The sequence below is a fragment of the Moschus berezovskii genome, chromosome 23 (assembly GCF_049115385.1).
Source record: "Moschus berezovskii isolate FMDL1 chromosome 23, NW_MosBer_1.0, whole genome shotgun sequence".
NCBI classification, from domain to species: domain Eukaryota; kingdom Metazoa; phylum Chordata; class Mammalia; order Artiodactyla; family Moschidae; genus Moschus; species Moschus berezovskii.
In genome coordinates, this window is record NC_142482.1 from 22,294,187 (window position 1) to 22,359,340 (window position 65,154).

The following is a 65,154-nucleotide window of genomic DNA, read 5'->3' on the forward strand; positions in this document are numbered from 1 at the left end:
GTTAGAGGGCTGTGTTCATAGCCCTGTCAGGCATTCATGCAGGTAACAGACACATGCCAAGTTGACCAACTAAGCCAAGCTGTTGGAACTGTTGAGCTGTGTGGAAGACAAAACCTTGCCTTGGTGCAAAAAAAAAAAAAAAAGGAGCCCATTTCTCAAGATACTTTTCTGCCTTCAGCTGGAAAATCATCATCATAAATCTATAAATCCACAGTGTCTCAGAAGTCAGTGTCTCCTGCAGTTTGGTGCTCTTGAGCAGAGCACACTCATTCAACCATCCCTGGCAATCTAGCTTGAAGCCCTCCCCCATTTCCTGAAAACTACCCAGATTGTAGCTATCATAAGAACATCAACTTATATAGACACAGCACTATGTAATTTCAGAACTCTTTTTGTTGATTTTCTCAGTGACTTCTAGCAAATCCCCATAGTTGGACCCATTCAATCTCCAAATTTACTTTATATATCATTGCATGGATTATTTGGACTTCCCAAGTGGCTCAGTAGTAAACAATTTGCCTGCCAATGGAGGAGATGCAAGTTTGATCTCTGGGTCAGAAAGATCCCCTGGAGGAGGAAATGGTAACTCACTCCAGTTTCTTGCCTGGAGAAACCCATGGACAGAGGATCCTGGCGGGCTACAGTCCACGGGGTCATAGAGAGTCAGACACGACTTAGAGACTAAACAAGCAAAACATGAGATGGCAGAGCTGAAAGGCATCAGCGTCATTTCTCAGTTGTCGGATTACAGGACAAAGGGCTGAGAGGATTCTAAGAGAGACCAGTTGTCCCCACTCTGCTGCTTCCCCATCTAGAGGCTGCAGGGTCCCTGGGAGGTTCTACAAATCCACATGGGCACTAAGTACTGCTGGCAAGTTGAACAGATTATGTGATACCTGTAGGCACACATCTGTTACGTGCATGTGGGTGTTCAGGTAAGAGATTAAGCATAGATGTATTTTTAAAACTAAAGTCAGTCAAAGTCGTTCAGTTGTGTCTGACTTTTTGCGACCCCATGGACTATCCAGTCCATGGAATTCTCCAGGCCAGAATACTGGAGTGGGTAGCCTTTCCCTTCTTCAGGGGATCTTCCCAACCCAAGGACTTAACCCAGGTCTTCCGCATTGCCGGCGGGTTCTTTACCAATTGAGTCACAAGGGAAGCCCCTGAATACTGGAGTGGGTAGCCTATTCCTACTCCAGGGGATCTTCCTAACCCAGGAATCAAACTGGGGTCTCCTGCATTGCAGGCAGATTCCTTACCAACTGAGCTATCAGAGAAGCAAGAGACTTATTTAAAAAACCAACATCTGAAAAAAGTATCAGCAGCTCTTCTACATGACGTGGGCATATTTTTAGCCCTGGTGAACTAAAAAAACACATGATCAAACAAACAAACAAGGGTACATAAGTCAGCACTAGGCCCTAGGGTTGGCCCCAGAATGCATAAGCCTTGATTCCTGGTCCAATGCTCTAGACCAATGCCTATTGAGGTAACTCCCCCATTTCCTCTCTAACTACCAATTCAGAGGAGACCAATTGGTCTCACAATTCCAGTTGAGGACCAAGGCCTCCCAGAGAATGTCTGGCAGAATTGCCTGGATCTCAGGAGTTCCATCGGAGAAGGCAATGGCAAGCCACTCCAGTACTCTTGCCTAGAAAATCCCATGGATGGAGGAGCCTGGTAGGCTGCAGTCCGTGGGGTCGCTAAGAGTCGGACACGACTGAGCAACTTTACTTTCACTTTTCACTTTCACACATTGGAGAAGGAAATGGCAACCCACTCCAGTGTTCTTGCCTGGAGAATCCCAGGGACGGGGGAGCCTGGTGGGCTTTCGTCTAACGGGTCACACAGAGTCGGACACGACTGAAGTGACTCAGCAGCAGTAGGAGTTCCATTCATTCATTCATTTGGTCAGTACTTAAAGATTGCCTCCAGCTATGTGGGGTGGGTATATTTAGCCACAGAGTGAAAGCACTTGCTATCTCTCTTTAGAGATATTTTAGCATAATACAACCAGAAGGGGTCTGATGGGTCACTAATCCAGCCCAGAATCCAAGGTCTGGAGAGGAGAAGGGACATGGGACTCATATAGGGTTTTGCAGCAAGTTTGGAGGTAGGTCAGCAGGTGGAGTCCTGGTCTCCCAATTCCCAGTTCAGTGCAGTTTCCCCCATGGCCTTTGCCTCCAGTTTTGTAGAAGAACACCTTGTTCATTCTCTGTCTCAATGAGCCCACCATGGTGCATGGACACAGAATGGTTGTCCACTCTTGTCTTCAGTCATGTCTGTGAAGCACCGGATTGGGAGAACATGGAGCATTTTCACGGTTTCCTGGCTGAAGCTACCAATGTTTGCATAGTTCAAGGGAACTTGAGTGCAAAGCACAGCTTTCAATCTGGACTCTGGATCTGAGAACTTGTGATGTTCTGGGAGGAGAAAAAGAACACAGATTTTAGCCATAGTCCAATTATGTATGGGTCCCATCCTGATAACAGACTTCTCATTAACCCACCGGCTCCTACCTCTGGGTCTTTGCTCACAGAGGCCCTCCTGCCTGCGGTGTCCACTCGGTCCTTTCTCCCCACTACAGCCTCTCCATCCTCCAAGGTCAAAATCAGTGCCTGCTGCCTCCTGGAAGGCTCCCAGAACCAACTTGCTTTATTGGCCACAGTTAGTGCTAATTTGGCACTTGATTGATATTTACTTTTATTATCAGTAAACAATCTGTCTTTTTCCATTAGAACCTTGCACAGGCCCTCAGAGCATCTTAACAGCTAGGCTGATAGGAGGCTCTGAATACGCAGTGACTGGATGGATGAGTGAATAAATAAACGAATGGCTGGCAAAACCAGAAGATACAGTGTTAGGGCTCCTGAGCGTGTCAGAACTGATGTTTCTATGACATCTTCCACAAAGAACTCAGATCAGTCCATCCGGTGTTGCCTAATCCACCTTAGAGGGCAAATTGTCACCAGTCTCCAGAAGATAGTGAGTCTGAGAAAAGAGAGGTCTAAGGTCACAAGGGGTTCCACCAGGAAAGCCATTGAAGTGATGAGGTACAAGTATCATGAAATAAGGCCTGCTTTCTTGAGAGACTTATCACATGGCTTCTAAAGTTAATTCCAGGGGGAGACAAAGGGTTTGAGCAAGAGTGACATCATTGCAATAGAAGTCTGGTTCCCCAGGGGACCATTTGGACCTGGAAGTTCTGGTCCTATTTCTCGAACACCAATAGGACATTTCATTGCTTTAAAATCACAACTTCACTCAGTAGTTTCCGCACCTTAGATGTGGTTAAATGTTTGTAAGCTGGTCATCTTAAGTGAATTTGAAAAGGGCGGGGAGAACTTAGAGTCCACCAGAAAATTCAGATTTTAAAAAAGATCAGTAATACGTTTTCTCTCTACAGGGACCATCCCAGAGCGTCAGGGAAGGGAGGATTATTAGGGAAAGCCTGAAACCAATCAAAAGAGTGAGGGATGGCAGAAGAGAGGATATTCATAATCAGTCAAGGCAAGGTCCTTGAAGAATGTCCTCTGAGAAGCCTTTCAGAACCAAACAGTCCCAGGGAGCCTTCTCATCTACCTCACCATCCCTTATTTGATATGTAATCTTACTCTACTTTTTTCTTTAAATCTTATGACCATCTCAATTGGCAAGCCAAGCAGCACAACCCATGAAACAGCAAGAAGGTGCAGCTAAGATAGTAGCTGGTCCGATGTTCCATACTGATATCAAGAAGTATGAAAATACACCTCCTGTTGGAGACAGAGCCAAATAAAAGAGGATGCTAATTAGCTTATTAGCAGGTAAAGTGGGAGGCTGGGAAAGATAAAGACTGCTGTGATGTAGAATTGTCTCAGAAGGCCTGGACAAGGAGGTGGCATTTGAACTGGACCTCAGAAGTCCTGAACTAAGCAGGGGAGGGGAGAGGACACGAAGCCGGTCCTTGTAATCTGATCTGTCGCCCCTCGCCCCTCGTGCTGCGGGGATGGTTCTCACCTGCTGGGCCTCCTCATATGGGAACTGGCTGTAACTGGGTCTCCTGTAGTGTAGGCCTGTGAGACTGAGGACGGTGTGGTAATTGTTGCCAGCACATTGCTTTCCCAAGCCAAAGACAAATGGGTAGGTTCTCTTGGGCTCGGTGGCGTGGGTCCCTTGGCTGCGCAGCGTGGCTACCAGCTTTCTGAGGGAAGAGACTGAGGGCTCATAGAAAAATTTCTTAAAGCTGGGGTGTCGCTTGATCTGGAAGCAGAAATGAAGGCAGGCCATCAGTGTGGCTGGCAGGTAGGTACTCCCCTCCCCCTGGCACCCCTCCATCAACCCCACGCAGACAGGCTGGATGCCCCATTGTCCCTGGGACAGCACGCCTTGTTAAATTCCTCCACCTTCCCTGGCCTCTCAGAATCTGCTCTGCAAGGTACAGCTCCAAGCAGCACAACAAAGTGGGAAAAAAAATAAAACCAAAAGACAAAATGCAGGTCTTTGGATTCAGATAATGGATGCTTAAATAGCATTCACTAGCTGTGTGACCTCTCTGAGCCTCTGTTATGTGTAAAATGGGGGTAATAATGCCTTCCCCCAACACACTATTGTTGGGAGGAGGGGATTAAGTGAGATAGTTTAATGTTTTGTGAAAAGTGGATGTTGGGTGAATTTCAGTTCCCGCCCTAAGCCACCTCCTCCTAATACCTAAATGTCTTAGGTTGGGTTCCCCCAGAGGCAGATCCAAAGACTAGGACTCAGATGCAGCTCACTCCTGCAGTGAGTGATCCGGGATGGGGAAGTGGAGACAGGGGGACAAGAATGGAAGCAGCGCCCTCAGGCTGGCAGCTGAGCCTGATCCGCTTGGGGCATTTTGGGAGCCCCAGAGTTATCCCCCGAAGAGGGGAGGGAGCTGGGGTATGTGGACACCAGCTCCCATCAGCTGATGATTGAGGGCTGCTCCTGGAAAGGTGGAGAGTGTCACGCTGGCCTATTGTATGGGTGTAAATGGCTCTGGAGGGGCCAGTCTTCAGGCAAAAGGATGCAGGTGCTGGCAGTCAGGAGTTGGGCCAGGTGATCTGTGGTGCCAGAAGAGGTACCAGTAGCACTGGCTACAGGCTCAGCTGTGAAGAATCTGCTTGCAATGCTGGAGACCACCTACAATACCAGAGACCACCTACAATGCAGGAGATGCTGGTTGGATCTCTGAGTCAGGAAGATCCCCTGAAGGAGGGCATGGCAACCCACTCCAGGATTCTTGCTGGGATAATCCCATGGACAGAGGAGCCCGGCAGGCTACAGTCCATGGGTTCACAAAAGTCAGACCTGATTTAGCGACTCAACCAGCACCACCACACTGATCACTCATCTATGACCTGCCTCTTTGTATGTGATCTGTGTTTATCTCTCCAAGTAGACTGTGACGTTTTCAAAGGCAAGGAACCTTATGTTACGAGCTATCTAGCAATAGAGGAAACTCTAAAAGCTTGAAAGAATTAGAGGCCTTATAATTGCTGAAGCGTGTGCCAAGTCAGAGTGAAGGGCAGATAGAGTACAAGATCAGAGGAACTTGCGGAAGGAGGCTTCCTTGAGCTGAACTTCAAGGATGATTTGGACAGGGGGACGTCCTGGTTGGCAGGTGGAGACACAGAGCTTTACGTTATTTTAAATTAACATTGATCTCCTTTGCTGTGTGTCTGGCATTTTCTATATAAGCACTAAAGTTGGCAGGTAGGTATTTATCCCCCATTTTGCAAAAGAGAAAACAGAGACTTACAGAAGTTATGGGGCAGATATAAAGATGGGGACAGAACTTGGGTTCCGTCCTTGAGGCACTGAGCACTCCTCACCTGCTCTCCCAACTGGCTATCCACTTCTTGGAGAAGGGCCACCAGCTCTTGGATGATCAGCTCCTCTAAGAAAGATAAAGAAGGATTGAGGGACTGTTGACAAGTTCTACAATAACCCATCCATCGATCCCAGGAGTATTTTGCCTCTTAAACACAGCACACAGATTAGTTATGAAGAACAAAGAAAAATCTTCCCCTAAGCTAGAACTGGAACCTGAGGGTTTTGTTTCATTTTGCTTTATAGACAAAGAAGGCACTTCGACCTGCCGAGCCTCACCTACCACCACATTCAGCTCCATTTTGACAGATGGGGAAACTGAGACCTTATCTAGGCTACAGAATAGCCTGCACCATCAGCCGGGCTTGTAAACAACGCTGTGCAGGTGGCAGCTCTTACCAAGAGTTAATTATGAATATTCGGAACATTTGGAGACCCGTTGTTATAAACCGTTGGCAACTTGAAATCAGCCAAGGTGGGAATTTTATACCACAGAAATCTGCAAAGGCTACAAATCAGGGTTTCCCCTGGACCCTGTGCCCCTAGTGTACTGGAGCTTGTTTGCCAGTAGGCCACTGGTTATGAGATCCAGAGCAAGCTAGGGGTTTTACATGAAACATTCGTGCGAAGCAGTGGCGTGAGGTGGGGGTAAAAGTACAGCCCACAGAATGGACAGACATTCTCTACCTGAAGAAGGCCGTCCACCTGCAACTCTGCCCCAGTTCAAAGGTCAACCCTGTGTCCTCTCTGCCCTTCTTGAGTCTCCTAGGCTATTTGTAAATCTGCCTTCCCAGTTCCCTACTAGGGTTCAGCCTGTGAAAGCCATGCAAAGGGGAAGCCCCGGGGCAGCTGTCCCAGGAGAGAGCAGGGTGACACTAACTGGATTCATTCGCTCCATCCAGCTGAGGTCCCGCTTCTGGCTTGTGGCTTCTGGCCTGGGAGGGTGCTTCTGGGGCTCCAACTGGCTCCCCTTCTGTGAGTGGGGACCCCTGGAATTTGAGATCCTCCAGATCTGAGGGCAAAGAGGAGTTGCTGTGAATGTGTTTGCACCTGTCACAAATCTACCAGCACATCACTGAACCCAGGTTCTGACAAGAAGCTGTCCAAAGTCTCTGGCTTAAGAGGGGTCCTGGTTTCCCAGGCTCCTCAGGGAACCCCCAGTCCCCCCAGACCTGCCTCAGAGGAGTTCACAGTGCTCTTTGTCCCTCCAGGAATCGCATTCTCTCTTTCACCTACCCCCTCTGCCTCCTTATATCTGGGAGGAAAGCAAGCAGGCCTGCCAACAAGTCTCAGCAAGTGAGCCCACTTCCCCTTTAACTTGGCAAGCCTTTGCTGAGTCCCTTAGCCTGTCTGAACCTCACTTTCTCCATCTGTCAATTGGGAGAGTTGTGAGGGGAATTAAATGAAATGTGTGAACACAGCATGCAGCGGGCACGCTGCCAATGTTGGGGGGGATTGTTGTACCCCAGGGGTCCTCACACCTTAGTGCAGTAAAAAAACAGAGGCCCAGGACACGTCCTACTTCACCAAACCTGAATCTGTATTTTTCTATCACCTTTCCCGGTGATTCTGATTTATGTATGGTGATGCTCTCATACCATATTTGTTTTCAGGTGTTTACGATGGCGGGGGAGAGTGTGTGTTTTTGGGGGTGAATCCTGGCATCAACCAACTCCTTTCTCTTCTTGGTGCCCGCACACCACCCTACTCTGCTCAGAGTGAAAATCAAGACTGAATGGTACACCACACATCTGGCCAACTCTGCCCTGGAGGAAGCCACGGGGCCAGAGGCAGCCTCTGTTACCATGGCAACCCTGGGTCTGCTCACCAGAGTTGCTGGAGACGGAGGGCCAATGGCCACCGACACACAGGGGCAGAAAGCTGGGCTTCTTGGGTGGCCGAGAGTCTGGGCTGGCAGCGCCCGCAGCCCCTGCTCTCTTGGGGTCCTTGGAGCTGTGTTTTTTATAGAAGGCTTTTCTGAAGTTTGACTTTCTCTCTTGGCATTTCTTCCTGCAGGCTGGGGCCAAGTTTTCTACAGCCACCTCCGGCTCCTGGACTTGAAGTTGCTGTGGGGGAGATAAGGGAAACTGAGTCAGGGCCCCTGACTTTACAAGTCAGTTGAGGAAAGAGACCAGCAGCCCCAGAAACAAACAGAGACCCACTGTGGGCCAGATGGTGTGGTTAGGGGAGAAGGGTGATGATGCGCAGAGCTGGGGAGACAAGCACAGCCTGCAGCGGTCAGGGGAGGCTCCAGGGAGGAGGGCTGACGGAGCCAGGCTCTGGCAAGATGTAGGACTGGGGGAGGGGCAGGGGAGTTACTGTGCCAGGTTGGGGTGGGGTGTTCAAAGTGAGGGTCAGGGTCTACGTGGGGAATGTCTTCCTCACCTTGTCTTCGCACTGCTCCTCTGCATCTTGGAGTAGGGCAATGATCTTCTGGATGAATTCTTCTGAAAAAAAAGAACAAAGGGTTTGCTCACACTTCAGTGCTGAGAAAAGCTTTTCTGTGGTTAGTCTTCATTTCCTAAAGTGTTGAGAAAAGCTTTTCTGTGGTTAGTCTTCATTTCCTAAGACCTGGTGGCTCCCTCAGCAATTCTCACAGGCCTCCAGAGTGTGTGCTAATGAGCTTGCATTTGAGGTCACCCCTGGTCCAACCCATGGTGGGGACCACGGATTCCCCAGAGGTAGCCTGAGGGCAGAGCTGGTTTCATGGGAACATGTGCTTAGTCGCTCAGTCATGTCCGACTGTTTGGGACCCCATGGACTGTAGTCCTCCAGGCTCCTCTGTCCATGGGGACTCTCCAGGCAAGAATCCTGGAGTGGGTTGCCATGCCCTCCTCCAGAGGATCTTCCCAACCCAGGATTGAACCCAGGTCTCCCACATTGTAGGTGCATTCTCTACCATCTGAGCCACCAGGGAAGCCCCAGAATACTGGAGTGGGTCAACTATCCTTTATCCAGGGGAACTTCCTGACCCAGGAATCAAACCAGGGTCCCCTGCATTGCAGGGGAATTCTTTACTTGCTGAGCTACCAGGGAAGCCCTGAGAACATATACATTTATTCATCCACTTATTCATACCATGGGAACATATTCACTTATTCATTCATTGCTGATGAATCAATGAATTCCTAGACGTGCCTTGTTATGTTTACAAAAACAGTCAAGACCCCTGCCTCCAGGGGAAGGTGCCTCAAGGCCGTCTGGTCCCAAATCCCCCCTCCCTGCTCCTTCCTCCTCTTCTAGGTAGATCAGGGGCCCTTCTCAATTCTCCTTCAAGGCACGTCGTCCTCTGTGAAAAGCAAAGAAGGCAGAATGGGAGAGGTAGGGAAAGAAGATCTTCAGACACACAGAAGGGACAGTGATTACATGATTACAGACTTGGCTCTGCCAATGATAAAATAATAATGATAAAGGTGGCAGCCACCATCAGTTCAGCTTCTCTCCTAGGGCCTCTCCCCCTCTTCCTGTCCTCTTTATTTCTCCTGAGGCTCTGCTCTCAAGCTGTGCTACACGACAACACTAACAGTCACAATAAACTGCAGCTGACATTTTCTTAGCAGCTCCCAGGTACACCTCTAAATGCTTCATCACCACGAATTCATTGAGAGCTTCCAATAACTCTAGGGAGTGGGTACTATTTTTATCCCCAATTTATAGATGAGAAAACTGAGACCAGAGATGAAGAAGCTTGTCCAAGATCACTCAGCTGGAGAGGTCCGAGTTCAGGTTCAAATCCAGCTTCTAAAGATGTACCATCTACGGAGCCCTTGCCATGGACTAAAGCTTTCCTTGCATCTCCTAGTGTCAGCCTCCCCAAGGAGGGCATTATTACTTTTGTGGTTTTACAACCGAGGCTCAGTCTGGCTTAGGGCCTGTGTTCTGGACCCCAAGCTGCCTCCCCAGCCTGCAGTCCTCAGAGGCAGGAAAGGACAGGTCACTGCCTGTCTCTGGTTCAGTTTCTCTTCTGGAAGTAGAGGGCTCAGCTCCGACATTTTCCAAGGGGACTCTGAGAAGAGAAGAGTGGGTACTGACTGAATTCTGCGGCTCTGTCCTGCTGCAGGTCCTCGTCGGGTCCCCCACTTTCTGCTGGCGTGCAAAGCTCAAAGGGACTTGGATCTCCACCATCTGTAGGTAGAGCCTCTAGGACTTCAGGTTCTTCCACACCTGAAAAGCAAGAGGAAACGGTGGGTGAGCTTCACCAGCCTGAGGGTGTTGACTAACGCACAGAAGTCAGCAGAGACTCAGTGCGCTCCATGGCTAGCACGTGCAGAGGCCTTTTGGGGGTGGCAGGGGGCTGCTGGGCAGGGCCGTGGCTCCACTGTACTGAAGACCAAGCTCCCTCATCCCTTTGCATGTCCATCCGTACAGCTGTGCCTGTCCTGGGCTTCTCCGTCACCCCACTCCTTCCCCTGGAAGCTCATCCCGCCACTATCTTGGCTTCACCTGCCAACTGAAGATGATGCCCTGGCCTGAATTAGACCCAATGCAGCCAGGCTCCCCCTACATGAAAATATCTCCCCTGTGGCCTGATCCCACCACCGGGGATCCACTCTTTAGTGTTCAACATTGCTTCCTCCTTTTTAAAATGTGAATTCCCCTGGTAAGGATGACTTGCTAGGCTGCTCCTCCCTGACACCAGGAAGACCCTCTCTCCTGGTAACTCTGGCTCCATCGTGTTGGGCCCCATGACCACAAACATGATTTTACCTCCCGAAACCCTAGTTCCCTCATCTGTGAAATGGAGATAATAAGATGTACTTCCTAAGATGAGGACTGGTGGCTGACAGATACACAGCCAGAAAATGTCTTATTTTTACAGGCGAGAAGATTTTAGGCACAGAGTTAGGGATTATGCAGCCCAGCACCCGGATCTCCTGCCTCCCAGGCTCCAGTTCCTTCCTGCATGTGGTACCCGCTGCCAGGGCATGGAAGCTGAGGCTGCAGAGAGACCATGGTAGTTGGTGGAATTCTCTGAACACAGTTTCCACCGGGGGCTTAGCTAGGTTGCCTAGACGATGAGGCTTGGTGTGTGGAGGTAACCTTCTGGCGTTCCTTTTGCCCTCCCCACACTGCTCAGGGCAGAGCGAAATTCAGAACTGGGATGGCAGCTCAGCAAATGGCCAATTCAAGCCATGTGGAAGGTTCCAGTGCGGGAGGCAGTGTTGCTATGGTAACCGTAAGCCTGCTCACCTGGGAGGCTGGAGCTGGAGGGCCGATGGCCGCCCACACACAGGGGCAGAAAGTTGGGCCTCTTGGGCTGCCGGGACTCTGGACTGGACACACGTGCGGCACCTGCTCTCTTGGGTTCCTCAGAGCCGTATTTCTTAAAAGAAAAGGCTCTCTTGAGGCTAGACATTTTCTCTTGGGATTTCTTCTTGACGACTGGTGCTGGGTTGCGTGGGGTCACCACAGACTGAAGGGCTTGATGCTGCTGTGGGAGAGATGAGAGAGAAACTGAGCCAGGCCCCTGACCCTCAGGAGAGGGAAAAGCGCCCCAAGAAGCAACCGAGGAGCACCCAAGGGCTGCAGGGTGGCCCCAGGCACGGCTGGTGACAGAGGCCGGAGCAGGGGAGCAGGAGGCCCGGATGGACAGGTAGGGTCTGAGCAAGGAGGGAAGGCAGCGTGACCCTGGGCATCCGTGCAGTCAGCGCCTCACCTCTTCCTCCCACTGGTCTCCCACCTTTTGGAGCAGTTCCACTATCTTCTGGATGATGATATCCTCTAGAAGCAAACCAATACACCAGGTTAATCTTTGCAGGCGCAGAGAGGACTCTTTAATAACTGCCTTGGCCTTCTGAGACCAACTTGAGACTTCTGGATTAAGTGAGGGTCCTCTTACAACAGCTCCTTTAGGCCACAGATTGGGGATGGGGGAGCACACATCCCAGGGCCTGGTCCTTCTAAGAAAGGGTTGGAAGATCCACAGGTGAAGGGTACTAGGCCACAGCATGCAATTTTTTGCAGAAGTTTCGAGTCAGTCCTTCAGGCATTTAACTTGTACCCCACAATTTCCTTTGAAATTTGCAGATCTGTAAACATCTACTTTGAGTTTGTGACCCAACCTGTGTGACCTTGGGTAAGTCTCTTAACCTCTCTGGGCTTTCATCACTTCCTCTGTGACATGTGAATACTAAGCCCCATCCTGGATCCCTCAGGAAGCTGCCAGGCCATCAAAGGAAACTGCATTTGGAAATACCTTACAAGGTTAGAGATGATTCGACCTACAAAATTCAGCCAGGGAAATGATGGAGCGCCAGCCTATCTGAGGTGGAGAGAGGCACTCCAGCAGGCAGGACATAGATAGCCTGCCACATTGGTGCCCCAACCACACTGCCAAGTCTTTACACAGAAGCCCAAATGATGTACATGGTTTTCTTTTGATATTCCAGGCAACCTACCCAAAGACATTGTGCCCAGAGTGGCCTCTGCTAGTTGCCAGCTGATCAGTTTACACAAAAGAAGGTGCAGACAAGATTCCCTTTTCCCAGATTGCAGATGTTCTTACCCCTTCCCTCTCATTTATAAACCCTGTTAGGCTTTTGTTCCTTGACTCGGTCTACCAGCCATCTCCCTCTCACGTGAGAGAACAATCATACTGCAAATTTCCTGCAAAATAACCAATTAAATGCCTTTCAGCTACTCCTTGACGGATGCATAGCTCCTCCATTTTCATATCTTTAAAAATATTCCCCTTCTTGGTAGGAAATTAGATTAATACAGCCTTATAGATTTCTTTAAGGGCAATAACAAGACTGGGGTAGTGTATGAGACTGTCCTTATTTCTTGCAGATGTGTGTCTAAGTATTTAAGGATGAAGCATCACTTTACTTAAAGGGGTTCAGCAACAATGAAGCAAGAATGGGTGACTATTAACAATTGCAAGTATGTGAATGTGCACAGAACTATTCTTTCCACTCTTCTATATTTAATATTTATGTATGTATATGTGGGTGTTTATATATATATGTATATATTCCTTCTATAAATTTTAAATGACTTAAAAAGTTCCCATGCTCATTAATACATAAGGCAGAAGCATTTTCCAGAGGCCAGTCTAATATCTGAGACTCCCTTCTGTGAAACTCTAATATAAATGGACCAGAAGCACCAGAAGAGCCAAGGTCAGCAGATGCATTTTGTGAAGTCTAAACATCCAAGGTCCAAGCAGTCATCTGGAGCAATCCATTTTGTTTGCTAACAGCAGTATCAAGCTTTCTGAGCTTCGCTTCCTGCTGGGGACCTATGGCTTGGAAAGAAACTTTCCAGACTCCAGCACCCCCACCTTCGAGGAGCAAGAACTGGTGGAGATCAGAGACTTCTCCACCTATAATAAAGATGAAACCAAGTTTGTGGGACTGTGTGTGGGTATCAGTGACATTCTTCTGACTTTGTTGATCAACACAGGGCATGGAATTCACAACAGGCCAGGTGCTGCTGGAGTCAGCTCTAGGCTTAACCAAAAAAATCAGAAACCCTCCAAGGTTTCCATTTGAAAAGAGGCTGCCTCAGCCCAGACATCTTTCTCCACTCCCCCACCACCAAGTATCCTGGATCTTCCTTGGATCTCTTCTCCCCATGAAAAACATGGTGAGTTTTGAGTCCTGTGGGGCAAATTTCCATCTTTCTCCAGCTGCCTGTGGGACATTCAATTCTAGGACACGAAACGTCAGACAAGGAAGGCACCTTAGGGACCAGCTCACTCATTTTACAAATGAGAATCAAAGAGATATCAGAGAGGGAAAGCAACTTGCTCAAGGTCACACAGCAAACTTATTCCAAACTTGATGGAATCAAATCTAGAACCAGCAGCCAGCTGTTTCTACTTCCCTGTCACCTACCCCAGGCCTCACACATAGATTAATGTTTGAGGATAGAGCTTCCCACTCAGCTTCCCCTCTGCCTTCATGTTTCTCCCTGGCTGTGCTCAACCCTGAGTACTTAACAATAATAGCATCTGCCACTTATGAAGCCCTTGCTATATGTCAGCTCTGGACTACGGCTACCTGTTATAGTCTCCATTGTATCAGTGGAGAAAAAAAAAAAAAAATTGAGGCTCAGTGAGGCAAGTCTCCAGCCCCAGGTCACCCAGCCGGTGAGTGGTGGAACTGGGGTTTCACCTCCAGTTCTCAGCCCTGTGCAGCTCTGCCTCTAAGAAGCAATGCGGTTCCTGATGGTGGCCCTACCTTTCAAGTCCCTTTCTGTTGAGAGGTTTGAGGAAGCACCTCAGAGCACCCCAGCCCTTGGGGTAGGGATAGGGATGGGGTCACCATAGAAACAGGCACAGTCTGCTCACCCCTGGTTGCTGGGCCCAGGTCAGCCCCCTCGCCGCGTGAGGCCTCAGCCGCCTTGGCCTCTTGGCCTTCGGCCTCCTGATCTCGGGGCCCCCTGGCCTCCTCCACACCATGTTTCCTTTGACTGTGTTTCTTGCGGCTGGCCTTCTTGCTGTGGGCCTTCTTCCTGGGAGCTGGCTCGCCTGGGCTCTCGGGGGATTCTGTGGGCTCGGGGGGGCCCTCCTTTCCCTTTGCCTTCTTGTTGGTCTTTTCCTTGGGATCCTCAGGGCCCATCCTGAAGAATAAGTTCACCACAAACCTCAGCCATCCCTGCGGGGCCTGCCACTGGGCCTTGTCCTTCTTGGCATCCTGCAGAGGCCTCTGCTTGCTGAGAAGGTCCTTGGTATCCTCTGGGCTGGGGGCAGCAGCCGTGCTGTCCTGAGCCTCCGCAGACTGAACTGGACTCTTGAGACATCTGGTCCCATCACTGGCCGTCCGACAAAGAACTTCCCTGAAGGGGCCGGTGGGCAGGGAAGGGCCCTGGCAGTCCCACGACTCTGAATCCTTCTGGGCACTCTGCAGCCTCTCCAGAGACTTGGCTCTCCTCCAAGACAGAGGCTTCCTTGGGCCCCTTGGAGGCTCCATTGCACTACAACCGAAACAGACAGCTCCCTTAGAAGAGGCCACGGAGACTGCAAGGTGGGCTAGTGGTGCTGATCTGTGTGCCCACCCAACCCGCCCTTCATGTGAGTACTATCAACTCTCAAAGCCGTTGTCTCGTTTAAATTCCTCAGCATCCCCGGGAGGGACGGGTATCCTTGTTCCGTGTCCCAGAGGAGGAAACCAGTCCACAGTAGGTCATCCCCAATCTCACAGCTAGACCCCTAGAGCCTCTGGGAGGAGCACCCTGCCAGCACATTGATTGTAGTCCCCTGAGACTGGGTTTGGGGATCTTAGTTCCCTGACCAGGGATTGAACCTATGCCCTCAGCAGTGAAAGTGCCACGTCCCAACCACCGGGGTGCGTATGTGTGTTTGTTCAGTCACTCAGTTGTGTCCAACTCTTTGTAACTCCATGGACCGTAGCCCACCAGGCTCCTCTGTCCATGGAATTTTCCAGGCAAGAATACTGAATTGCCATTCTCTTCTCCAGAGGATCTTCCCGACCCAGGGATCAAACCCAGGTCTCCCTCATTGCAGACAGATTCTTTACTGTCTGAGCCACCAGAGAAGCTCTACCTTCCTATAGGGGCCCTCCTATTGGCAAGATTACATCTTCACATGTTTAGCGGTTTGTTGCCTGAGCCTCTCTGCCTCCCCCCTTGTCTGTTTTGCTAGGTCTTGTTTCCTGAGCACCTGCAAAGATGCCTGGCACATCACTGGCACACAGTAAGTACTTATTAAACAAAGGAATAAATGTATAATGAGCATTTAGTAAACTGAACAATACCTAAGAGTGTGTAGTTAATATACAATAAATGAATTCGGACCCGTTCCATCTTAAAGCAGCCGGGACCCTTCCGTTCTTCATCCAAACTGAAGCAACTACTCATGGAAAAGAAAAAACAACCTCCTCTTTCTGGGCAGCATTTTAACCAGGCTGGGGTGTGGGCAGTGCCCTTGATTTGTGTGTCTTTAATCTGAAACTCCTGAGGCATTCCAATTTTTCTGAAGTTGTTCAGAAACCCTTTGCCTTTTGGTGGAAGTTAAGAGAAAAATGAAATATGGTTTGGAATCTCAGCCCTGAGTTCCCAGAGATTCCTATGGAGCTTAGATTTACGGGCTGCCTACTCTAATCTGTAATACAGCTTCATCTTGCATTTACTATTATTAGTGTATTAAGTATTAATGTAGCTACATTATATCTTCTGTGTTTACCAACTGATTCGTTACTTTAAAATGTTTTCTATTACTATGTCCAGCTTAGAGACAAAAATAAGAACCTGTAATTGCAATTTCAGATGTGCAGGGATCCTTGTGAATGTGAGGAAGATACATAAACAGAGGGAAGAAAAGGCACAGGGAAATACAGAGAGATTTGAAGGTGAGCGTTAACAGTCGAGGATGCCTTTCTTCCTTCAAACATGAGTTTCAGGAGGAAGGGTGGGGAGGATGGCCAGAAGCCAGTGGGCACCACCCGGCGGGGCATCCACATGCTTGCAGTCTTGGAGGAAATGAGGTGAGGAAGCAGGCAGTTTGTATGGATTTATTTGTCGCTCAAGGTTCCTTAAAGAAGCAACAGAGTTGCATGAAAACTTTCAGCAATGTTATTTTATCTGAAAGTTGTCTAATGTTCTTGAAAGCCTCAGAAGCCGCCTTACAGTTATTCCTCCAAAATGTGGCATTAAGTGGGATAAGAAAAGAAATCATAAAAGAAAATATTTTGCTTTCTTCTCATTAATTTCTTTCAGCAAACCTGTAACAAGCACCCACTATGTACCAAGAAGTGTGCTCGGTGCTAGGGAATGAAATGGAGCTTGTGCCCTCACATGGGCGGGAGCAGGGGTGTACGTGGTGAGGGCAATAATGCTGTATTCCCCGATAGCTACTCTCACTCTTTATTTAGCTATTTGTTTTTAATGTTTAGTGTTATTTTTTTGCCTGTGCCCTGTGGCATGCGAGATCTTAGTTCTCCTACCAGGGATTGAACTTTCCACCCCCAGGACTGGAAAGGTGGAGTCTTAACCCCTGGACCACCAGGGAAGTCCCTACTCTCTCTCTTTAGTAGCACATGATTTAAAGAGAAGATAACTTGAGGTCGAAGTTCTATTTGATGTTAAGATCAAAGTTAGCTGAGCCAGAAATACTCCTTGATGGACTTCCCTGGCGGTCCAGGGGTTAAGACTTGCTTTCACTGCCGAGGCTACATCTGGGTTTCATGGGGGAGCTGAGATCCCACAAGCTGCTGGCCAAAAAGAAAAAGGGGGAAAAAAAAAAAAAGAGAGATTCACTGAATGATGTCAGGGTGCTGTCTGCTTGCTCTGTATGTTCCTGTGATCGGGCAAATTGGATGAGGTTGGCAGAGAAGCTGCTCAGTAACAGAACCACCAAACCAGCCCCTTTGCTTCCTGTACTAACTCGGCTCGAGAGGGTCTCCCACACAGAGGGCCTGGCATCTTTCTCCCACGAAAGAGAAACGAGGCGCAGTTATTACCAAAAAAAACCTGTCATTGCTATGGAAACGGTTTCCCCCATTGCTGATGGTGGCAGTGAGCTCCTACCTCATTCAAAGGACACTCTGCTACTTCTAATCAGAGCATCAAGACAATTCCACTTGACAGTGGTTTTCCTTCGTGCAGTTTTTTCAAGAAAACTGCCTTGATTTGGCCACTGCTTTCCTGAAACAACAGTGCCCCAAGCCCAGAGGAAGGGGAGGGAGGCCGAGATGAGGAGCAGCTGCAGCGGCGCCAGGGGCAGGGCGAGGTGGGGGTGGGGGTGGGGAGCACGACCTTGGCATTCCAAGAGTGTTCCCCAGGGAAGAGAAACTCCAGGGTGTAGCCAGATAAAGAAATAAACATTTTTTTTTTTTTTAAAAAAGCCTACCCTTCTCCAAGGAGACACCCTGGAAGATCTGTGGGGCAGATGTGTCCTCAGACTTTTTAAGTCTCTAAGCCCTGCCTGAGAAGATTGTGTTTTAATATTAACCCCACACACACACATACTACCCACACCATACATACACACGCACACAGATTCTGTGTGTGCTGAAATTAAATCTTTCCAGACTTTCTAATTATAAAATTCTGCCTATCCAGAATTCATCAAAGCAAATCTTTCTTTTCCCTGCCTCTTTTTTTGTTGTTGTCCTGTGTCCCTGCTTTGCCTGGGACATCATCTAAGTTCTGCCTGCCCGTCGGGGAATTCCACCCCGTCCAAGTCATGCCCCCAGATGGTAACCCTGGGACAGCCGCAGACCTGCATGAAAACCCAGCTGCTCTTGTAAACTTGTTGACTGCCTTGACAGAAAGTGGATTTCAGAGCAAAGTCCTAGTCTGCTCAGAAATACCCGTTAACACCCCAATGATCTGCCGATTGCAGGACTTCTGACATGTACCGGTGACGTATTTAAAAACAACAGCAGCAAAACACCAGAGGAAGTGCACAGAGCAGACCTTGAGTTACTGCGGAGAGGGAAATTGGCCAATTTTTCACAAGTGTGCTGCCATTTGGGGTTTATTTTCTAAATTATATGCTGACTTCATCGACACATCATTCTGCAATTCACGCACCTGCCAAACTCCTCTGTAATAGCTCTATCACCACTTCCTAGAAGGAGTTCAGCTGCTCCCCTTCTGCACTCCTGGACTACAAACAACAGATTCAACAAACAGCCGGCCACTCTGAGGGAGCGTGGCATGGACCTACAGTCACATCCACAGACTCGTTGCTCTAGACTGGAGGTTTGCGTCCCGCTCAGATTCACATGTTGAAACGCAACCCCCGGTGGGATGGTATTACAAGTGGGGACCTCTGGGGTAATTAAGTCCCTAATGCCCTTATACCAGAGACCCCAAAGTGCTCCCTCACCCCTTCCACCGTGTGAGCACACAGAGAGACCTGGCCTCGGAACCAGGAAACCCTCACCAGACGCCAAACCTGTGGGCGCCTGAGTCTTGGACTCCAGCCTCCAGAACCGTGAGAAAAAAATCCCTGTTTTCTCTAAGCCACCCATTCTATGAGAGTTTGTGACGGCATCCCAGACGGGCTAAGACACCCGTGTGACCCAAAAATATGCTCTTGTACCGTCAACCTACGAAAATTCACAACACCCTAAAGTTTCCCTCCCATGCCCTCAAGGGTAAATACAGGGCATCATTCTCTGGGTATCCATCTGCCCTCTGCCCTCCCTGTCTCGATCCAGCAGAGAAAGAGCCCAAGTCTGCCTGGTTTCTGTTGTGTCCACACTGCCTGGGAGGCTCTCAGTGTTTCTGGAACAAATATACAAACACAATGAGCTTACCAGCCACAGGGCACCCAGCACATCCTCCATCCACAAGCTCTCAATTCAACTTGGCCCCAGCCTGGCAATAGGCTGGCAGTGGGAGGTTGAGGCTCTGACAATTAAGAGATTTGCCCAGGGTCTCACAGTCCAGAAGCAGGGAGAGATGGGGCTTGAATCCACTTCTCTGGATTCTAACTTCTTTTTCCAGGGCTCCTGGCCTCCCATAAACACACTCATACACACACACACACGCGCGTGCGCATGTAGGGGTGAACAAATCTGCTGTTTCACGCTGACATTGACAACCATGTCCATACACGTGCCTGCTGTGACTTGCACGCCTGGAGTAACACACTCACGTGTGCCCAGGTATTAACATCTCTGTCCCAGAGGCAAAGATTGTAGACACAGGGTGGGGCTCACAGACTCTTGGCTGGAAGCCAGGCGGTGAGTAGGAGAATCAAGGGCTGACGCTCAGCTCATGTTTCCTACTCATCAGCACAAGTGAGCCCGTGGACACTCCGAACACCAAAGGTCAGTGCCTGTTTGAGGTCAAAGTCTTCCATTTGGGCTTTCAAGATGACTGGTCCACACCCACAGCCCACACCCTCTAGGAGGACACCTCCAACCGCCACTGGAGGACTGGAGTGGGGGAAAAGGTGGTCATCTCTTCCTTCAACACTGGACCCTCCTGCTCCCACACCCACCTCCCAAGTGTTAGGTGGGAACAATTCAGGTATTCCTTCTCCTTCATGGGGTCCCTAGGAGGTTCCTAGAATTGGAAGAGACCTGAGAAGTGTAGACTCCTTCATACACTCGCATCCCCTGTTGGAACAGTTCCTGCAATGGGAGCTCACCACCGTTCAAAGCAGATAGTTCCACCATCAGCCAGTGGGAATTAAGGACAGTCCCTGGTGGCTCAGAAGTTAAAGTGTCTGCCTCTAATGGAGGAGACCTGGGTTCGATCCCTGGGTTGGGAAGATCCCTGAAGAAGGAAATGGCACCCCACTCCAGTACTCTTGCCTGGAGAATCCCACGGACGGAGGAGCCTGGTAGGCTACAGTCCACGGGGTCGCAAAGAGTCAGACACGACTGAGCGACTTCATTTCACTTCACTTCACTTCTCCTTAAACAGGGGGCTCCCCAGGTGGTGCTAGTGGCAAAGAACCCATCTGTCAATGCAGGAGATATAAGAGATGCAGGTTCGATTCCTGGGTCAGGAAGATCCCTGGAGGAGGGCATGGCAACCCACTCCAGTACTCTTGCCTGGAGAATCCCATGGACCGAGGATCCTGGTGGGCTACACAGTCCATAGAGTCACGAAAGTTGGACACAACTGAAGGGACTTAGCACACACACACTCCTCAGAGCTGACCTGGCTGCGGCAGGCCCTCACGCCCTGAGGAGAGGCCACCTCACCCCTGAGTCCTCTCCAGCCAGCCCATCACCCGATGGCCCAGGTCTGTAGGTGTGTCCTCACATCTCATTGCTTCTGGACCCATCTCCTGCCTGGATATCCATCCCTGAGAACTCTCCAGCTGGTCCTTGTCCACTTTAAAATGTGAGGCTGGGCAGGGATGAAGGGCTGCAGCCACGGCCTGACCACAGCAGAGTCCAGGGGGGTTTGCATGAAGCTTCGGATCAAAGAGGCATCTGAGCCTGGGGCTGGAAAGCTGGGGTCAGCTCTGCCAGAGTCGACCTGCAGCTCAATGTCAAGAGCTAGACTTGGACCATCTGCCCAATCTGATTGTCACCATCAAACACACATCACCTAATACCTATTTTCCAAAAGGTTGGGATTTGCCTCTTTTGAGGATCTTTTGAAACCCAAAACAATGAACTCCCTAACAGTGGACCTTCAGACCCCGAGACACAGCAGTGGGGAAGATTGCGGGGGCAGTAGGGTCATGAACACAGAGCAGGAGAACTCCAAAAACGACCACGGCACCCCTCCACCCAGCAGTAGAGTCTGTGCAGGCACCACATCCCATTCTCACCCCATCTTGACCTCTGTCCACGACCACAGACCACGGGCCATGCAATGTTATAACCTCCCCTAAAACCCCTCTTGGAGCAGCAGACCACCAGAACTCTTTTCATAAGATCTCCCTGTCCTTGGACTAGCTTCCAAGAAACATAAAGTGATAAAACCTTAGTCCAGCCATCAGTAATAACAACACCTCCATTTATGCAAAGTTTCTCTTTACTACGTACCTTCATATCAAGCTGTCACCTGACCTCTTCCCAATAGGGAAATGAGCAGGAGAGGTATGTAACGCTGCCCCCATTCTACAGATAAAGAAACTGAGGCCCAGGGAAGTGACGTTCCCTGCTCAGGACTGCTAAGCAAGTAAGCAGCAGGGCTGGGACTTGAGTTCAGAGCTCCCAGCTCCTTGCATGACACCTGGCTGAGATCATGTCATTGAACTTTCTACGTTTCTAGAGATGAAGAGACCAGAAAGCCAGAAGCAGTGTTGGACTGGACTTGGGGTTTACCCTCCTTTCAGGACCCCAAGATACCCACCTACTACTCCAGTCGTCTAAGGAGAGTATCATTCAGTCAGCTTCAGAGCATGGAAGTTGCTCCCGTCCCAGGACACTTTTGATCGGGAGCTCCCAATCAAGGGGCTCTGCGTTGGGTACTGCCCACAAAGTCTGGGCACCACTCCCTGTCTGCTGGAAGGTGAATCCAATGAGGGGTAGTAGTTCCAGCTCTCCCAGGGAGAAGATGCTGCCCGTTTCCAGGTTGTCTCAGAAAATGCTTTGGTCAGAACCATATATATCATGTCACCCGGGGGGTGAGCTCATGGACAGCCAATCCGGGCCCCCACCCCCGCCACCCGCCCGTCCTATCCCAAGGGCTGCTTCCTGCTCCCCCAGAGATAGCAGGCTTACCTCAGCTACTCCGGAAAAAAACAGTTTCGCTCGACAACTTCCTTATTACACCCAGGATGAAACCAACGCTCAGAAAAACAAACTTAGGCCTGGCTGGAGGAAGGCCAGTGCATAGAATAGAAAACAAGAAGTTCTTATGGGAAACACAAATGGGGAGACGGTAGGAGGTAGATTCAGCATCTGCATACCCTCCTCTGTTCTCTCCAGAGAACACGGAGGAGGGGACGATAAAGAAAGGCCACTGAATGTAACATAAAATCCCTGACCTGGAGACAAAACATGGAAGGAGGAGTTGATGAGGAACGTGCTTTTCAAATCCTGCTACCCCGGTAGGGTCACCATGAGTCTTGACAGAACATTCCTTCCTTAGAATTCCTTCTTAAAGTCTTAATTAACAGTTTCATTTTCTGTACTGCCTGAATGTTTTAATTTTTTTTAAATCTTATTTTTAAATCATTTTATGCCTTAGCCATGCCTTGTGGCTTGTGGGATCTTAGTTCCCTGACCAGGGATTGAACCCAAGCCTCCACAGTGAAAGCAACAAGTCCTCACCACTGGACTCCCAGGGAATTCCCATGCTTGAATTTTTTTAAAAAAGAACTTATACATGCTTGTAATCAGAAAAGAAAAACTAGTTTTACTCAAATGAAAGTAAAATGTGTCAGAAACCCTGTTTTGGTTAATTGACATGGGCAAGTATTGCAAAGTTAATCCTGAATGCACTGAGCTTTGGAATCACCCAGACCTGGAACCATCTGCCAGCTATGAGACCTCTGGCAGGGGACACAATGTCTCTGAATTTATTTTTCACTCGGAACTGAATGACCACCTCAGAGGATGATTGTGGAGCCAAATGTGATACTTCTCATAAAGAAAAAAGAAAATATATTGAGCTGCCGTCCATGGGGTCTCAAAGAGCTGGACATGACTGGGTGATTGAACAACAACAGGTACTTTTCTAAGTCTTTTCTGTGTATTGAGTACCTAGTCCCTGGTAGGAGAAGGCAATGGCACCCCACTCCAGTACTCTTGCCTGGAGAATCCCATGGATGGAGGAGCCTGGTGGGCTGCAGTTCATGGGGTTGCTGAGTCGGACACGACTGAGCGACTTCACTTTCACTTTTCACTTTCATGCATTGGAGAAGGAAATGGCAACCCACTCCAGTGTTCTTGCCTGGAGAATCCCAGGGATGGGGGAGCCTGGTGGGCTGCCGTCTGTGGGGTCGCACAGAGTCAGACATGACTAAAGTGACTTAGCAGCAGCAGCAGCAGCAGTCCCTGGTAAGTACATAACAAACAGTCAATATTTTATTAGTGGAGCAGAGTTAATGCTTTATCCACTCCATCAGCAAAGAGGTTTTGGATCCAACTTTGCCTGGGTACTATCTCAACACTGAATTTAGAGAATTTATTAGTCCAAGAACCAGCCCAGATTTCAAACAAGGGTTAAATTATATCCCATATTTTTATTAAACAAAGCTTTATGTTAACCATGTTCTCCAGGTCCTGGGTGCATCATATACTCTTCTTTATTCTGAAGACAGTGCCCACTCCTAGCCCTCTTGCAGGCTTCCCTGGTGGCTCAGATGGTAAAGAATCTGCCTGCAATGCAGGAGACCTAGGTTTGATCCCTGGGTGGGAAAGATCCCCTTGGAGAAGGGAATGGCAACCCACTCCAGTATTCTTGCCTGGAGAATCCCATGACAGAGGAGCCTGGTAGGCTATATACAGTCCATGGAGTGTACAGTATAGCTAGAAAGAGACACAAACAAGGAAAAAAATTATAAAAGCAGGTGGAAGAGAATGGGGAGTTAGTGTTTCATGGGTACAAAGTATCAGTTTGAGAAGATGAAAAAGTTCTAGAGGTTGATGGTGCAGATGGTTGTACAACAATGTGAATGTATTTAATGTCACTGGGCTATAGACTTAAAAATAGTTACTATGGTCAATTTTATGTTATGTATATTTTATCACAATTTTTGTTTTTTCAAGGCAGGTGGAAGCACGGGGCAGAGAGCTATGTGGGGTATGGTGCATGTACCTACCCTTTGTTGGTTGTTTTTAGTCACTAAGTTGTGTCCGACTCTTTGAGACCCTATGGACTGTAGCCTGCCAGGCTCCTCTGTCTATGCGATTTCCCAGACAAGAATACTGAAGTGCGTTGCCATGTCCTTCTTCAGGGGATCTTCCCAACCCAGGGATAGAATCCATGTCTCCTGAATTGGCAGCTGGATTCTTTACTGCTGAGCCACCAGGAAGCTCAGAAGGCTGCAAGAGTCAACGAATACTTAAAATAATTTGTGGTTTAACAGGTACATACAAACTATGCTTCCAAATTTTTTAAAAAGAAAAAATTCACATTTCTTCAGCAGATGAAGAATCTGATTCCAAAATTAATGATTTCTAAATAAGGTGAGAAAAACAAAATAAATCCTTCCATCAAGCAAATTAATATCCGATGCTGGGAAGGATTGGGGGCGGGAGAAGAAGGGGACGACAGAGAATGAGATGGCTGGATGGCATCACCGACTCGATGGACATGAGTTTGAGTGAACTCAGGGAGTTGGTGATGGACAGGGAGGCCTGGCGTGCTGTGATTCATGGGGTTGCGGAGAGTCGGACACGACTGAACGACTGAACTGAACTGAACTGAGAAAGATAATATTCTAAAATTTCAACAAAATCAAGTAACAATAAATGTAAGTTTCAACTGACCTAACTGCTAGCCAAAGTCAGCATTTTAACAGTTACTGTACATATGACGCTGACAGAATAAATCTTCCTCTCATTTATAAACTGAAAAGAAAGCCAAGAATTTTAAACACCTGTGTTAGAACTAGGCGCACACTTGGTCTCATAAGAAGGACATTTAAATTGCTACAGCACTTTAAAAAGTATCTCAATTTCTTCTCCCATCTGACCAGGATTTTCAGAGCACTGGTTCTTTGTTAAAAATTCGTGCTTAACAAGTTAGAGTTTTAGTATCTGTGTGTGCCTGCTCAGTCATGTCCTACTCTTTGCAACCCCATGGACTGCAGCCCACCAGGCTCCCTGTCTGTGGAATTTTCCAGGCAAGAATACTGGAGTGGGTTGCTATTTCAGTATACAATTTTGTAAAATGTGCCACATCATTAGATTATTTTTACATTAATTGGACCCTAAATAAAGAACATCAATAATTAACCAGATTAATACACCTGACTACCAACTTAATCTTAACTGTGGTCTCTGTTACATATGTTTGCAATATAATGAAACCTACTAATAATTTCCTAAAGCATACTTAGGTAAATATAGATAATTGCATAGCAATTTATTAAAATAAAGGATATTGCTCAAGCATCATAACACAAAATAGTATGAATATGTTTTATGTGAACTGTTCACTGTATGTTTCAGGATTAAAGAGAAAGCAATAAGAAGACAGAAAAGGAACATCAATGAGCATTTCAAACTACCCTAAATTAAGGGTTCCTAACCCCAGACCTTTGTACCTGGGGCAGGTAAAATTATCTTTATTGTCATGAAATTTAGCTTGTCCTTCAATTATTATTGTAGGCAACAAACCACATTTAACCACACTTCTGTGATTTAATCACTAACAGAAATCGTGTATTTTCATGTTGCTTTATGACTATTAGGCTCTCAGTATCTTGCTTGTATGTATGATGTATGTATGTAAGTGTATGTATATATGACGTATGATGTAAGTATGATGGCTTGTAAACTGCCTCTATCTCATGCATCATATGATAAAGAAGTAAATACATCATTCAACTTGTTGCTAAATCTTGTGTCCTCCCTGATGGCTCAGACAGTAAAGAATCTGCCTGTAATGCGGGAGACCCCCGTTGGGAAGATCGCCTGGAGAAAGGAATGGCTACCCACTCCAGTATTCTTGCCTAGAGAGTTCCATGGACAGAGGAGCCTGGTGGACTACAGTCCGTGGGGTTGCAAAGTGTCGGACACGACTGACTAACAACTAGATTGTTGTAGCTATTTTTATGCAATTGGCTTCCTTTGTAATCCTACTTACACTATATATTTTCAAACAGTATTCTGAGAATTCAGCCTGAGATCTCAACTAACTGCTAAGGACTTCATGGCACTAAAAAAGGAATCCTTGCTCTAAACACATCTTAGGTTAAGTTTATGGCAACAGTGACTAGACAAGTAGCTTAACTATTCAAAACCAAAGTATCCCTAAGTACAGTTAGTTTGTAATGAACTAAATGAAAAATACCTTTTCTGTACTTTCAGGCTATCTATATTATATATCTAAATATAAACTGATATTAACAGTCTTATGAAACCAACTTATTACACCAAATGAAATGAAATAGGACACAAGAAGGAATTATTCATTTTGTCAATTTCCAAACCAGATCCCCCCATAAAATCACAAAGCTACCTTAACAATTATAGAAAATAACTCAAAACTTAAAAAAAAAAAAAAAAGTCCTTTGATGCCCATTTAAGAAAGCCATGATAAAAGAGCAAAATGTACAGAAAAACATGTGCTGTGTTTAGGTCTTTGGTTCAATTCTCACGGTCACTAATACTGTCCTGTACTCAGTCCTGGCTCTCAAGGCCACTGTGACCTGGACTCAGTAACCAAATGTTTCTGTCTCCTTTTTCCTTTCTATGTGTATCTTCTACTCTTGTCAACCTATGACCACACCAGGGTCATTTCCATCTCCATACCTCTGTTCTCTTAACTGTAGCGATATGCGTTCCACTTGTCATTCAAGTCTGGTCTGATAGGACCCTTGACCAACAACTGATTTAGCACTTAGCTCATCTACTGTTTCATAACTCTTCATGCACTGCATGATAGTCTTACTATGAACATTAACTCCGTTCGTGCACGCATGCATGTTCAGTTGCTTCATCGTGTCCGACTCTTTTCAGAGACTGTAACCCATCAGATTCCTCTGTCCATGGGATTTTCCAGGCAAGAATCCTGGAGTGTGTTGCCATGCCCTCCTCCAGGGGATCTTCCCAACCCAGAGATCCAACCCGCATCTCCTGTGTCTCCTGCATTGCAGCTGAATTTTTTACCGCTGAGCCACCAGGGAAGCCCCTAGCTCTCTGTTCACTATGGACAACACCTAAAGTTCCTGGAAGGATATAACAGTCAACAGTTAACTAATATGGACAAAAGAATGTCTAAAACTGCTACTAAACTAACACTCTGCACAAAAACACTAATCCATGACAATTAAGTCATCACTTCTTTAAAAAGCCTTGTTAATGCCTATAAGACAACATAGCAGAGTTGCTAAGATTCACACTATCTAAGCAACCTCACAAGTCACTTTTTTTCAACCTCGACTACAAGCTCAGGTGACTATTTCTACATTATCTATTGAACATGTATATGTTAATATCTAATTTTAAACCTTTAATCCACTAGGTTCTCCACTGGAATTTTCATTCTTTTCCTGGTATAAACAAATCTTACAAAGCACAGCTCAAGATTCACCTCTTCCATAAGTCCTTCCTTCCCCAGTTGAGTATGCTCTCCCTAGGACCTGGACATAAAGGGTCTCATCAGTTGTTATTGAGTATTTCCTTGCACCATTTAAATGACGCAATGAGCCATGATAACTAAACTAAGGCTGAACCTACCCTGTGTATGTGCCATGTCGCTTCAGTCATGTACAACTCTGTGTGACCCTATGGATGGTAGCCCGCCAGGCTCCTCTGTCCATGGGATTCTCCAGGCAAGAATACTGGAGTGAGTTGCCATACCCTCCTCCAGAGGATCTTCCCCACCCAGGGATTGAACCTGCTCCTCTTATGACTTCTGCATTGGTAGGCGACTTCTTTACTACTAGTTCCAGCTGGGAAGACAAACCTACCCTGTGACCCAGGAATTCCATCCACAGGGAAGTGCAATTCCATGCTCCTGAAGGAGGGAGAACCATCCTGGGGCCAAACTGGACATTTGGCACATTCTCTATTCAGGAATAGGAGCACCCTGACCCTGTCCTCAGAGACCAAGTCTAGGAAGGGGACCTGTGTAGATTCTGAGCATGCCCGTGGTCAGGGTGGCTACGTGACATCTGAGGCTCAGTCCCAAAAGCAAAGAAAAGGTCCTTTGGGCAAGAAAAATTTCAAGACAAAGATGGCAGAGCATGAAATCAATTGCAGGCCCTTCTGAGTGTGGAACCTGTGCAACTGTACAGGTTGAATGGCTGAGAAGGGGCCACTGGTGGGGACAGTTCCCAACCAAGTACTATGAGGAGAGATGACAGAGGCAGAGAGAGGGGGAGATTGAGAGAGAACTTCTTTAGAAATTCTGATTTCAGTATAACCCACAGGAAAGTGCATGAATCCTGACTACACAGCTTAGTGAATTTTCACGGAGTAAATTTGTGTAACCAGCCCCCAGATGAAGCAGAACGTCACCTGCACCCCAGAAGTCCCCCCTCCTGCTTCTCACGGGTGCCACTATCCTGACTTCTAGTCGGTTATTTTGGGTGTCGTGTGGCATGTTTTCTATTATGTCTGGCTTTTCTCACTCTATTCCGTGTTTCTGTTTCTGAGGTGCAGCCATGCTGCTGTGTGTGGCTACAGCTGTAAACTCTCCAACTGGTGATACCGAGTCAGCGAGGACGTGGGGCAGTCAGACTTCTTAGGTCCTGCTGGTGGGAGTGGACAGTGACACAGCTACTTTGGGGAACTGAGTGCTGCTGCTGCTGCTGCTGCTAAGTCGCTTCAGTCGTGTGCGACACCCATAGACGGCAGCCCACCAGGCTCCCCCGTCTCTGGGATTCTCCAGGCAAGAGTACTGGAGTGGGTTGCCATTTCCTTCTCCAGCAAGTACTAATATCTAGTAAGGTGACACAGCACCTCCACTGTTTTTGTGGGGGTTTTTTAAATATTTTTCTTTCTTTCTTTGGCTGTACCAGCTCTTGGTTGCAGCTTGTGAACTCTCAGCTGCAGTGCGTGGGCTCTAGGTCCCTGACTTTTGGGATGGAACCTGCATTGGGAGCGCAAAGTCTGGGACTCTGGGGTGTCCGCTCTTAGATACATACATGACAGAAATGCACGTGCTACCCCAAACAACATTTGTAAAACCGCCTGACGCCAGAACTGTTTGTTACAGCCAAAGACTCAAACCCTGAAACTACTCAAATGGCCCAGAACAATGAGATGAGTAAATAAATGGTAATACATTCACAAAATGGATATTTCTCCCCCTGAGAGTCTGAATAGTTGCTTATTTAGAAAGTCTATTTACCTTCTTGTGTGGCCTGGGTGTGCAGCACGGAGACTCAGAAGATAAACTTCGTCCTGAGTGAAAGTGCAGGTGTTACATGCTAAGAGAGGTGGATGGAACTGAGGGCCCCAGTCTCAGGAGCTAGCGGGAGAGCAACATATTTAAGAGACGAAGAATTTTCACAAGAGACACTCACACCTGCCTATGTTTGGAAACTCAGGTCCCACAAATCTGCCCCCAACCTGGCAAGAGAATTTGCGTTATGGAAATATAGTGCGTGTGCCTTTGGTGATTCCCAAGAGCAAAGAGCAAGTACGTGAATACACCCTCCTTCCCAGAGCTACACCCTCTGCCTGGAATCAACCAGGGCAAAGTCTAGCCCCCACTCTGTGTTTGGGCTCCAAGGTTCCTGGAGGGATATCTTCTTCTTTCTCCTTGATGAGAGGTCCCTGAGAGACCGTGACCTCACTCTTTCTCAAGCCAGGTTAAGGACCAAGGACCAAAGTCCTGCAGTCAGAAGTCTTTTGGGGAAATTTCCTGGTGGTCCAGCGATTAGCACTCGGCTGCCTGTTGTGGCAGCCTGGCCTGGGTTCAGATCCATGGTCAGGGGACCAAGATCCTGCAAGCTGCTCAGCATGGCCAAAAATATACATACATATTCTTTTGGTTCCTGTGCAAAATGACTGAATTTAGGCCTTGCACTTGAAGTGCTCAATGAATCTCAGTCTCCATTTACACTTCCCTGGCTCAGTTACTTTTTCTCTCCCCTCAGCGGCTCCCAGAATCTCCCCTCCCTCAGCTGTTTCTAGGTCTCCACAGCAAGTAGCTGACTCAGGTGGTCATGATGATGACCTGGCTTTGACCTTTGCACTACAGCCCAGCTTCTCAGCCCCAGAGGGCATATTGAAACTAGTCAGAACAACAACAGCCATTTGTGAAGTGTTCACCATCTGTCAGGCCCCGTAATAAGGGCTTTTACATGAATTATTTATTTTTAATCCATAAAAAAGTTTATAAAGTATATAGTGTTATTCTGCAGATATGGAAAGTGAATGCTCAAAATGATAAAACGCTTAAGGGACACTGCTAAATGGCAGATTAAAATCAATCTGTCTCCAGAACTTGTCATTAACCATGGCACCCCATTGTTCTTCTGAACCTCAATTTTCACAGGTGTACAATGGGAATTTCAACAAAAAAATTAATCAGTCACTCTAAGAAAGAAATGGAAAATTTTATGCAAACCAAACTGAGGATTATAACCCAGGAACAGCTTCTTGCAAAACTCTGGGGATTATTCCACCCATTAGAGGTCAAAGCACAGTTACATAGGTTTCTGAAATAGAAAAGTGAAAGTGCTGGTTGCTCAGTCTTGTCTGACTCTTTTGTGACCCCACAGCTGACCAGTCAGGAGCCCACCAGCTCCTCTGTCCATGGAATTCTCCAGTCAAGAATACTGGAGTGGGTAGTTATTCCCTGCTCCAGGATATCTTCCTGACCCAGGGATCGAACCCAGGTCTCCTGCATTGTAGGCAGATTCTTTACCATCTGAGTCAACACAGGTGTGCATTAATAACGTATTATTGATGGGTGACACAAAACAAGTGGTAGGTCGTGGGTCAGGGTGGCCCCTTATGAGATCAAAAAGGAAGGTTATCTTTTAAGGAGTTGTCTTGGTGTTAGGAGAATGTTCCTCTTTATGGTTGAGCAGGTGCAAGTATGGAACTCAGGTTGGGACTTGCACCCATGGTCTTTTAACTGAGATCACACACCTGGTGTCAGGATTTAATGAAACTCGGGTTCTCAATGTCTCATGGCAGAAAGAATTCAGAGAGACAGAGCGATAGGTAAAAGTGGATTTTATTTAGACAGAAACACACTCCACAGACAGAGTGTGGCCCATCCCAGAAGGCGGGAGTGGCACCAGAGTCTGGGGCTGTCGGTTTTTATACGGGCGGGTAACTTCACATGCTAATGAGTGGGAGGAGTATTCCAACTATATGGGGGAAGGGGTGAGAATCCCCAGAAGTTGGGCCACTGCCCACTGTTTGACCTTTACGGTCGGCCTTGGAATGGTCGTGGCTTGCTGATGCGTTATAATGAGAGTATACTGAGGCTCAAGACCTAGTGGAAGTCAACTTGTCCACCACCTTGGAGCTGCTTGGTTCTAATCAGGTTATGCTGTGTTTTCTGGCTGTGTCATTCTTTTAAAGGCTATGCCCTGCCCTCCTGTTTCACAGGTCTTTCTGCCAATGGGGAGGCTGGGTTGATGCACAATGCACAGTAGAGGGGAGAGAGGTGGCCAAAGGGCAGAGAAAATTATTTGTGCTTAAATTTTCCTTGACTTGCCTTAGAATATGAATATTTATTTCATCAGGAATAAGTGATACGGACCTTTCAGAATCTCTGGGAAACTTCGAGGAGGCAATTCACGTGTGCGCTTAGCCCAGGGCACACAGCAGGCACATGGGCACTGGCAACGTTAGACCTAGAGAAGCCCACAGTGGGGTCTCACCTGAGGGACTCGAGTCCTCAGCTCTCTCATGGAACTTGCTCCAAGCCAAACAGTGTAAGTGAAGCCAGCTGGAATAAGCCTGCACTCCTCTTTCCTGTGAACTACGGTAGACATTGCTCTGCTCCCAACTCACCCTTCTGTGACTCTGGCAGGCACTTGAACTCTCTGTATCAAAGAAGAAAGCTCTGGGTCAACAGTGGCTTAAGGCAGCATTTCTCACCTTGACTCTGTTGACGTTTGTTGTGTGGACGGTCCTGTGTATTGTGAAATGTTTAGCCGCATCCCTGGCCTCTACTCACTAGATGCTGCCTAGAAGTAACTCCCCCTTGGTTGTGAAAACCAAAAATGTCCAGACATTGCCAAAGGGCCACTGGATGTCATCACCCCCAGCTGAGAACCTCTGGCTTCCACAGTAATGACATGTAATTATCTAACCCAATCAGGAGTCCCTGAAGGTAGCCATAGTTCTGGGTTTGGTGCAGCAACTTAGTGATACCAACAGGGATCAGGTTTGTGCTGGGGCTTATCACCTCATGATCACAAGGAGGCTACCACAGACCCCACTGTACCAGCATCACAACCCCATTCAAAAGCAGACAAGAGGGGCAAAGTTATCATGTCCTTTGTGGCTTCACCTTTAATCTGAAGAGTTTTCCCAGACCCTTCTCAGCAGATCTCTTTTATGTCTTATTGGCCAAAACTACTTTTCCGCCCACCCCTAGCTGCGTGGGCTTCCCTGGTGGCTCAGATGGTAAAGAATCCACCTGCAATGTAGGAGACCTGGGTTCAATCCCTGGGTTCGGAAGATCCTCTGGAGAAGGGAAAGGCTACCCACTCCAGTATTCTGGCCTGGAGAATTCCATGGACTATTCAGTACATGGGGGCGCAAAGAGTCGGACACGACTGAGTGACTTTCACTTTCACTTTCAGCTGCATGGGAAGTTGGAAGAAAGACGAGGCGGCCAGAGAGGAGGGGGTTGGAAATGGAGTGAGCCCTCCCTGACGTGGCAGTATGGGCACTCCTCACACCTAGGGAAGTTATTTTTTGGTCTGCTCTCCACACTAGACTGTGAGCATCTTTAGGATGGAGTCCTCCTCCGGTTTTCCTCTGTATCCTCAGCACTACGTGAGTGCAAGCTAAGTCACTTCAGTTGTGTCCGACTCTGTGGGATCCTATGGACTGCAGCCTGCCAGGCTCCTCTGTCCATGGGATGCTCTAGGCAAGAATAATGAAGTGGGTTGCCATGTCCTCCTCCAGGGGATCTTCCCAACAACTGAACCCGTGTCTCTTGCATCTACCTGCATTAGCAGGTGGGTTCTTTACCTCTAGCACCATCTGGGAAGCCCCAGCACTACAAAGGTACTCAATCAATTCTTGTTGAATGAACAAATAAATGAACAAGTGAATCAATCAATAATAAGACCTTCTTTCTTCCTTTCTAATATCATTGTCAGTTACTCATATGAAAACTAAACTTAGTTTAACTACAAATAAGCCTATCATGCCTTCCTTGCTGGTAAAGAATCTGCCTATAATGCAGGAGACACAGGTTTGATCCCTGGGTTGGGAAGACTGCCCCCCTCCACCCCAAGAAGGGAATGACTACCCATTCCAGTGTTCTTGCCTGGGGAGTTCCATGGACAGAGGAGCCTGGCAGGCAAAGAGTCGGACAAGACTGAAGCAACTTAGCTCACACAGTCTATCATGCAAATGACAATGCAAACATCTCCTTGTTCCTCCAACAACATGATCTGATCCCTCTGGCCATGGATATGCTGTTCTCTTTGCCCAGAATGTTCTTCTTGCCACCTGCCTTTATCCATCTTCACATGGTCAATTCCTTCTCACTTTGTAGGTCTCTGCTTGGATGGAACTGAAACACTTTAACCTCAGACTGGGACTTGAACCCATGTGCCAGGACTTGAACCCATGTGCCAGGACTTGAACCCAGCAAAAACCCAGTTTGAGACTCTAACCCAGATGGCTAGGACTCAAACCCAGCCAAAACTCACAGTCTTCCAACTGAGATCACACACCTACCTTTAGGACCTAATGAAACTCAGGTTCTTGATGTCTCATTGAAGAAAGAATTCAGTGAGAGACAAAGTGACAGGTTGCTGCTGCTGCTGCTGCTGCTAAGTTGCTTCAGTCGTGTCCGACTCTGTGTGACCCCATAGACGGCAGCCAACCAGGCTCCGCCGTCCCTGGGATTCTCCAGGCAATAACACTGGAGTGGGTTGCCATTTCCTTCTCCAATGTGTGAAAGTGAAAAGTGAAAGTGAAGTCGCTCAGTCGTGTCCGACTAGTGGCGACCCCATGGACTGCAGCCTACCAGGCTCCTCTGTCCATGCGATTTTCTAGGCAAGAGTACTGGAGTGGCTTGCCATTGCCTTCTCCGAGTGACAGGTAGGAAATGGATTTATTCAGAGAGAAACACACTCCACGGAGTGTGGGCCATCTCAGAGGGTGAGTGCAGCCTCAAAATGTGGTGTGGTTAGATTCTATGGGCTGGGTAATTTCATAGGCTAATGAGTGGGAGGATTACTCCAACTATTTTGGGGAAGCGTTAGTCACTCAGTCATGTCTGGCTCTTTGTGACCCCATGGACCGTAGCCTGCCAAACCTCTGTCCACAGAATTCTCCAGGCAACAGTACTGGAGTGGGTTGCCATGCACCTCCCTCCCCACCCTATTCCTCTGGGTTGTCCCGTAGCACTGGCTTTGGATACCTTGCTTCATGCATTGAACTTGCATTGGTCATCTATTTTACATATTGTAATATACATGTTTCAATGTTATTCTTTCAAAGCATCCCACCCTTACCTTCTCACTCAGAGTCCAAAATTCTGTTCTTTACATCTGTGTCTCTTTTGCTGCCCTGCATGTAGTATTGTCATTACTGTCTTTTTAAATTCCATATATATTTGTTAATAGTCAGTATTTGTGTTTCTCTTTCTGACTGACTTCACTCTGTATAATAGGCTCCAGTTTCATCCACCTCATTATAATTGACTCAAATGTATTTCTTTTTATAGCTGAGTAACATTCCATTGCATGTATGTACCACAACTTCCTTATCCACTCATCTACTGATGAACATCTAGGTTGCTTCCATGTCCTGGCTATTATAAACAGTGCTGCAATGAACGTTGGGGTACATGTGTCTCTTTCAATTCTGGTTTTCTCGGTGTGTATGCCCAGCAGTGGGATTGCTGCTCTCCACACTGTTCTCCATTGTGGCCGTACCAGTTTGCATTCCCACGAACAGTGTAAGAGGGTTCCCTTTTCTCCACAACCTCTCCAGCATTTACTGTTTGTAGACTTTTTGATGGCAGCCATTCTAACTGGTGTGAGATGATACCTTCTTGTGGTTTTGATTTGCATTTTTCTAATAATGAGTGATGTTGAGCATCTTGTGAAATACTATTCTTAAAAACACTTTTTTCAACCATCTGAAAAATGTAACAACCCCTCTCAAAGGCTCTCAGACCATACAAAAACAGATGAAAAATGATAGTTTGCTGACCCTGGTAATACTGAGGGTCATATGCTTCAGGTTTTCCAAGCTACTCTCACGGATGCAGCAGAATCACTTAGAGCAATGATGCATGCATGCTAAGTCGCTTCAGTCTTGTCCAACTCTTTGCAACCCTATAGGCTGTAGCCTGCCAGGCTCCTCTGTCCAGGAGGTTACCCAGGCAAGAATACTGGAGTGGGGTATCATTTCTTCTTCCAGGGGATCTTCCCAACCCAGGGATCAAATCTATGTCTCCTGTGGCTCCTGTATTGGCAGGTGGATCTTTTTTTACCACTAGCGCCACCTGGGAAGCCCAGAGCAATAATGGTGCAGGGAAAAATGGGGCATAAAAGGATGATCTCAGAGAATTTGACTTTGGAGGCCAGTGGGATTCGATTACAGAACTTCCACGGGACTGGGGGAAACAGACTCGTGAAGGGCACAAATAAAACCTTGTGTGCACCAGGACCCAGGAGAAAGGAGCAGTGACCCCACAAGAGAGTGAGCCAGACTTGCCTGTGAGTGTACAGGAGTATCCAGCGGAGGCGTGGGTTGACAGTAGCCTGCTGTGGGGTCAGGGGCACTGAATACAACAGTGAGGGCAGGCATAAGTCCTTTTGAAGGAGGTTGCCATTACCCCTACCACAGTTTGGCCTCAGGCCTCACAACAGGGAGGGAACACAGCCCTGCCCATCAACAGAAAATTGGATTAAAGATTTACTGAGCATGGGCGTGCCCATCAGAAAAAGACCCAGATCCGCCCCCACCACAGTTAGTCTTTCCCATCAGGAAGCTTCCACAAACCTCTTATCCTTCTCCATCAGAGGACAGAGAGAATGAAAACCACAGTCACAGAAAACTAACCCATCTGATCACACGGACCACAGCCCTGTCTCACTCAATGAAACCGTGAGCCATGCCGTGGGGGGCCACCCAAGATGGACGGGTCATGCTGGAAAGCTCTGGCAAAATGTGGTCCACTGGAGAAGGGAATGGCAAACCACCTCAGTCTTCTTGCCTTGAGAACCCCATGAACAGTATGAAAAGGCAAAAAGATAGGACACTGAAAGATGAACTCCCCAGGTCGGTAACTGGAGAAGACTGGAGAAATAGAAATAACTCCAGAAAGAATGAAGAGGCTGAGCCAAAGGGAAAACAATGCCCAGTTGTGGATGTGACATGATGGAAGTAAAGTCCAATGCTATAAAAAACAATATTGCATAGGAACCTGGAATGTTGGGTCCCTGAATCAAGGTAAATTGGAAGTGGTCAAACAGAAGATGGCAAGAGTGAACATCAACATTTTAGGAATCAGTGAACTAAAATGGACCAGAATGGGTGAATTTAATTCAGATGACCATTATATCTACTACTGTGGGCAAGAACCCCTTAGAAGAAATGGAGTAGCCCTCATAGTCAACAAACGAGTACTTGGGTGCAATCTAAAAAACAACAGAATGATCTCTGTTTGTTTCCAAGGCAAACCATTCAATATCACAGTAATCCAAGTCTATGCCCCACCCACTAATGCCAAAGAAGCTGAAGTTGAACAGTTCTATGATGACCTACAAGACCTTCTAGAACTAACCCCCAAAAGAGATGTCCTTTTCATCATAGGGGACTGGAATGCAAAAGTAGGAAGTCAAGAGATACCTGGAATAATAGGCAAGTTTGGCCTTGTAGTACAAAATGAAGCAGGGCAAAGGCTAACAAAGTTTTGCCAAGAGAACACACTGATCATAGCAAACACCCTCTTCCAACAACACAAGAGACAACTTTACCCATGGACATCACCAGATGGTCAACACCTAAATCAGATGGATTATATTCTTTGCAGCCTAAGATGGAGAAGCTCTATACAGTCAGCAAAAACAAGACCAGGAACTGACTGTGGCTCAGATCATGAACTCCTTATTGCAAAATTTAGACTTAAATTAAAGAAAGTAGGGAAAACCACTAGACCATTCAGATATGACCTAAATCAATCCCTTACAATTATACAGTGGAAGTGACAAATGGATTCAAGGAATTAGATCTGATAGTTAGAATGCCTGAAAAACTATGGACAGAGATTTGAAATATTGTACAGGAGGCAGTTATCAAAACCATCCCTATGAAAAAGAAATGCAAAAAGGCAGAATGTTGTCTGAGGAGGCCTTACAAATAGCTCAGAAAAGAAGAGAAGCAAAAGGCAAAGGAGAAAGGGAAAGATATGTTCATCTGAATGCAGAGTTCCAAAGAATAGCAAGGAGAGATAAGAAAGCCTTCCTCAGGGATCAATGCAAAGAAATAGAGGAAAACAATAGAAGTGGAAAGACTAGAGATTTCTATAAGAAAATTAGAGATACCAAAGGAATATTTCATGCAAACAGGGGCACAATAAAGGACAGAAAAGGTATGGACCTAACAAAAGCAGAAGATATTAAGAAGAGGTGGCAAGAATACACAGAAGAACTATACAGAAAAGGTCTTAATGACCCAGATAACCACGATGTGTGATCACACACCTAGAGCCAGACATCCTGGAATGCAAAGTCAAGTGGGCCTTAGGAAGAATTGCTATGAACAAAGCTAGTGGAAGTGATGGAATTACAGTTGAGCTATTTCAAATCCTAAAAAATGATGCTGTGAAAGTGCTGCAATCAATATGCCAGCAAATTTGGAATACTCAGCAGTGGCCACAGGACTGGAAAAGGTCAGTTTTCATCCCAATCCCAAAGGCAATGCCAAAGAATATTCAAACTACCGCACAATTGTACTCATCTCACACGCTACCAAAGTAATGCTCAAAATTCTCCAACTAGGCTTCAACAGTATGTGAACCAAGAACTTCCAGATGTTCAAGCTGTATTTAGAAAAGGCAGAGGAACCAGAGATCAAATTGCCAACATCCGATGGATCATGGAAAAAGAAAGAGAGTTCCAGAAAAACATCTATTTCTGCTTTATTGACTATGCCAAAGCCTTGACTGTGTGGATCACAATAAACTGTGGAAAATTCTTCAAGAGATGGGAATACCAGACCACCTGACCTGCCTCTTGAGAAATCTGTATGCAGGTCAGGAAGCAACAGTTAGAACTGGACATGGAACAACAGACTGGTTCCAAATAGGAAAAGGAGTACATCAAGGCTGTATATTGTCACCCTGCTTATTTAATGTATACGCAGAGTACATCATGAGAAACGCTGGGCTGGAAGAAGCACCAGCTGGAATCAAGATTGCTGGGAGAAATATCAATAACCTCAGATATGCAGATGACACCACCCTTATGGCAGAAAGTGAAGAGGAACTAAAGAGCCTCTTGATGAAAGTGAAAGAGGAGAGTGAAAAAGTTGGCTTAAAGCTCAACATTCAGAAAACAAAGATCATGGCATCCGGTCCCATCACTTCATGGCAAATAGATGGGGAAATAGTGGAAACAGTGGCTGACTTTATATTTGGGGCTCCAAAATCACTGCAGATGGTGACTGCAGCCATGAAATTAAAAGACGCTTACTCCTTGGAAGGAAAGTTATGACCAACCTAGACAGCATATTAAAAAGCAGAGACATTACTTTGCCAACAAAGGTCCATCTAGTCAAGGCTATGGTTTTTCCAGTAGTATGGATGTGAGAGTTGGACTATAAAGAAAGCTGAGCACCAAAGAATTGATGCTTTTGAACTGTGGTGTTGGAGAAGACTCTTGAGAGTCCCTTGGACTGCAAGGAGATCCAACCAGTCCATCCTAAAGGAGATCAGTTCTGGGTGTTCATTGGAAGGACTGATGTTAAAGCTGAAACTGCAATACTTTGGCCACCTGATGTGAAGAGCTGACTCATTTGAAAAGACCCTGATGCTGGGAAAGATTGAGGGCAGAGGAGAAGGAGACAACAGAGGATGAGATGGCTGGATGGCACCATTGAGTCAATGGACATGAGTTTGGGTAGGCTCTGGGAATTGGTGATGGACAGGGAGGCCTGGCATGCTGCAGTTCATGGGGTAGCAAAGAGTCAGACACGACTGAGCGACTGAACTGAACTGAACTGAACTGAAACAAGGATATTCATGGCAGCACCATTTGGGGTAGCAGGGATTTGAAAGATCCTGGGAGAAGGACAGATAAGAGGTAGTGGATGGACACCCTGGAGAATTATTTACACATTAGAAGCAACCAATAGCAATGTGGAAGTATCCTAGAGATGCAGTGTTTACCGGGGGGGGGGGGGGGGGGGGGGAGTAAAGAACAGGATGAGATGCACCACATAACATTATGTAAATTAAAAATACAAACTGGAAAGACAACAATGCCAGCTTTGTAAGAACACATGCAAAAAGATACCCATTCAGCAGTAAGCAGGATTCCTCAGGGGGAGAAAGACATATATGGCATAAACACATACAGGCATCCCTGAAGAGAGTGCAGAAGGGATTGTCTTCCCAGGATCCAGAGCCATCCCCAAAGATAACCACATAAATGAAAGACGGTTCTCCTGAGGGCTGGCAAAAAGATTCTAGCTGCAAATGCAGTGGAATCCACATCTCTATCTAGCCATACCTAGTCAAAAATGGGGTGCAACAGACATTTCTATCTGGCCATATTTTGGGATCCCCAACCTGATGATTGCCAAGCCAAGTTCTCAGGACACAAAATGAGACCATCAAAAAGGTAACAGCTCAGGAGAGAAAAGATCAATAACCAATAGATCTGGATTCCAAAAGGAACGGACAACATGAAATTCTATTTTCTTCTCTTTCTTGCGATAGATAGATTCAGGAGAGCTGACTCTAAAAGAATTCTGACCCTTCATTTGGTCTCTGCCAGTTTTCCTAGGATCCAGTTTGTGGGCTCCAAAGTGAGTGGGATTTAAAATATAGTGTAATTCTGGTATTTAGCAAAATTTGGCAAGGTTTTCCATTACTTTTTTTTGTTTGTTTTCTTGGCCATGACACATAGCATATGGGCTCTTAGTTCCCTGAGCAGGGACCAAACTTATGCCCCTTGAATTGGATGCTCAGAGTTTTAACCACTGGACCACCAGGGAACTCCCTCCATTACTCTTAAATTTAGTTTCCCCTTGGCTATTTAAGGGAATAATTGGTAGCAGTTTACCAGAAAACCCCTCAGAATCCTGTCAAATCTGGGACAGACACATGTGGGGGCCATTCTTTGAGGGTAGATATGAGGATAACTAATCCAGTGGATTTTTGTTTACAGTCCTGTAGTCTCTTCAGAGTGGAAAGGCAATTCAGATGAGAATTAGTAGAATGAGTACCCAAGTCAAGGAGGACAGGGGAGTAGCAGGCGTTACATTAGTCTCATAGTCTTCTGTTATAGGTACTTCTTATATCTTTAATTTTTCATTAGCCTTTCACAATGAATCTTTCAGTGAAGTTTTCAAATTTTGGAATTTAGAAGTTTTTGGAGGTGTCTGCATACCAACTTAAATAGGTATCCATCCTATTTGATTCGGGAATGCTTGCCTTCAAGCACATCTCTTAAATGAATGATCTTGTCTAATTGGAACAGTCTTCATAATGGCCAGTATAATTCTAGGTTGTCATTAGTAAGATTAGTCCATCCACATGTGGAGACACTGTAATTTTTTAAACATAAAACTGGCTGGGGTTCCTAAAGAGGAGCCAACCTTAAAGCATTTAGATGACTAGGATCCCATTTTTGGAGTTTTTCTCCAAGAGCAAACACAAAAAGTCCTAGATAGCCAAAGGGATATGCTGGGTTGGGACTTGAGTTTTATTTCACAGTGTGCCTTTCATGGGATACTGCTTTTTTCTGGCAGACAGCCTTTGCCCTCTTTGTCAAACCTGTGCCCAGGTGTCCCTTGTTACATGGAATTTTCTTGTGAGTGGTAAGTGGCCTATGGGGAAATTTGGTCACTTGTGACCACCTTATTCTGACACAGGACTCTTGTGCCTTGAAGATGGTTGTCTCTCATATATAAGTGGCGAGCACTCTAGCAGCATTTAGGTGTTCAATCTGCGTCCACCAATTTTAGTTTTTGGTTTGCTCTCAGGAAAATCCAAGTGTATTCTAATTCAGAAACTAAAAGATCACTCTGGAAGGACAATCTGTCCTTATCCAAATCCTAAATAGATTTGGAGAGCTTGCCCTAAGGGAGGGAGCTTGAAATCCGAGAGCAGACTCATCAAGCCAGAAGAGGTGACTCTAAGAAGCACTGAGCACAAGGGGCCCAGCACAGGTACCTTGCTCAGTGATGAGAGTCACTGTCCAACTGAGGTGCTCACCCTTGGATCCCACTTCTGACACTATTCAATGTCGACCTAAATAAGGAGGTAAACTGAGGCAATCTCAAATTACCAGAAATTTTAGATTTGAGAGTAGCAAAGGAATTGCAATTTGGGAAATGCATGCTGTAGCCTGAATTAATTGACGGTTTGGGAAGGAGTCTACTTATGGGCAAGGAGTGCAAAGATGGGGAAGTCCAGCCGGAGAGCAAGCAGTAAGCTTACTGGCTTGAGAACAGGGAAAGATTCTTGACAAATGTTCATTGGTAAGATGTCTCAGTCTCCTGTAAATCAGACATTTAATGGAAATCAATTTCTCTTTTTTTTCTTTTTTTAAAAAAATATTTAAGTTCAGACGGGATGTTTCCTTGGGGCACATTGACTCTCTAGTTGTGGTGTGGCTTCAGCAGTTGCCATGTGGGCTTAATTGCTTCACAGCATGTGAGAACTTAGCTCCCCAAACTGGGATCAAACCTGAGTCCCCTGCATGCAAGGTGGATTCTTAACCACTGGACCACCAGGGAGGTCCCAGTCTCTCTGTTCTGAAGTTGTTATTCTGAGGGCACATGTGTGAGATTCTCCATTTCATATTTTCATTCATTTTATATTGAAATCCTTTATAGATATGTATGATACAGATATAGGAAGGCAATAGTTATCACTTGTAAAAATACAGCCAGAAAATTGGAACATACTAAAAACTCAGAATAACACAAAAGAGTCTGTGTGCCAAATAAACATACGCATAAAAGCCGTTTTTCTATTTACTGTATTTCTATATAACCAATTAGAAGATAAGATAGCAGAAAATATCCCAGCCAGGACAGCAATTTTTAAGTATTCTAGTTACCCGTAAGAAATGCATGAGATCCATAAATGATATAAAAAATGTGAGAAAATTTAGAAACATCCATGAAAATAATGTTAATTCATAATCCATCATATATCCAGTTAAAATTCAAAAGAAACTGACACAATTTTTAAATTGACAAAAATGTCCCTGGCCACATATCACTGGAAAATTAACAAGTGAGTTTACAAATTTTTGGAAAAGAAAAATAACTAAGATGAGGAGGGGATGTTTTCTCTGCTAGATAGTAAATGTATTATAAACAAAGAAGTAAATCAGGCTGCATCCACAAGAATTAATGGGCAAATCAATCAAGAAAAAAAATAAGCTCTGAAGCCATACAAAATAACATACAAATTTATTGAGAAAGCTCACAAACCAAAAAGTAGAGGGGATTGATGATGCAGTAAGTGATGTGGGAGAAACTGGCCGGAAATCAGAGGAGGATCGTTTTAGATCTACACTTTACACTGTCGTGTAAAATATTTTCCAGACCCATTAAAGCATTAGGTATAATAATTCCACTTAAAAAAAAAAAAGCAACAAAAGAACTTAAAAAAAAAAGAAGGTAGATAACTAAATTTGGATGAAGGACTTTGTAAGAACAGAAACAATAACCAGACGCTCGCTGCGCGGGGCGCACTTGGCGGCCGCAGCCGAGCCTTCGCTCGGGGAGACGCCAGACGCGGCCGCGCTCAGGCCCCGCCGCGCGCTCCGCGGGGTCGCGACCAGACGCTGAGGGCAGCGACTCCAGCCTCGGGAGCCCGGGCACGGCCCTGGCTGCCTCCAGCCGCTCCCTCCTTCCTTTCCCAGCCGCAGGCCCCGCTCGGCGCCGGACGACGCCGAGGGCCGCCGGCCTGCGTGGAGAGGAGCCCGGCCCTCCGCCTCGCCCGCCGCCGGGCCTGCAGGGGCCGCGGGAGCCCGGCGCCCGCCCTTCCGCGAGCCTCTCGGTCGGCGCCCGGCGCCTCGCGGGCTGAGGCGGCGGCGGCTCCCTCCCGTGCGCGGGCGCCGCTGAGACCGCAGCCGGCGTTCGCGGCGGCGCAGAGCGGCGAGCGCGCGGCTCCCCGCGCCGGGCCCCACCCCCGGCCGCAGCCCGCGTCCACCCACCCGTCTCGGCCGCCGGTTCCTCTCCGCCGCGGCCGCCGGCGGGTTTCGACCTCGCGTCCCCGCCTCCTCCGGCTCCTTTCCCGCCACCCGGCCCTCCGCCCGCCGCCAGATCGACCCTTCGGGGCACGTGGGCTCATTCACCCCGGCTCCCTGCTCGAGCCCCAGCCAGCTCCTGGCTCTTAGCCCGGCTGGTCAGCTCCGTGAGGCCCACCCGGGAAGCCCCCCTCCGCATCCGGCCTCTTAGTCCTTCAGGGAGAGTGCGGTCTGGGCTCTGCTTTCCGCAGAGCCTTGGCCCCCAGAAGTGCGAATCTTGTGGAAGGAGGGAAAGGGAGGTCCTGGGTGCTACTTGGGTCGTTTCCCCCTGGGTGGGGAGCTGGTGTGGGTTATGGAGGATGTGGATTCCCTTATAGCTCAGTCGGTAAAGAATCTGCCTGCAATGCAGAGTCGGACACGACCTAGCGACTAAAACCACCAACCATGGAGGATGTATATTTGGATTGGAGGCGACTTGAGGGTGGAGTGGTTGGGGAGTGAGGGAGCGGTGGGGGCAGTGGCGATTTTTACCCTTGGGGATAGGCTGTGGCCTGTTGGAAAACCTCCTTTCCTTCTCTTGACTCGCATCCTTGACAGTTCTTTTGGCAGCGTTGATGCTTTTCCCAATCTGTGCCAGATGCAATTTTTAAAAATATTTATTTTTATTTCACTTACTTGGCAGCGCTGGGTCTTAGTTGTGGCAGGGGATGTGGGATCTAGTTTCCTGACCAGGGACTGAACCAGGTTAGCTGCCTTGGGTGTGCAGTCTTAGCCACTGGACCACAGGGGAAGTCGTGATGCAGTGTAATTTCATCGGCCTTGGAATTTTTCACACCTTTCCTCTCCTTTTTCTCATCTCAACACGAAGCAGTGTCTGATTCTCCTCAGAGTGGTGCAAACAAGAATTACTGGGGAAATGTTAATTATTCCATTTCTTCTTGAGTATTTTCCAATTATATAGTTAAGATTTCTCTGAGGAAGACTGTAGAATAAGGGACGTCTTTGTTTTGTAGGATTTCTTTGGGGGTTAGGAGTAATAGAGAAGGAGTATATATATTCATCATCTAGTTATCTCAATTAGATTTAAGTATGTACTGCCTTATATAATTCCAGTTAGACCTGGGAAATAATTTTTCTCCTTTCATACATGATCTTTTCTCCCTGCCCCCTTACTAGGTCTCCTCTGCTTTTTTTTCCTGAAGTAAATATAAACTTGTTTCATTCTGTCTTTAATTTTTTTTTAATTATCAAAGTGTGATACATTTACAGGAGACTTGGAAAAACGCAGAACAAGTAAACTTGTTTCTTGAAGGAAATAATGAGGTTAGACCTATGAGGTTGGTCCTTCTTCAGGCATTTTATGACAATTTCAGGACAGTGCCATACGTAAAATATAGTCTATTAGTCATTATTGTTAAATAGGGATTTAAAATACTTATTGTGCACTCCAAGGGTATTATTGCCTGTCTTGTGTTTTGATGGAGAGCTGTTTAGTTTGTATGAAAAAAATCCATTGATCTCTGTCCTAGAAAGATTTTAGAATGAATAGAGATTATAACTTAAGTATCTGCGCATTTCCTTTGAATTTCTTGAGTTGTATTTTAATATTTATTTATTGACTGTGCTGGGTCTTAGTTGCTGCACAAAGGACCTTCCATCTTCATTGGCGCAGGCAGGCTCTTTAGTGTGGCATGCAAACTCTTGGTTGTGGCATGTGGGATCTAGTCCCCTGACCAGGGATCGAACTGGGGCCCCCTCCACTGGGAGTCCAGAGCCTTAGCCAGTGGTCCTTAGTTGTGGCATGTGGAATATAGTTTCCTAACCAGGGATGGAACATGGGCCTCCTGCACTGGGAGCATGGAGTCTTAAATACTGGATGACCAAGGTAGTCCCTCCATTTAGGATACCACATTACATTTGTTTGTCCTATCCCCTTTATTTTTTTTAATATTGTGTTTACAAACTTTTTAACTCTCTGGAACTGTGAGGTTAATTATCTTATGAGTATACTATATTGCTGAGTAATGCCATTCATAGCTTTGACAGTGAAAGATTGATCTCTCTCCACTGGCAGTGTCTGTAGTTTTCTAATATGTTAGCAGAGGTCCAGAATCTATGTCATCTTGATGTAACTCTTCATGAAATTTTTATTTTTAGGTTTTAGAATTCCACAGTTCAGCTTTCAAGGACTAATCTGTGCCAAAGTCTTGTTTGTCTCCTTACTAGAATTTACCACACTTATGATTCTTATTATTTTGTGTTTGTTTTTGTCTATTTCCCACAGCAGAATGAAAGTCCCATGATGATTAAAAACTATTAATTTTTGTTGTTCATTGTCTCCCAGTGCCTAGAATAGTGCCAGGCTTGTTGTGGGTACTCAGAAAACTCAGTGACTGAATGGTGGTTGAATCTAATAGTAACCAAAGCTAGTAGTCATCTTTGCTATGGTGAAGTCTACATTTTTTCCTTATGCAATTAATAGTTTAACAATAATATTTTATACTTACATTTTTTTATTGTATACAGGGTTGCTCCAGATGTTTCGGGGGCAGGGAACTCAATACTTTATAGCTTTTACCATCTGACTTTAAAAAAAAAAAGTATGACTGACCAGAATTTTATACTTTCAATTTAGTTAAATGAAATCGTTTTGTTAAAGTTATTGTTAAATTATTTGCTATTCTTTTAGCACCTAAAATTATGTCAAATGATTGTTAAAGATGTTCATGGAACAGGATTTGAAGTTAAGTGGACTGTTTTATTTAGCTTTTCAAAGATTTACGTTTCTCTGCTGATAATGAAGGTGAATTGTTTCAGTACATGAAGCCTTATGTTGCATTAATGACATTAGTCTTGATAATCTTCCTGTAAACTCTTGTAATTTCTTTGTATTTCAATAGTATACATGGTTCAATAAAGCAATGTTGACATAAAAACAAAAACCAGCAATAATGAGAAAATGGCCTGCCCCCTTATCAGTGGGGGTTCAAAGGGAGGATTCCTGGAGTATCTCCCCCAATGACAGTTTCCAGGTTGCTGTGTCTCACAGAAAGCGTCCTTCCTGTTCACATGGCACCTCAAACATGTCACCCAGGGCTTCAGTTTCACAGAGAAACTCTGGCTGCGGGCCAGGCCCTCTCTGTCACTACCTCCCTCCCAAAAAGAATGCCAAGCTCTGGATTTCTGGCCACTAACAAACCCAAATCAGATCTTCCCATTGGGGAGGGTTGGTGAGGAGAGAGATCCCCACCAGCAAAAGGGCCTGGGATTGACAACAAGCAGAGGGAGGAGAGGGGTTTCAGGAAGGCCCTGTTCCTCGGGAGCTGGCCACCTCCTCACAAATCCCGTCTGTTTCTCCTCCAGTTCAGCATCCCTGCTTCCTCTGCAAATGGGCTTCATTACACCCATCTTCCTGCCAGGTCTGACCTGGCTGAAACAACGCAATTTAGTTCCTAGCAGCTGGGACCTCTTTTACAGATAGAAGGTTATGCAAATTACTAAGCAAAGAGAGTTTTGCAACATGCCATGAATAATTGCAGTAGCTTGAAGGGCATTGAGAGCAGCAACTATCTTCCGTCCCGATGTGTCCCTCTCTTTAGTGAGCTGAGTGATGACCCCCAAAAGGCTATGTCCAAGTCTAAACCCCTGGAGTCTATGAAATGTGACCTTATCGGAAAAAGTCTTGGGGTGTAGTTAAGGACCTCAGGATGAGATTATCCTGGATTGAGAGTGGGCCCTAAACCCAATGACAGATGTCCTTATAAGAGAAAAGCAAAAGACTGTTTGAGACACACAGAGGGAAGACGGCCGTGTAAAGATGGAGGCTGAGATTGGCGTGAAGCATCTGTAAACCAACGGATGCCAAAGATTGCCATTGGAATCTAGGAGAAAGGCATGGAATGGGTTCTCCCTCAGAACCTCCAGAGGGAACCAGCCCTGTTGATGACTTGATTTTGGACCTCTGGTCTCCTGTGCAGGAATAAATTTCTGTTACTTTAAGCCCCTAGATTTGTAGCAATTTGTTATGGTAGCTATAGGGAACTAATACAGACTCTCACATACAGTCATTCAGCAATCTAGGTCTCCAGGTCTGGGCACCCCCACCCAACTAACTCAAGTCCAGGTTCACGACTCAGCTGTCTGTCTTCTCTGAGTCACGAACCCACTGATATTCCCCCTCCTCCTAGAGGAAGCCCTCAGGAGACCTGACTTTATTTGCCTGACTGTCCAGTAGAAGGGGTGCGTGCCAGGCAGATGATAGTACCATCCTGTTACTTTCAAAGTATTCCCTTAGTGGACTCTAAAAAATAAGCAAATGAAATAAGAGAAAAAATAGTTCCTCTTGAAATAAAAAATGCAAAACCAGCATCGAAAAAAGTGAAGCTAAGGTTGATCCCTAAATCATTACTCACATGTTTTTCTCTCCTTAGTGACTTTTGATCTTAGCACTGACTTTCTACCTGCAGAGGTTGCCCACAAGGTGAAACCTGAGAGCCAGCCTCTTCTGACGCTTCTGAAATTCCCCTGGGAACGTTATCAGCTGGTGGGATTTCAGGTACTAGGGTCTAACTCAGAAGGAGCTATGTTTCAAGGAATAGGTGGACCTTAGTATTAGCAGGTGACTGCGCTCTCAGGTGATAAGGAAGGTCACTCCACTCACCAGGAAACTGTCCAGAACAGAATTTGAAAGTCTTATCAAAACAAAAGCCATACTGACAGGCCAGCAAGCCTGTTGGGCCAACTTTGCTGGGAGCAGAGCTGTTGCACTGTGTAATAATACTTATCTGTGTATGACCTAAAATACCAGGACCCCATAACACCCCCACATGTGAGAGAGAGTCACTGTTTTGAATATGCTCTTCTGGGATGCTTTTTTTTTTTCCAGTTTTTCTAGACTTAATTTTTTTAGAAGTTTTAGATTTACAGAGAAGTTGGGAAGATAGTACCGAGTTCCCATGTACCTCACATTCAGTTTCCCCTATTACCATATCACATTAATATGACACAATACTAATTTGTTACAATTAATGAACCAATTTTTATTGTTCTGTTGTTGCTAAGTTGTGTCCAACTTTTTTGCAATCTCATAGGCTGTAGCCCACCAGGCTCCTCTGTCTGTGAGATTTTCCAGGCACAGATACTGAAGTGGGTTGCCATTTCCTTCTCCAGAATGGGGTACTTTTAATAGCAAAGGGTGTGTGCTGTTTTCTATGATTTATTGTTGTTGTTATTGTCACAGATGGGAATGTTCATCGTATACTGTTCCACAACTTGCTTTTTTTTTTAAGATGTTCTTGCAGGGGTTCCCCAATAAACACAAAGACAAATAAACTGTCTTAAAGGAGTTTTTGGCCAAAGAGAAAAGAAGACTCCTTTCTGCCTTCTAAACCCCAGATAATTTTTTTTTTTAACTTAGTATGTGAAAATGTTCAGAACTCCAAGAAGCAGTCAGTACTCAGGAGGGGTGTTCAGCAGTGTCCCTGTATTTCCCGCACAGGGTGACATGAAGAAAACTGCATTTTACCCACACTGGCTCCTCAGCCTTCTGTGGATGACTTTTCTCCTTGAAACTTTCAAACGTTGGAACTCCCAACTCAACTTAGGCAGGCAAGGGAGAGGGGAGGAGACAGGAGGTGAGCTAACACCAGCTTGTCCACAGCTGGGTCCCTACCTCCCTCCCCAAGGTAACACTCCTTCCTCTTTTAACCCAAGATGGTTGACAATAAGGAGATCCAAGTTCAACATTTCCTTTCTCACTTGAGGCGCTGAGAGGTAAGTAAAATTTTCGTGACTTAGTGGAAGGCATAAAGACTAGCAAATATCCCATGCTTTCAGTTTGATTCCTTGATACAGTTTTTATAAACTATCTTATATAACAAAATCAACCCAAGCCTTGCTGTGCCATGTTTTCTGAATCAGGGTTTCACCAGTTCCAAATATTCATAGACCAGGATAGCATCAGCATTTGACAAAAGACCAAGACCCCCAGCCCTGCACCTGCAGAAGTGTTCACATATCCATTCACATCACTACTTACGAATCTGCTTGTCTTTACATTAGCTGCATGGTATTTCATTGTATTTATTTATCCAAACCCCATTGCTAGTCATTTGGATTTTTCCTAAGCTTTTGTGACAACAACACAGAGCTTCAGAGAATATCTCTTTAAATATATGTTTGTACTATGTGAGAATATTTCTGAAAGGTATATCCTTAGAAACAGAATGGCTGGGTCACAAGGAAGACACGTTTAAAACTTTGGTAGACTACCAAATTCTCTTCCAAAACTTTGCACTTCTTCACGCCTCCAGCTGCGGTTTGTGAATGTGGCTGCTGCTTCCCACTCCCGACACCCCTGAGCCTGTTCATTGCCGTCGATCCATAAGCCACTCTCATTTGAACTATTCAATTATTAATGAAGTTAAGCGTCTTCTCAAATACATGTAGGCTTCTGAGTTTATTCATGAGCAGCTGGTTCTTTAATTGAAAAAAATATTCAATTTATCAAGTTGTATTGTTTCCTCCAGGAAGTGCTCATTATGCTCAAAAGAATACAAGGAAGCTCTTGCTTCCCATATATTATGCACAGGAGTGTCTCACTTCCTGTAGAGAAAGCAGTTGTTGACTTCAATGTCAGCCTTGCAAAGCGCTCAGAGTCAGATATGAGCACTTCTCAAAGGAAACCACTTCTCCAGATTTCAAGGACCTGCTTCAGGGGTCAATTTCTAGACTCCACGTATGGGAAAAAGTCATTTCACCAAACAAATACAAATTTTATACAGACACACACAGAAAGGATCATCAGTTATTTAGCTCAAGTAAGTATTGAACGACGTTCAGTATAATGTATTAAATGTTAAATTTATTTAAATTTTAGTAAATTTGAAGGTCTTTTTAAAGATGTTATTTAGCTGCGTCGGGTCCTAACTGTGGGACATGAGACGCTCCTTGCGGCATGCGGGGTCTTGGGCTGCAGCCCGCGGACTCCTCTCTAGTTGTGGCACATGAGCTTTGTAGTTTTGGTTCCTGGGCTTAGTTGCCCCGTGACATTTGGGATCTTAGTTCCCCAACCAGGAATCAAACCCATGTCCCCGGCGGCAGATTTTTAACCACTGAACCACCAGGGAAGTCCCTAAATGTTAAGATCTTGATTGTCCTGATGGATTGACCCCATTCATATGTATCCCAGCCTCCTCCAAGGGTCTCTACCTCTACCTCATAGGCTGGAAAACTGAAGAGTACATTTCCCAGACTTACAGCTAGAGTTTCCAGTTTGAGTTCAGATCTGACTGTTCACATGCCCCGGCCCATGATTTGAAAGGAGCAAGTGAGATAAGGGCAAATTTCTGTGGATGCAGATGCTGCTGGAACAAAGCAGGGTTAAAGAGAAGCTGTGTTCTTTGTAGCAGCAAGATTCCAGCATGTTGCTGTCTGGTTGTGGTGTTCTGGAACATTCCTGGAGGTCCCACCTGGAACCTACTCCTCCAGCTCTTTCAATGACTTTGTAAACCCCTGCTTCCTTTTCTGCTAAAATTAGTTGATGGAGTTTCTGTTTTCCTCCAACTAAACCCATACTGATAAAACTCACAAATATTATACTTGACCGGCCCATGTGAGATATAAGAAAGAAAAGGGTAGGCAAAGGGCAGTGCAGCCATGACAATGCTTATTATGACTTTCCTAATAGCACTTTAATCATTCACCTCATCCCTGAAAGAAATTTGAAAATGACAGAAAAGTTGCAAAGAATGAAATAAATACCATCTGATTCCATAAGAATCAAATATTCATGAGATGATGTTCAGCTCCTCAGAACATTTTCATCACTCTGAAAAGAAGCTCCATAACCATTAAGTCGCTCCCCATTCTCTCTTCCCTCCAGCCCCTGGCAGCCACCAATCTGCTGTCTATTTCTATTGGATTTGCCAGTTCTGGACATTTCATGTAAATGGAATCATACAATAGGTAACATTTTGTATTTGACTTCTTTTACTTAGCATAATGTTTTCCACCTTCATCCATGTTACAGCATGTATCAGAACTTTCTTCCTTTTTATGGCCAAATAATATTCCATTGTATGGATGTGCCGTGTTTGTTTATCCATTCTTCCTGTATTTGTTTCTTTGGGTTGGGTTTTTTTTTTTTTTTTGGCTTTACAAATAATGCTGCTGTGAATATTTGTGTATGAATACACATATTCATAAATTTTCAGTTCTCTTGGTTATGTGCTCAGGAATAATATTGCTGGAGCATATCATAAATCTGCTTTAGCTTGAGAAAATGCCAAATTGTTTTTCACAGCAGCTGCATATCAGCAGTATATGAGGATGTCAGTTTCTCTGCATCCTCTCTGACACTTGTTACTTTTCATAGTTTTTATTACAGCCGTCTGAGCACATGTGAAGTAGTGTCTCATGGTGGTTTGATCACATTCCCCTAATGATTAGTGATGTTGAGAATCTTTTCATGCAGTATTGACCATTTGTGTATCTTCTTTGGAGAAACATCTATTCAAGTCTTTTGCCCAAATTTTAATTGGGTTGTCTTTTTTTTATTGGGTTGTTTGGAAGGACTGATGCTAAAGCTGAAACTGCAATACTTTGGCCACCTCATGCAACGAGTTGACTCACTGGAAAAGACTCTGATGCTGGGAAAGGTTGGGGGCAGGAGGAGAAGGGGATGACAGAGAATGAGATGGCTGGATGGCATCACCGACTCTGTGGACATGAGTTTGAGTGAATTCCGGGAGTTAGTGATGGACAGGGAGGCCTGGCGTGCTGTGACTCATGGGGTCACGGAGAGTCGGACACGACTGAGCGACTGAACTGAACTGAACTGAACTAAAGAATTCTTCCTATATCCTAGATGTAAGTCCCTTGTCAGGTAGATAGTTTGGAGATATTTTCTTCAATTTTTGTGTTATCTTTTTAGTTTCTTGATAGTATCCTTTGAAGCACAAAAGTTTTAAATTTTGATGAAGTTTAATTTATTTAATTTTTTGCTGTTGTTTATGCTTTTAGTGTCATATTTAAGAAACTATTGCTTAATCCATGATTATGAAAATTTACTCCTAATTTTCTTCTAAGACTTTTATGGTTTTAGCTCTTAAATTTATGTCTTTGATACATTTTGAGTTAACTTTCATATGTGATGTGAGGTAAAGGTACAAATTCATTCTTTTACGTGTGGATATCCAGTTCTCTCGGTATCATTTGCTGAAGAGCTTACTCTTTCCCTGTTGAATACTCTTGACACCCTTTTTGCAAACGTGTGGGTTTCTTTCAGGACCCTTCATTCTTTTTTTTTTTTTTCCGGGACTCAATTCTATTTGCTTGGTCTACATGTATATCCATATGCTAGATCCACACTGTTCTGATTACTGTAGCTTTGTGGTAAGTTTTAAAATCAGGAAATGTGGATCCTCCAACTTTGTTTTCCTTTTCAAGAGAAAAAAGGAGGACTCTGTACACAGCACGATCAATGATTTTACTGAGAATATTCTTGCCACCCAGTTAAATCTTTTGAACGCCAGTGGAATAATTCCCTCTGATTCATCCCAGACAAAGAACATCCCTTCTCTGCTTGAAAACCTCTAATGATGGGGAACTTACCTCCTAGGAAAGAGAAAAGCAGCAGGCTTGGGTGTGAACTTGAAAGGTTCCAAGTAATCATTTGACTGAAAGTATACCTTCTCCTCAAAATATAGTCATATTTCTATTTACCTAAGACAGAACCAGCTCAAACCATTGGAAATGAGAGACTTATTAGGAAGCTATTAAGTTTGTAAAAGAATTGAAGGGAAATCCACAGGGATTAGGACAGCTCAGGAATCCTGCCAATTGGATGTGAGAGACCAGTCCGTGCTGGCACCCACATCACCTTCCTGCTTCCCTGGCATCCCCTCATGGCAGAGGACATGGCCACCACCAGCTTAAGGATAACTTCCTTGCCACTGCAATTAGAAAAATCCTAGGGAAGGTCTCTGATTGGCCTGTCCTGGGTCGTGTACAATCTCTAAAACAGTCACTGTGGTCAGGGAACTTCTTTCAGTGAACCTGCGTAGGTTACAGAGCTCTCCCCCATTGGCAGGATCAAGAGACTATGATGGAATAGAACAGGAGCTGCTCCCAGAGGCAAAATCAGTTATTAGCAGGAAGATGGCGAGAGGGGCGCTGAGCTAATACCTGTATTACCTCACTGACATGTCTTTTAGGGGTTAGGCATTAAAGATTCACATTTAAGTTTAGAGATGTTATTGAGGGAATTGTGAAGGACTCCAGCACCTCCATGAGGCTTCCCAGGTGGTGCAGTGGTAAAGAATCTGCCTGCCAATGTGGGAAACAAAGAAGACACGGGTTCAGTGCCTGTGTCGGGAAAGTCCCCTGGAGTAGGAAATGGCAGCCCACTCCAGTATTCTTGCCTGGAAGATTCTATGGACAGAGGAGCCTTGTGGGCTACAGTCCAGAAGATCACAAAGAGTTGGACATGACTGAGCAGCTGAGTACATACATCACCTCCATTAAAACATCATCACAGGTTAATTTATCAAAGTACTGAACCATAACACAGAGAAACCTTAAAGGACAGAACAGGTACTAGTTTGCTAGGGCTGCCAAAATAGAGTACCACAGACTGGATAGCTTAAACAGATATTTACTCTATCACAGTTCTGGACACTGGAAGTCCAAGATGCAGGTGTGAGCAGGGTTGGTTGGTTCTGAGGCTTCCCTCCTTGATTCCTGACAGCTGTCTTCTCACTGTTTCCTAACATGGTTTTTACTCTGTGTGTGTACATATCCCTGGTGTCTCTCTCACTGTCCTAATCTCCACTTTTTATAAGACACCAGCCTGATTGAATTAGGGACCACCGTAATGGCCTTTAACCTAATTGCCTCTTTAAAGACACTCTCTCCAAACATAGTCATATTCTGAAGTATTGAAGGTTAGGGCTTCAATACAGGAATTTGGGGGAATTCAATCTACAAGAGGAAGTTAGAAGGTATGTGGCAGGCCATGGATCATTCAGGGTTGTGTGCATGTGTGTATATGTATCTTCTGCTGCCCGCTTCTCCTTTGGCCTTCAATTTTTCCTGGCACCAAGGTCTTTTCCAATGAGTCATCTCCTCCAATACTGCCGAAGTTTCGAACTTCAGCATCAGTCCTTCCAATAAATTTTCAGGGTTGATTTCCTTTAGGATTGACTGGTTTGATCTCCTTGCTGTCCAAGGGACTCTCAAGAGTCTTCTCCAGCACCACAATTCGAAAGCATCAGTTCTTTGGTACTCAGCCTTCTTGATGGTCCAACTCTCACATCTGTACATGACTACTGGAAAAACCATAGCTTTGACTATATGGAGCTTTGTCAGCAAAGTAATGTCTCTGCTTTTTAATATGCTCTCTAGGTTTGTCAGATAGGAAAAGGAGTACGTCAAGGCTGTATATCGTCACCTTGCTTATTTAACTTGTATGCAGAGTACATCATGAGGAATGCTGGGCTGGAAGAAGCACAAGCTGGAATCAAGATTGCTGGGAGAAATATAAATAACCTCAGATATGCAGATGACACCACCCTTATGGCAGAAAGTGAAGAGGAACTCAAAAGCCTCTTGATGAAAGTGAAAGAGGAGAGTGAAAAGGTTGGCTTGAAGCTCAACATTCAGAAAACAAAGATCATGGCATCTGGTCCCATCACTTCATGGGACATAGATGGAAAAACAGTGGAAACAGTGTCAGACTTTATTTTTGGGGGCTCCAAAATCACTGCAGATGCTGATTGCAGCCATGAAATTAAAAGACGCTTACTCCTTGAAAGGAAAGTTATGACCAACCTTGATAGTATATTAAAAAGCAGAGACATCACTTTGCCAACAAAGGTCCGTCTAGTCAAGGCTATGGTTTTTCCAGTGGTCATGTATGGATGTGAGAGTTGGACTGTGAAGAAAGCTGATCGCTAAAGAATTGATGCTTTTGAACTGTGGTGTTGGAGAAGACTCTTGAGAGTCCCTTGTACCGCAAGGAGATCCAACCAGTCCATTCTAAACGAGATCAATCCTGGGTGTTTATTGGAAGGACTGATGCTAAAGCTGAAACTGCAATACTTTGGCCACCTCATGCAATGAGTTGACTCACTGGAAAAGACTCTGATGCTAGGAAAGTTTGGGGGCGGGAGGAGAAGGGGACGACAGAGAATGAGATGGCTGGATGGCATCACCGACTCTGTGGACATGAGTTTGAGTGAACTCCGGGAGTTGGTGATGGACAGGGAGGCCTGGCGTGCTATGATTAATGGGGTCATGGAGAGTCAGACACAACTAAGCGACTGAACTGAACTGAACTAGGTTTGTCATAGCTTTTCTTCCAAGGAGCAAGTGTCTTTCAATTTCATGGCTGCAGTCACTGTCCACAGTGATTTTGGAGCCCAAGAAAATAAAATCTGTCACTGCTTCCACTTTTCCCGCTTCTGTCTGCTGTTGGACCGGATGCCATGATCTTAGTGTTTTGAATGTTGAATTTCAAGTCAGCTTTTTCATTCTCCTCTTTCACGCTCATCAAGAGGTTCTTTAGTTCCTCTTCACTTTCTGTCATTAGAGTGGTATATCATCTTCATATCTGAGGTTGTTGATATTTCTCCCAACAATCTTGATTCCAGCTTGTGATTCACCCAGCCCATTTCACATGATGTACTCTGCATATAAGTTAAATAAGCAGGGTGACAGTATACAGCCTTGTCATACTCCTTTCCCAATTTTGAACCAGTCAGTTGTTCCATGTCCAGTTCTAACTGCTGCTTCTTGACACACATACAGGTTTCTCAAGAGACAGGTAAGGTGGTCTGATACTCCCAGAGGTAGCAGAGGATGAGATAGATAGCATCACTGATTCAGTGGACATGAATTTAAGCAACTACAAGAGATAGTGTAGGACAGAGGAGCCTGGTGTCTGCAGTCCATGGAGTCACAAAGAGTCGGACATGACTTAGTGACTAAACAACCTGTCTGTGCATATGTAAAATTATGTATATAGTTATATATAAACCTCATGTTAAAATCTATGATAGATTTATAGAACCAAAAAATAGATTTATAAAAACTATTTATTATAAATGAATATATTTATTATAGACTTATAAAAACCAAAAGTCTATAATAGATCCAAACACAAAAAAGAGAAAGGAATCCAAACATAACACTAAAGACAGTCATCAGATCACAAGGGAAGAGAACAAAGAAGAAAGGAACAAAAAAGAACTACAAAAACAACCCAATACAGTTTTTAAAATGACAATAAATATGTTCCAGGAAATGGCAACCCACTCCAGTGTTCTTGCCTGGAGAATCCCAGAGACGGCGGAGCCTGGTGGGCTACCGTCTATGGGGTCGCACAGAGTCGGACACGACTGAAGTGACTTAGTAGCAGCAGCAGCAGCAGCAGCAGCAGCAGCAGCAACAATAGTTACTTTATGTAAATGGACTAAATGTTCCAATCAAAAGACATAGAGTGGGTAAATGGAAACAAAAAAACTCATAAATATGTTGCCTGTCATAGACTCACTTCAGATCTAAAAGACACACAGATTAAAAGGGGATGGCAAAAGATATCCATTATTTACAATAGCCATGATAAGGATGCAGCCGCAGTGCCCATCAACAGATGAATGCATAAAGAAATGTGATACCCCCACACGCACCAGAATATTACTCAGCCATAAAGAAGAATGAAATCTTGCCATTTGTGACAATATGGATGGACCTAGACGGTATTATGCTAACAGTGAATTAAATCAGACAGAAAAAGACAAATACTGTATGATTTCACTTTTACATGGAACCTAACAAACAAAACAAACGAACAAACATAACTAAGCAGAAACTAAGAGTCACAGGTAACTGAGAACTAGCAGGTGGCTGCCGGCGGGGAGGGAGATGGGAGGAGGAGAGAAGTAGGTGAGGGAGATGAAGAGGTACAGGCTTCCAGTTACAAATAAATGAGTCATGGAATATAGTCAGTAATTACATAATATCTTTGTGTGGTGACAGAAGGTAAATAGGCTTATCTTGATGCTCGTTTTGAAAGGTACAGAAATACCAAATCACTATGTTATGCTAACATAGAGTTGGAGGTCAATTGTACTTCAGAAATAAGACAAAAAAGCCATAGACAAAGAGATCAGATTTGTGGTTACCAGAGGCACAGTGTGTTGGGGGTGAGGGAAGAATTGGAAGAAGGTAGTAAAAAGGTGCTAACTTGCAGTTAAAAGATAAATAAGTACTAGGGATATTAATGTACAACACGATAAATATAATGAACACTGCTGTATGTTATATGTAAAACTGTTGAGAGTAAATGCTGAGTCTTATCACAAGGGAAAAAAGTTTTTTTCTATCTCTTTAATTTTGTATCTATATGAGATGACAGATGTCCACTAAACTTATTGTGACAGTCATTTCACGATATGTGTAAGTCAGACCATTATCCTGTATACCTTCAACTTATGTAGTGTATGTCAGTTCAGTTCAGTTCAGTTCAGTTCAGTCGCTCAGTCGTGTCCGACTCTCCGCGACCCCATGAATCACAGCACGCCAGGCCTCCTTGTCCATCACCAACTCCCGGAGTTCACTCAAACTCATGTCCACAGAGTCGGTGATGCCATCCAGCCATCTCATTCTCCGTCGTCCCCTTCTCCTCCCGCCCCCAACCTTTCCCAGCATCAGAGTCTTTTCCAGTGAGTCAACTCGTCGCATGAGGTGGCCAAAGTATTGCAGTTTCAGCTTTAGCATCAGTCCCTCCAATGAACATCCAGGATTGATCTCCTCTAGAATGGACTGGTTGGATCTCCTTGCAGTATAAGGGACTCTCAAGAGTCTTCTCCAACACCACAGTTCAAAAGCATCGATTCTTCGGCGGTCAGCCTTCTTCACAGTCCAACTCTCACATCCATACATGACCACGGGAAAAACCATTGCCTTGACTAGACGGACCTTGGTTGGCAAAGTAATGTCTCTGCTTTTTAATATACTATCAAGGTTGGTCATAACTTTCCTTCCAAGGAGCAAGCGTCTTTTAATTTCATGGCTGCAATCAGCATCTGCAGTGATTTTGGAGCCCAAAAAAACAAAGTCTGACACTGTTTCCACTGTTTTTCCATCTATTTCCCATGAAGTGATGGGACCAGATGCCATGATCTTTGTTTTCTGAATGATGAGCTTCAAGCCAACCTTTTCACTCTCCTCTTTCACTTTCATCAAGAGGCTTTTGAGTTCCTCTTCACTTTCTGCCATAAGGGTAGTGTCATCTGCATATCTGAGGTTATTGATATTTCTCCCGGCAATCTTGATTCCAGCTTGTGCTTCTTCCAGCCCAGCGTTCCTCATGATGTACTCTGCATATAAGTTAAATAAGCAAGGTGACAATATACAACCTTGACGTACACCTTTTCCTATTTGGAACCAGTCTGTTGTTCCATGTCCAGTTATATCTCAATAAAACTAAAGATAGTCAAAAATAGAACAAAATGTTTACCATGCTAAGCCACTGAGATTTCAGTTCATATACTACAGGGGTAACTGATACAGTAGTTGAGCAGAATCATCAGAACTGGCTTCCTTTGAAGGGGAGCTGGATTTTCATCTGGGCATGTCTTCCTCACTATGGAGTTGGATGAAATAATCTGTATTATCAGAAAAGCACCTTGTTTTGCTCAAAATCAGATGTGGTTGAACCACCAAGCTTCTGTTTCTGTTATTTCTTTGAGGGCCTTGCACCGTTAGTTCAGATCTTCTGCTTTGTCAAAGTCCCTTTTCTCTTTCTGATACTGACTGAGACCTGAGTTGGTGAATTATTCACTGTTCAGCCAGGGAAACATAACCTTTGAAATACTGCAAAATACTTTAGAGTCTGTGGAGAGATCGAGTTGACATGGTGTATTCCAAAGCTTGGAGGAGGGTTCTGGAGGAAATCCAGATCCCAGACTTTCAAGCTCCCCCCCACATCTTGAATTTCAGTTTCCCCATCCCTAAACTGGGCCAGATTCTGATGCTCCTGAGGGCTGGTGGAAAGAAAAGTGCCTTGTCGGATGCTTCAGAATCTCTTGGAGATTCCCACCCTGTGCCTGCTCGCTTCCCGGGAATCTGATATGTACATCTTCATCCCATGCTACAGGTTTAGAACCTGAGCCTGTCACTGGCTGAAGTGGACGATCATCTGACAAAGGGGAAATCCCTTCCTGATTAGAATTGCTGGGATTTCAAAGACTATATTTAGAACTCTGGGACTTTCCAACCAGATCACTGTGAATAATACACAGGACTTCTTTAAGTTGGCATGTTTAGATGGGCCTAACGATGCTTTTGAACTGTGGTGTTGGAGAAGACTCTTGAGAGTCCCTTATACTGCAAGGAGATCCAACCAGTCCATTCTAAAGGAGATCAATCCTGGATGTTCATTGGAGGGACTGATGCTAAAGCTGAAACTCCAATACTTTGGCCACCTCATGCGACGAGTTGACTCACTGGAAAAGACTCTGATGCTGGGAAAGGTTGGGGGCGGGAGGAGAAGGGGACGACGGAGAATGAGATGGCTGGATGGCATCACCGACTCTGTGGACATGAGTTTGAGTGTACTCCGGGAGTTGGTGATGGACAGGGAGGCCTGGCGTGCTGTGATTCATGGGGTCGCGGAGAGTCGGACACGACTGAGCGACTGAACTGAACTGAACTGAACTGAACCTGGAGTGTTGAGGTCTGTTCAGTAGATTTGATGATCTCTTTGGTCTTATCTTATGGCTCCGCCACGGGCAGAGGAGGGAGATAGAAAAGGGATAGCCTGTGCCATGTTGATTGTCTCCTGGTTTCCTGTCTGCATAATTCATACCCATGAGGATCGCATTTGGTTGCACATAACAGAGACTAACAACACTGTCTATCTCAGACATGACTTTCATGGGTGGGCACCGCAGGTCGGATACAAGGGGGACAAGTAGTCTACAGGGGAAAGTTGATGCAGGCGATGCTGACTTGCTTCTACTTTCAAAAACGTTTCATCCCTCTGGCAGCTCAGTTTTATAAACTGACTCTCACTTGACTCTGTTTTCCTTCATGTCACTTATCACCATCTGACATCATATGCTGTGTTTACCACTTGCCTGTCTGTCTTGGCTACCACTGTACCCCTTGGTCTCTAAAACAATGCCTAGTGTATCGTTAGTGTTGTTCAGTGGCTAAGCTGTGACCCACTCCTCGCATCCCTGTGGACTGAGGCACACCAGGCTCCTCTGTCCTCTACTATCTCCTGAAGTTTGTTCCAATTCATGTCCGTTGAGTCGGTGATGCTATCTAACCATCTCATCCTCTGCAACTCCCTTCTCCTTTTGCCTTTTATCTTTCCCAGCATCAAGGTTTTTTCTAATAAGTCAGCTCTATGCATCAAGGGGCCAAAGTATTGGAGCTTCAGCAACAGTCCTTCCAATGAAGATTCAGGGTTGATTTCCTTTAGGACTGACTAGTTCGATCTCCTTGCAGTCTAAGGGACTCTCAGGAGTCTTCTCCAACCCCACGATTAGAAAACATCAGTTTTTCAGCGCTCAGCCTTCTTTATGGTCCAACTCTCTATGGTCCATCTTACATGACTACTGGAAAAGCCAGAGCTTTGACTGTATGCACTTTAGTCAGCAAAGTGATGTCTCTGCTTTTTAATAGCTGTCTAGGTTTGCCATAGCTTTCCTTCCAAGGAGCAAGTATAAATTACCATCTGCCATGATTTTGAAGCCCAAGAAAATAAAATTTGTTACTGCTTCCACTTTTTCCCTTCCTATTTGCTGTGAAGTGATGGGACCGGATGCCATGATCTTAGTTTTTTAAATGTTGAGTTTTAAACCAGTTTTTTCACTCTCCTCTTTGACCCTTATCAAGAGGTTCTTTAGCTCCTCTTCACTTCATGCCATTAGAGTGGTATCATCTTCATATCTGAGGTTGTTAATATTTCTCCTGGCGGTTTGATTCCAGCTTGTGATTCATCTAGTCTGGCATTTCACGTGATGTACTCTGCATATAAATTAAATAAGCAGGGTGACAGTATACAGCCTCATCATACTCCTTTCCCAGTTTTGAACCAGTCAGTTGTTCCATGTCCAGTTCTAACTGTTGCTTCTTGACCCACATACCAGTTTCTTAGGAGACAGGTAAGGTGTCTAGTACTTCCATCTCTTTAAGAATTTTCCACAGTTTGTTGTGATCCACATGGACAAAGGCTTAAGCATAGTTAATTAAACTGAAGTACCTGTTTTTCTGGAACTCCCTTGCTTTCTCCATGATCCAGGGAATGTTGGCAATTTGATCTCTGGTTCCTCTGCCTCTTTGAAACCCAGCTTGTACATCTGGAATTTCTTGGTTCAAGTACTGCTGAAGCCTAGCTTGAAGGATTTTGGGCAGAAACTTGCTAGCATGTGAAATGAGCACAATTGTACGGTAGTTTGAACATCCTTTGGCATTGCCCTTCTTTGGGATTGGAATGAAAACTGACCTCTTTCAGTCCTGTGACCACTGCTAAGTTTTCCAAATTTGCTGACATATTGAGTGCAGAATTTTAACATCAGCAAATCTTTACAAATCTTTTAGGATTTTACAACAAATTTAGAAAGTTTACTTTACAAATCTTACAACAAATTTTAACAAATCTTTTCGGATTTTAAATAGCTCAGCTGGAATTCTGTCACCTCCACTAGCTTTTTTCATAGAAATTCTTTCAAAAGCCCACTTGACTTCACATTCCAGGATATCCAGCTCTAGGTGAGTGACCACATCATCATGGTTGTCCAGGTCATTAAGACCTTTTTTGTATAGTTCTTCCATGTATTCTTGCCACCTCTTCTTAATCTCTTCTGCCTCTATTAGGTCCATACCATTTCTGTCCTTTCTCATGCCCATCCTTGCTTGAAATATTCCCTTAATATCTCCAATTCTCTTGAAGAGATCTTTGGTGTTTCTCATTCTATTGTTTTCCTCTGTTTCTTTGCATTGCTCAGTTAAGAAGGCATTCTTATCTCTCCTCACTATTCTCAGGAATTCTGTATTCAGTTGGGTATATCTTTCCCTTTCTCCTTTGCCTGTCATTCTTCTTTTTTTTAAATTTATTTATTTTAATTGGAGGCTAATAACTTTACAATATTGTATTGGTTTTGCCATACATTGACATGAATCCACCCCAGGTGTACATGTGTTCCCCATCTTGAACCTCCCTCCCCATAGCATCCCTCTGGGTCATCCCAGTGCACCAGCCCAGAGCATCTCATTCCTCTTTTATCAGCTGTTCCTCCTCAGACAACCACTTTGCTTCCTTGCATTTCTTTTTCTTTTGGATGATTTTGGTCACTGCCTCCTGTACAATGTCATGAACCTCCGTCCATAGTTCTTCAGGCACTCTGTCGATCAGATCTAGTCCCTTGAATCTATTTATCACTTCCATTGTATAATCATAAGGGATTTGATTTAGGTCATACCTGAATGGCCCAGGGGTTTTCCCTACTTTCTTCAATTTGAGCCTGAATTTTGCAATAAGGAGCTCATGATGTAAGCCACGATCAGCTCCCAATCTTGTTTTTGCTGACTGTATAGAGCTTCTCCATCTTTGGCTGCAAAGAATATAATCAATCTGATTTTGGTTTTGACCATCTGGTGATGTCCACGTGTAGAGTCATCTCTTGGGTTGTTGGAAAAGGGTGTTTTCTTTGACCAGCATGTTCTCCTGACAAAACTGTTAGCCTTTGCCCTGCTTCCTTTTGTACTCCAAGGCCAAACTTGCCTGTTATTTTAGGTGTCTCATGACTTCCTACTTTTGCATTCTAATCCCCTATGATGAAAGGGACATCTTTTCTTTTTTAGTTCTAGAAGGTGTTGTAGGTCTTCATAGAACCAATCAGCTTCAGCTTCGTCAGCATCAGTGATTGGGCCATAGACTTGGTTTACTGTGATGTTGAATGGTTTGCCTTGGAAATGAACCAAGATCATTCCGTCATTTCTGAGCTTGCACCCGAGTACTGCATTTCAGACTCTTGTTGACTCTGAGGGCTCCTCCATTTCTTTTAAGGGATTCTTGCCCACAGTAGTAGATACAGTGGTCGTCTGAATTAAGTTCGCCCATTCTCATCCATTTTAGTTCACTGATTCCTAAGATGTCGATATTCAATCTTGCCGTCTCCTGCTTGATCATGTCCAATTTACCTTGATTCATGGACCTAACATTCCAGGTTCCTACGCAGTATTGTTCTTTACAGCATCGGACTTTGCTTTCACCATCGGACACATCCACAACTGGGCGTCATTCCTGCTTTGTCCCAACTGCTTCTTTCTTTCTGGAGCTGTTAGTCATTGCCCTCCAGGCTTCCCCAGTAGTATATTGGACACTTTCCGACCTGGGGGGCTCATCTCCCCTGGGGGTGTCATATCTTTTTGCCTTTTCATGCTGTTTATGGGGTTCCAGCGGCAAGAATACTGGAGTGGTTTGCCATTCCCTTCTCCAGTGGACCACATTTTGTCAGAACTCTTCACTATGACCTGTCTGTCTTGGGTGGACCTGCACTGCATGGCTCATAGCTTCACTGAGTTATGCAAGCCCCTTCACCGCGATAAGGCTATGATCCATGAAGAGGTAGTATATCATAGGTGCTTAGTAAAGTTGTTAAGTAAATACATTATTTCATTTGAAATTTCTCAACAAAATGCAGCCAGTAGAGCAGAGAATGCTGTTACTTATTCTACAGATATGGAAACTTAGGCTCAGATGCTTGACTTCACTGAAGTCACCAGGGAGCTGAGGGAGTGCAGTCCTTTTGATTCTTAATCAGCGGCTGAGTGTGTGGGGCGAACGTAGGGAGGCTTGTGCCCCAGACAGGTCTCATCTGCAAGTTGGTGAGCTACTCAGAGATAAGATGATAAGAAAAGGAGTTATTATTCCCAAGAAAGAGCCTAGGAAGCTAAGAATTGCAAAAACCATTGTCCTGTTGGTCGGGAAAGGAACAGTGATATCCTTTAACAGGTAGCTTTTTGGTGCCCTCAGTTCCACCCTCACTCCTGCTACTAACTCTGCCCCGAGAGGTAGTGAGCGCCCCATCACTGGAAGTGTTTGAGCAGGGGCTGGATATCTCCTACAGAGAGAGCATGCCTGAGTTGGAGAGTTACAGACTCACAGAACAGACACTGCAGATTAGAGGCCCAAACACCAACACAAGAGGCTTTGCGCCACCTGGTGGACAAGGTTTTAAACTGCAGGCCCTTCCAGGGAGAGAGGCCTGCAGCCAGTGTCCCTGGAATCCTAAACAGTGAAGACAGAAGAGAGTTTCCAGCCATTTCAGGACCATAGTGAGAGCTCGGAAAGGTGAAGGGGTGCAGGGGGGCAGGGCTGCACTGGGCCAGGCACCGGCAGGTATCAGAGAGGTCACTGTTACAGGGAGGACTTATTAACAGGACTCGGGAGTTCTGAGCACGTGCCTGAATTTGAAGGGAACACCTCTTTCCCAAACTTTATTCCAGATTCCTGGGATGAAAAACTGGGAAGCAACTTGGGGGAAGCGGGGGGTGGGGGTGGGGGGCATGGAGATGGGGGAGGTGAGGAGGAGGTTCATTTGTTCATTCTGTTCATCTTGCTGTTTGGGAGTGACCCTGAATTATCTCTGCCTAGAAGTAAAATTCCCCAATTGAGTTCAGTCCTGCCTGAGCCTCCACGAAGCACC

General features: G+C 45.6%; 1 protein-coding gene across 2 annotated transcripts; it reads right to left on the minus strand.

The window, feature by feature from the left end:
• Positions 1–1,922: 1,922 nt before the first annotated feature.
• Positions 1,923–21,599, minus strand: BNIP5 (BCL2 interacting protein 5). Of its 2 annotated transcripts, none has more exons than XM_088831273.1 (11): positions 21,568–21,599; positions 14,126–14,751; positions 11,489–11,553; positions 11,023–11,263; positions 9,865–9,996; positions 8,218–8,279; positions 7,661–7,898; positions 6,713–6,844; positions 5,835–5,899; positions 4,003–4,245; positions 1,923–2,426 (listed from the first exon to the last, which is right to left on the minus strand). In XM_088831273.1, exons 1-11 carry the CDS (start codon positions 21,597–21,599, stop codon positions 2,391–2,393), a joined length of 1,872 nt encoding a protein of 623 aa, XP_088687399.1. In that variant the 3' UTR covers positions 1,923–2,390. The 2 variants fall into 2 exon arrangements, with proteins under 2 accessions (XP_088687399.1, XP_088687398.1); XM_088831272.1 differs by lacking the exon at positions 21,568–21,599 and adding an exon at positions 13,035–13,156 and having other exon boundaries at positions 11,489–11,551; positions 14,126–14,747.
• Positions 21,600–65,154: the final 43,555 nt, after the last annotated feature.

Excerpts from the sequence above, each read along its gene's own strand:
- BNIP5 (XM_088831272.1), bottom strand. The coding sequence starts at position 14,747 with ATGGAGCCTCCAAGGGGCCCAAGGAAGCCTCTGTCTTGGAGGAGAGCC. Across the intron at positions 7,899-8,217 it reads AGGAGCAGTGCGAAGACAAG|CAACTTCAAGTCCAGGAGCC; the intron begins GTGAGGAAGACA and ends TCTCCCCCACAG. Across the intron at positions 6,845-7,660 it reads CTCCGTCTCCAGCAACTCTG|ATCTGGAGGATCTCAAATTC; the intron begins GTGAGCAGACCC and ends CTTTGCCCTCAG.